Here is a 70,531-nt window from a genome sequence, read left to right as displayed (position 1 = left end):
TAACAGGTAAAAATATGATAAAACCGGTATCAAAATGATAAAACCGGTAAAATGATACCGGATATATTGAAAGTGTCGATACTTTCGTAAGTACGTGTAATAAATTATCGACACTTTCAAAGAAATAGGTAATTATCCTTTCGAAAGTATTGACACCTGACATAAAAGTATCGACACTTTTGTATTTGTATCGATTAAATATAAATAACATATTTGATGAAAATATAAGCTAAATATCCTCTGAAAATAGATAGAACGGACGAGTTTTTGAAATCGAAGCGTAATTGTTGCTGCATTTCAGAAGGTGTTTCTAAAGCGAAGTTTGTTTGGTTGTTGCTGCAGTCGAATCGAAGAGTATGTTGTCGAAACTCTAATTTTTTATTATTACAGTAACCGCGATAGGGTTTTTATGTGTTGTTTGGGGTTTTGGAGTAAAGAAGCATTTGGGACCGATTGCAGGTAGAAAGTGATATTCAAGGAAAAAATATAAATGTCGATACTTTTATTAAATATTATAGGTAGAAAATGATATTATAGGTTGTATAAATGTGCCGACACATTTTGGTGTGGCCATTCAAATTCTTTTGAAGAAAACCGTTTTACCACAAGAGTAGTTATCTATATTTGTATATTGAATAAAGTGTATGTAACAAAATAATTTGATTTGCGTAAACTGATATATGAAGGAAAATGGAGTCAATGGGTTGGAAAATTGTTGGTGGAGCAGATGACTTTGAAATTAAGGCCGAGACTCGAAAGCAACCAAAAAGGGTGGATATATGTACTTCTAGTAAGTATCAATGTCTTTTTGTTATTATTGTTGAAATGATAATTGGATTAAAGTATCGATAAACTTTAAATTGATTACAAATTTTAAATGTTGACAGTATGGTCGAATGCAAAAGGATGAAGGAAGATGGCACACAGAGCGGTTCGGTATGTAAAATGAAATTGACATTGAGTAGTATTTAGTGTTAATGTATTGATTAAGAAACGTTTATGTTTAATATTAGGTGACAAAAGATGTGAGGTCCAAATGGAATTCAATGAGTGATGCTGAAAAGGAACCTTACATCACACAGTCAAGGAATGATAGTAAAGAATACAAAGAACGGAGGAAAGCACATGAAAATAAGGTATTCATTAAACTTGTAAATACGTTGATACAAAATATATAAGAACTATAACATTATATATATTGTTAAAAAATGTAGGAAGTGTCGACAAGATGCAGCATTAAAAGGGTGAATTTATTAATTAAACACCTTAAGGAGAAGGGTCAGTTGAATGTGCTGGGAGAAATAGGTTTTGGATCGTTGGTAGGAGTAAGGGATCGACCTATTCGGAGGGAATTGTGTCGATCCTTGATGGCGCAATTTGATGTCAGACAATGTATTGCTAAGTATGGTGATTTTTCATTTCCTCTCAGGATCACATGTGCTGCAGCCGTATTGGGGGTAGAAAATGAAGGCAAAAGTGTTGTAGAAGTATGTAAGAGTAAGGACTGGAAAGCACTTGCCTCCAAATATGGTTTGAAGCATAAGGTGACATATGCTGAAATTGAAGAGGAAATAAAAAGTAGATCTTACGTTGGGGATGAGCTGAAGGCCAGAGTTCTATTATACCTTGTCGGTATCTTTCTTTGTCCAACGAGTAATACGTCAACGAACAAGGAACATATGAAGCTCATTTGTGATGAAGGCTTGAAGGGTGAATTCAATTGGGCTGAATATATCCATTCGAGATTGATTGAATCAATAATCACCTTTAAAAAGGGCAGCCAGAGATACCTCAAAGGGTGCATAGCAATCTTAGAGGTAAATGAGTTGAAGAACTTTTTTGTGTTTTTATATAAAAATATAAATTTTATTATAAATGCAGGTTGCACTGTTCGATTTTTGGTCGGGCTGTGAGGCAGTGCCGGCTTATGAAAGAACCGGAGTGGCACGCATTCGTGCATGGGGGAAGGAAGAGGTGGTTAGAGTGATGGTGAAGTTGAAGTTGGATAGAGCGAAGAAGCAAGAAAGGGTAATAAATGTAATTAAATAATATTAAGAATATAATCAATGTCTTAATATTGTAATTTAATTTTGAAGGTTATTGGCAAGGATGTAGAGGAGGCAGTGGAGGCAGAGGAGAAGAAAGGAGGGATGGTTGTATTGGGGGATGACGGTGAGTGGGACGACGGTGAGGGAAAACATAGTAACTTCAAAATTTTGATGTCTGAATTGGCTGATATCAAAAAAATCCAATTTGATATCATGCAAAGACAATCAAGAGTCGAAGAGAAACTTGATAGAGTCGAAGAGAAACTTGAGAGAGTTGAAGATACACTTGAGAGGCATAAGGGGGTAGTGGAAGGAAAAATAGATGGAGTGGTGAAAGAAGTAGAGATGTTGAGGGGTGAAGTGGTGAAAGAAGTTGGGGTGTTAAGGGGTGATATTAAGATGGTGACGGGTGAAAAATTTGAGGGAGTGGTGAAGGAGGTTGTGGAATTGAGGAGTGAACTTACGGGGATGAAGGGGGTGGTTGATAAATACTTGGATGAAGGAGATCAATTGAAGGGTGAAATAAAAGAGATGAAGAGCTATGTAGAAAAAAAATACGATGAACTGAAAAAATATGAAGAAGAAAAGAGGGATGAGGAAGAAGAAGAGATGAAAGAAATGAGGAGGAAGGAAGTCGATGTCATTTATACACCGGAGAGTGTTATAGCAGCAGATTTGGATTCGAAATGTCCTGCACCCCAGAAGAAGAAGCAGAAGGTAAGTTGAATAAAAGAAAACTTAATTTGATTTTTATTATGTTGTTGTGACAAAAATTTGTATGCAAAATTGTAGGTTGAAAAAACGGATATTCCAAGCGGAATTGATGACATCGAAGCTGCAATTTGTGATTATTTATGGAATAGTGAGTTAGAATCGGAGTAAGTGAAATATATTGCTTTGTGAGTTATATTTAAATATTTCATGACAACATATTAATCCTAATGATTCATACAGATATTCTGTAATCTCAATGGGAAATCAATTCGCTAGTGTATACGACGTTGTAACGTTGAAACCTACGGAATGGGTTGGCGGTGTGGTAAGTAGAAAGTAGAAAATGTTAAAACTTATTGAATATGTTCTGATTGTGTAATTAATTTTGTTAGGTTATTGATTTGCTCGCCTGGACAGTATGCTACGATTCTCAGAAGTCACTCCGGAGGATTGGCTACCTTCCATACCACTTAGCGGTGAGTTAAATTAATAAATGGAGATAAGTAGTGTTATAGACGGTAAATTAATAATGTTTGTTGCGTAATTGCAGCAGCAGGCGTTGGATGCCAACAGCAAAGAAAGTGTTGAGAGTATTGCTACCTTCTGGGGTCCCATACTGAATAACTATGTGAAATTCACCGACTGTGAGAAGGTAAGACACCATACCAATTGCAAATGATGTTTTCGGATATAGAATGTTGAATTTTTTCAAATTGGGTGTGAAATTTGTTGCAGATCATGATCACAATAAACTACCATAATTCACATTGGTATCTGTTGGTGTTGGATATGGTAGATCGTGTTGCAACAATATATGATAGTATGTTTACAACTGAAGCAGCTAAACAGAGAGTGAAGGATGCTAAGAGATTGATATGTATGTATGTATGAAAGGACATTATGTAAATTATAATGCATAATTTTTTTGGATCATAACTTCTTCTATTTTAATACAGATTAAAATATTAGATTCTTATAATAAGAAACGCATTTGGGTTGAATCCTGTGGATCTCTAGGAAAGTATCCCTTGAAAAATTTCAAATTTGTGGAGCATAAGAAGAATAAGCAATTGAATGGTATGAGATGTTATCACAAATAGAAAGCTTAATTTATGCAGTATTCATCATAATTGACATGTGTGGTTTTCAAATTTTGTAACAGACATGATTGCGGCATGTATGTGATGATGTGGATGGAATCGATCGGTTCTACAGGGGCAACTGGTGATTTTGTAAGTGGAAAGAAAAATTCGTTTGTGGTAAAATTGTTAAAAGTCGTAGATTGAATGATGTAGTTGACAATACTTAACGTTCTGACAATTTGAATATAGGTTGTTGGAGAGTGGGATCGATCGCGAATATTAAACAATCTCGTAAGCCACAATCAAAATGAACGAAGACAGGAGATAACAAAAGCTGCCATGATGCATAAGAATAACAAACAGATGCAATGATGTAAATGTATGGTTAATTTTGTATAAGATTTATAATTTTGTATACGATTTATAATTTTGTATGTGAATATAATTATGAATGAGATGAGAAAAGTTAGCAGTATGTTGTTGTACATGTTTCTTATACACATTAAGGGTCATGTTGATACTTTAAAGTAAAAGGCAAATTTGCAATATGGCCAACATGGTGCAACCATAAAGTGTACCATATATAAAAAGTGTCGATCCCAAAAACATCGAAAACCAAAAGTATAATGTAATATGTAATTTTTCAATCTAACCGGTACAAGTATACCGGTTTTATGAGAGAATATATCTAAATAATGTGTTGACACTTTTTTAGTTTGTGTCGATATGTTTGGTCCAGAATGAATGGAAAACAGGTGCAACCATAAAGTGTCGATCCATATATAAAAAGTGTCGATCCCAAAAACATCAAAAACCAAAAGTATAATGTAATATGTAATTTTTCAATTTAACCGGTACAAGTACACCGGTTTTATGAGAGAATATGTCTAAATAATGTGTCGACACTTTTTTAGTTTGTGTCGATATTTTTGGTCCATAATGAATGGAAAACAGGGTGCAACCATAAAGTGTCGATCCATATATAAAAAGTGTCGATCCCAAAAACATCGAAAACCAAAAGTATAATGTAATATGTAATTTTTCAATCTAACCAGTACAAGTATACCGGTTTTATGAGAGAATATGTCTAAATAATGTGTCGACAATTTTTTAGTTTGTGTCGATATTTTTGGTCCAGAATGAATGGAAAATAGGTGCAACCATAAAGTGTCGATCCATATATAAAAAGTGTCGATCCCAAAAACATCGAAAACCAAAAGTATAATGTAATATGTAATTTTTCAATCTAACCGGTACAAGTATACCGGTTTTATGAGAGAATATGTCTAAATAATGTGTCGACACTTTTTTAGTTTGTGTCGATATTTTTGGTCCAGAATGAATGGAAAACATGTGCAACCATAAAGTGTCGATCCATATATAAAAAATGTCGATCCCAAAAACATCGAAAACCAAAAGTATAATGTAATATGTAATTTTCAATCTAACCGGTACAAGTATACCGGTTTTATGAGAGAATATATCTAAATAATGTGTCGACACTTTTTTAGTTTGTGTCGATATTTTTGGTCCAGAATGAATGGAAAACAGGTGCAACCATAAAGTGTCGATCCATATATAAAAAGTGTCGATCCCAAAAACATCGAAAACCAAAAGTATAATGTAATATATAATTTTTCAATCTAACCGGTACAAGTATACCGGTTTTATGAGAGAATATGTCTAAATAATGTGTCGACATTTTTTTAGTTTGTGTCGATATTTTTGGTCCAGAATGAATGGAAAACAGGGTGCAACCATAAAGTGTCGATCCATATATAAAAAGTGTCGATCCCAAAAACATCGAAAACCAAAAGTATAATGTAATATGTAATTTTTCAATCTAACCGGTACAAGTATACCGGTTTTGTGCAAATGAAATTATTAAATTAATATTGTAGGTGGAAAACATGAAACACTATTAAAAAAATTGAAACATAAATTACATAACTTTAAAAGAAGTATCGATCCTTTTTATAAAAAGTATGGACACTTTCAATATAATAGGTAAAAATATGATGTAATAGGTAGCGCTTATATAATGTAATAGGTATCGTTTATATAATGTAATAGGTAGTGCTTATATTGTAAAGTATCTATCTTTTTTATGAATGTGTCAATACTTTTTTCACTGTGGAAAACATTAATTTAAGGTTATCTTTTGAGTGAGTTTTAATATATTAATTTAGTAATTATAGGCGTCTAATGATTTATTTTTTACGTTACGATATATATTATTATTAAATTAAAAACAATAAACATATATATTACATATTTATTATTATCTTTGGTTAATATTGTTAAATTTAAATTCTAATTATTATTTTATAAAATATCAAAACAATCAAATAATTTTTTGTGCAAATGAAATTATTAAATTAATATTGTAGGTGGAAAACATGAAATACTATTAAAAAAATTTGAAACATAAATTACATAATTTTAAAAAAAGTATCGATCTTTTTATAAAAAGTATGGACACTTTCAACATATTATAATGTAATAGGTAAATTTGTAATGCTATCGGTATAAATATACCGGTTTACTTATAAAATAGGTAAATATAAGCGTTACCTATTACATTATATAAGCGCTACCTAATATGTTATTGTACTTTATAATATTTTCGGTTAAATAATATAACATAACCGGTTTAAATTTTAACTGATTACTTATTTAATCGATCACGCCGTATATTAACCATTTTTTAGGCGTCACACCGCAGAACTACCCCACAAAACATGCATTACTCCTCCCCTTGGTTAAACAATAGGGGCATAGGATAGGGTTGGAATGTGAAGTGAAACAATAGGGGCATAGGATAGGGTTGGAATGTGAAGTGGGACCAGTGGATGGTCCTTTTCCAATTAAGAAAAGGCAAAGCTTCCTGCATCAGCAGACCATAATAATTCTGATTCAATTGGAAAATGAAGATGCAATCACACTTGGCAGACGCTACCCAGGCCCCTTTTTGCATATCTAACACGTCTCCCTTTGCAAAACACATTTAAATTTATAAAATTAAATTCCAAATCTGGGCGAATGAAATTTGTTAGGACAGCATATTTCCATATGTGGATGCAATTAAGCATGTAATTGGGTCAACATCTGACCCAAAGTATAAGTAAACGCACGAAATGAAAATCCAGTTCCCCCACTGTTTCGCATTTACGCTTCCTTTTTTCATCATATAACCCACCCTTGGCCCTTGCCTTCCATCATTTCCCCAAACTACCTCCACCTCCCTTGTTTCCTCTTCAAGCCATCCCCTTTAATTCATTTCCCTTTTTCTAAAACTCCTCTTTTAATTATTCAACGTCAGTCACGGTGCTCCATAAAAACACAATATACCTTCATTGTTTGTTTTCAGAGTTGTTGTGGTTTTCAAGTTTTATTGTGAAGAGAAAAAAAAAGATCGTATGGGGAACTGTCAAGCAGCTGAGGCAGCCACCGTAGTGATTCAACACCCGGGGAACAAGATCGAGAGGATTTACTGGTCTGTTAGTGCTAATGAAATCATGGGTTTGAATCCGGGTCATTATGTTGCACTCGTGGTGACCTCCCCGACTTTGAAGAACGAAAATGGTACGCCGGTGAAGCAGCTCAAGCTGTTGAAACCTGATGACACTTTGTTGATCGGCCATGTTTATCGACTCGTCAGCTTTGAAGGTGGTTCCGTTGCTTACTGCTTAATCTCTTGCATGCATAGCTTTGAAAAAGGATCGTTTCTTTTTAGTTTTCTTACGTGCTTGATATTGAGCAGATGTTTTGAAAGAATTTGCTGCAAAGAAGTGCGTAAAACTTGGGAAACTGTTGAAAGGAAATGGAGGGCTTGGGCTTGGCATGGAGTTGAAGAGAAAGGATTTGCCAAGAACTGCTTCCAATATGAAACCGAAAATTAACTCGAAACCTGAGAACAGCAGTGATGTTAAGGTAATTAAACTAAGCTCAAAGCCTTAGAACACTGTACGCTTGAACTACCCTTTCAAGTTTCCTGAAAATTAACAAAAACTTTTCAGGAAAGATGAGCTAAGCTTCTGAAACAAGTATAGTATTAACTTGGGTCTCGAGTTTCAAGAAATTTAATTCATAACCCCAATTATGTGGCCATTTGCTTCAAGTCTTTTTTTTTTCCTGCAGAGTTTGTCATTTCGAGGCAGAAAAAAAAGTAAACTTTTTATGGTCTGAAAAGTAGATAAAAAAAGTGAAAGGCAAGATCTTCATCTGCAAAGGGTGTAATATTTGCCACCCCACTTTTATCTTTATGAGTTGATAAGTTTAAAAATGTAGTCTGAAAACTTAGAAGAATCTGAACCTTTTTTAAATGACAGATCTCGAGGCAAATTTCTCTTTGATAATAGTTTAATTAACATTTAACACACCTTTATGTTGAAAATCTTCTTTAACCAATTGTTTTGGTGGAATTTGACACTTTCCCCTTTATTGTTGAGTGTTAGATGTGTCACTAATCATACATTATAAATTTTTGGACTAACTATCAATTCTTTTTTTCATTTAAATATTTTTTAAATCGTATTTAATATTAAGTTTTAATTTTATTTTGATTATTAATCGTTAAAAAATTAATGATAATACTGACATATTATCATTAAATAATGTCACATTAACATTAAAAAAATTAAATGTTACATTGTCATTTTTTTAATTTTTTTAATGACGAGAGATCAAAATAAAATAAAAAATATATAATGTTAGGTATGATTTTATAAAAAATAATAGTTGAATGATCAAAATAAAATAAAATTGATAGTTGGGACACTAAACATGTAGTTACTCTAAAGTATTTTTAATTGTTGTTAGCATGAAAAAGTACTTTATAAGAGATGATTATTCAGCTCAATTGGTAGAACACAAGGCTTTTAACCTTGAGGTTGTGGGATTGAGTCCCACAGAGGGCATTTCATAATTCGGAGGTCTTCTACGAAAGCTGCTCTCAACCTGATGTTGTATGCAATTAATGGTGAAGGTGTGCACGTGTGTGCCTATTAAAAAGCCTAATTAAACAACTAGGTTTAGGTGGGTGATAAATTGGTCCATGAGAATTTAGTCCAATATCTTGTCTTCTCCGTATGGCGTGGTCTAATGCAAATGAATGGATAAGGTCAATGAATAGGATAAATTTGAATAGGGGAGCCCACAAAGTTTTCATGCAAATCAGGTAATGGAAACCCTCCAAACAAAAGTTCCATGGAATTCTCATTGTCTAATGGCTGCCATCGTCTATTTGTTTTTGTCCTTTAATATTTTTCAGGTGGAGCAGGAAGTTAATAGAGCCGGAAGCAGCGGTGGCGGTAGGTACACGGGCAGACATCAGGGCGGAGGTGGGCAATGGAGGCCAGCGTTGCAGAGCATTGCAGAGATTGGAATTTGAATTGCAATGCACAGTTGCATATTGCATGCTTCTTCTGTCACTCTCTACACCATTTCCCAGTCTCCACCAATAAAAAGCAAGCAACTATATATATATATATATATATATATATATAAGCCTTTCCTTTCACTCTTTCCAACACCTTCATGGTATTGTTATCTTTTTCTCGTAGATTTTAGAGAGGTAGAGTTCGTGTTAGATGTAAAAACCATTTGGACTTTTAGAAGATTACAAATGTAATGATCCTTTTGTCATTTTCACAGTAAGTATTTATCCACTATGAATCATACTTGCATCCGTCACTTTGCACATCACAACATCGTAGGTTTTATGTTAGATGATGAATCTTTAAAATTTTAAGAGACGATAAATTTATAAAATTTGAAGAGGACAAAAAATATATTTTCAATAAAAAATACATAATTTTTTTAAAAAAATATACTATAATTTAAAATTTTCAACATCAATACGAGGGAATTTTATTCAAATACCACCTCCATCCAAATAAAAAAAAAACGACATATAGGTTCCAACAAATGGTAGTGGTCTCTCCACTTAAAATGGCCTTTTTGGCAAATGTTTTTTTTTTAGAAAACTGGTAATAATGATTTGTTTAAATTTCTGAGTTTGAAAGTGAAAATAATTGATCAATCATAAACTTGGCTTTTCCCTCCTTTGGGTTTCAATGGATCTTTCGTGGACATCAAATTTTTCTTGGGGGCTGCATTTTTTTGTATGATTTGCTTTCAGCTGTCATCTAAATAACCATACTGTGGATTTGATCCGGTGCGTTGCAAGGTTCTCACGATTGTTAGTTAATCAAAGTTGGATTACATTTATTATTGATATTTCTTATTGAATTTATATGATTTAAATATGTAAATGCAATATCAATTTCCATGCTATTTAAAAAGATAAAAGAACATTTGTAACTCAATTTTACTTGAACTTTTGTTTTTGTCATTCAACTTTAATTGTTTTTAATTTCATCATTAAATTTTGAATTATTTCCGTTTTAGTCACTCGATTGTTAAGTGTAAACCATCATTTAAATTTCTTTGGTAAATATATGAGAAAAAATCCCTTGAAAGACTCCCATTGATTTACTAACGTCAGCATATTTTCTTTTAAGTTTGAATAAAGGAAGGTTAAGAAGGAGATAAATTAAAAGAAATATATCTTGACTCATCGTTCATCAAACCATGGAGGTTGTAGATTGGAGCAATATAAGTTAAAGCATTAATGTGAGTTTATCAACTTTAAAAGGATTTCGAGAAAAAATAAATTAAGAAAAAGAAAGAGATAGAGAAGATAATATTTTGATATTAATTACATCATAAATGATGCTTGACGACATTCAAACAACGATAAAGAAAGATTTCGATCATATGGAAGAAAAAGATTTAAATGGACCTTTTTATATAATATAGGAACTTGTAATGTCCTTTATCCATTATACAAGACATAAATCTTGATTTTAATTTAATTTATAACAATGTTGCCACTAAAATTATAATTTTATTGGTTAAAATCATTTTTTTGAAATTTATTATTAACATATATTGTTACTAATATATATATATATTTATTTATTTTTAAAATTTTAAATATGCATGTTTTTTTATTCTTCCCTAACAACCTACTAAATAACAGTCCTACAAAGGTAGTAATGTAAAGTTAAAGCTTGAGAAGGCGTTTTAATAATGAGCCATCACGAACACATCATGACAGATATTTGGTAACTGAATATCTTCAGGTTCAATCTTTTAGGACAAACGTTAATTGTTTAATGCTTTGCAGGGGAAGTGGTACAGTTCAAACCTCTAATTGTTTCGACCAAATTAAAACCGACTGCAATCATATTATAATAATGGGTAAAATGTACTTTAGTAACTAAACTATTACTCTTGTTCCGTTTTGGTACTTAAACGTTTTTTAAAGCATACCTAACTTTTAATTTAGATTTCATTTTGGTACCCTAACGTTAAAAACTTAACAGTGATGTTGACATGTCACTATAAGATAATGCCACATCATCATTGAAAAAATTAAAAAAAAATTACGTTAGCAGTTCTGTTAATTTTTTAACGGTGAATACCAAATTGAGACCTAAAGTAAACATTTGCTATGATTTAAAAAAAAAAGTTTGGATATTAAAACAAAATGAAAGTATTAATTTATGTACTAAAGTGTAGTTTACCCTAAAATAAACTAAGGTACATGGACGCACATGGAGAGATATGATAATATGCAAGTATATGTCACAAAGCTTTGAGTTAATCTTTGGCAGGGATAGAGGTGAGCATTCTATCAAATAAAGTTGAGTTGAGTTTTTAGAATTTTTTAATTTAATTTAGTTGATGAGTTTTATTTATAATTTAATTTTTTATTTAAATTTTTTTGAATCGAGTTGTTTGAATTTCTATTTAAATTTAATTGAAAATATTTATAATGTTATTCGAATCATATTTTGCAACTTAAACTTTATTTGAATTTTTTAAAAGTTGAGTTTATAAAATTACAAGTCAAGTCAAATTGAGTTTTTTTAGCATTGAAATCGAGTCGAAAAATTTGATTGTTTCGAGTCGAGTTCTGCTTACGCCTAGGTAAGGATGTATTTGTTTCGTTTCATTTCTTTTTATTTTTTTATTTTTTTTAAATTTTGGTTCTATTAATTTTGATTTTCAATTTTTATATTTATTTTTTATTTTTTATTTTTTCTATTTTTATTTTAATAAATTAACTTTATTTTATTTTAATAAAAAACTATATTTTATTACTTTTAAATATTATTTGATAAAGTTTAAAGGGATTTTCATAAATATTTCTTAAAAATTAATTTTCAAGAAAATAAAGAATCTAGTAGTTCTTATATTATATTTTTAAGTTATTTTTTTAAAATATAAAACCTCTATATTTATATTATAAAATAAATAAAATATAATTCCATCTAGGTAATTATAATTTATAAACTTATAAATTATTTAAGTATTAAAATTTGGATTGATTTTAAATTAATCAAATTTTATTACTCAACCCTAATGTTAGGAGGCAAGATGCCAAACATATGTATGGAGAGGCATTTTGACTTGGTCCTTGGCTACATTCTAACCTAGTCAAATGAGGATTAAGAAAGCATGCAAAGTTTATTTGTGTTAGTTTGTACTTAAAGCTCAAGTAAAAAGATTTTTTTAATAGTATGAGGTGATTATACGATACACACATCTTACATACGTAGCTGCTTGAACTCATGACCTCTGAGAATAACATTTTCTTTTGCTATTGAGATCACTTAGTAGATTCAAGTAAAATTATTTTTAGGTTAAGTCTCCAATCTATAAATACATGCAAGGCTGGAACATTAATTATTTACTTTATAATCTAAGTTCATTCATGAAGTAAAGATTCAATATTTGATAGATTTTTTAAAGTTGGTCATCAATTCAAATTTAAAGTTTTTGGTCACACTCCTATTTGCTAGGGTTTTAAATCTTAAAAATTTAATTACAGATCGTTTTTATCAATTCAAATTACAACAAGAAGGGGCATAGTAACATTCAACGATTCTCTTCGACAGATATTTGTAGTCATGAATTCAAGTTTGTGATCACACATTTAACCAGCTTCTTTTAAAATAAGTAGATTCAACCTCGTAACTTTAATAATGGATTTCTTTTTTACAATTTTAGAGGATTTGAACAAATTTCGAAATCACGCGTGCAAAATTAACCGGATTTGATGAAACACATTTTTTAACTCACTCTTTTAACAAAATTCTTTCTAGATATTATTCTAATTTGTTTATTCTTGCTTTCTTAGGTATTTCAGTGGTTTAGAAATCAATTCAATTCCGTTTTCAAGAACCGTTCGATCGCGTAAGTCTCCTTATTCAGTATTTGGTCCAAGATTTCATAACAATCCATTACATCCACAACAAATGTCCGGAGAAAAACAAATAACATACTAGTTCACAAAAAAAAAAGATAAGCAAATATGTTTTTGAAGTCAAGACAATAATGCTGACAATTACCAGGTTATATTCTTACATTAGCAAAAGCAACAGTTTGTGAAACCTTAACTAATGAGATGAACCAGACTCAGCTGATGGACCTGGCGCTGCAGGGGCAGAACCGGATGATGATGTAGATGCTTGTGGTGCGCTTGTTGAAGGGGCAATCGCAGGTGGTGGAGGCCTTGGTGGCCCAGAATGTTGATACTGTTGCAATGGGCCACGAGGCGGAGGCATTGCTGAATGATATGGAGGATACTGCTGATAAGGTGGCATTGGTTGCATGTACCCATATGGTGGATAATGCTGATGAGGATATTGTCCAGGTGGTGGCAGCTGCATAGCTTGATAGGGATAATGTTGTCCTTGTTTTTCTGGTCCAGGTTTGTTCTCCGCATCATGGGACGGAACCAGGGCACCCATCCTTTGAGGATCCATTGATGGATAGTAGGCTCTGTCCAGCTGAGGTGGTGGTGGGATGTTAAAATACTGCATAGGTGGGGGTTGGTCCTGCATGCCAGGCCCAGATGGCTGGAATTGATTCTGCTGCTGAGATATTACAGCTCGGGGCAACATTCCACTATGAGCCACAGCTGCTTGCTGCCTGGCTCCATCCGAGGTCTCTGAATCGGGTCTTGGTGCCTGGGGCTTACCCCACATTAGCTTTAGCCTAAGACCCTTTATGACTAGCTTGCTAGAAAGCTCTTCTGCAGCCTTCTCAGCACCTTCTCTGGTTGTGTACGTAACGAAAGCACATGCCTTGTCAAGGACCATCTTTATCAATTCAATTTCACCATGGGCATAAAAGTTATCCCTTAAATCTTGTTCAGTAATCCTTTTATCCAGCCCACCCACGTAAAGTGTCTTGATGCTTTCATCCTCGGGAGCTTCCAAAGAAGGCATTTCACCAGCCTTGTCAAGTAGCTTTAGTGCCACAGGATCATTCACCCTGGGCATCAATAGAGACAGTCATTCACAATATTATAAAGCATCATATGCATGAAAAGCATCATTTCCTTGTGTAAGCATATTACGTTGGGTTGATAAATTGCAGCATTATCATTAATATCTAAATTCACACAAAAAACTAAAAAACACAAAGGCAGAATAGTTCATGCCTTCATGACCTGTAACACCGCTTTTCCCGGCCAAACACATTTGATAATTAACACAACAAATTCACACAAAAGGGCAGAACCAGTGAGGAAAAGAACATGCTGTTAAAAAGGCTAAATAAAATTATGTTCATGACAAGACCATCCCAACACTGTGACCAAATAAGAAGGGGTGTTCTTTAAGGGTTAATGCCTAAACTATCTTCCAGACAGTGCTCATAAGATGAGAGCAAAGTTCATTAATCTTTTTATTGTTCAAAAAAGAAAAAAGAAAGAGCTTACCCATAGTAGCGGTCTTTTATATTTTGCTGAGACAACTCCCCAGCTTCCGGCATCTCATGCCTATAAGGGCACTCGGCACCTCTAGTACATTCACCCCGCACATAGAAACTACAAATATGTGCTCGGTTTCTTTTGTAGTATGGTGTTGTTCTCTGAAGCTTCATAATAGTGTCATTTGGCCGTACCTTCCCATAAGACGATTCATAATCTAAACCAGCTCTTGCCTGCAATCCACAAATTTACTTAACTAAGCAAAAGAGAAGAACACAAAGGAAATAGGCCATCAGAGTCATCTAAAACAAATAAATAAGGCACACTTAAAACTATCAACTCCATCTCATTTGCACATCAATATAGTTTGAAGCATCCAAGCATATAGAGAAGAAAAGTGGAGAAATGACAGATTTACCAATTATGGAGCAGTACTTGGTACTTACAAAAACAATTCCAGAGAACATTACCATATCTTACAATTTGTTTCAAAATTATATGCCTCTAAAAATCAACAAAATCTGAAGGTAAAGCTGCAACATCAAATTTTAAACATCATAAGAAATTTATTCTTCATCCAGTGATAGTAAGCAGTATGAGACAATTCAAAAATCTAAAAACCAAATGCGATGCAGTGAATACGCAAAATTAAACTCTTAGCATTAATCAAATTCTAGGCACTATGTGGATAAGGAGGAGATATAGTATACTATATCAACTGAAAAAATGTATGATGCACTTATGTATTTGGCCTGCACATGAGATAGCAAAAGGGTTTCCGCTTTCACAGTGTGCAAATCTCTACTAATGTGTGATAGAAATGTAAAGTATTTTTACAGCAAGTATGGAATTTGACATGCTTCAGCTACTGCAATGACAACCAAAAGGATAGCATTCAGTTTACCGGGAACTTGCTCAAAGATTTTCATATAATATGACACTTTTAGCAACTTCACTCTCTTCATAAAATTATACTAAAAGATAGCTGTTAAGCATGGAAATACATACCCTGCGATCATGCTCTTCAGCAAAATACTCTCTGTTCACATCACTCTTAGGAATGGCATCATTGGAGTTTATACTAAGAGCAGTATCCCGAACTTGAACTGGCAATCCGTATTCAAGATCCAAAAGGCAGACTTGACAAACATTTTTCAGCTTACTGCAAGTTTGACAAACCTCAGTTTTCTTATACCTTGCATCACGACCAGGCCTCCACCTAAAGACTGTAAATGGCCGCGTACAAATCTTGCACTCCTTATCATAATCTGCTTTAGTCTGTAGTCAGCGTGTAAAGAAACCCATAAGAGTATAAACACAGAAATTTATATTATTAAAGAAACAAAAAGAAATTATATCCAAACTTCACGCCCACAGTGAATCTATAGGTTCAGAACCATAGTCTAACCTACTTAATCTGTCATAATCCTTTCTAGCTGCTTATAAAGATGCCGATTTGAGTTATCTCAACCAATTTAACAATAAAAATACACATGCCATGGAATTTTCAAATATGCCCGATTAGAATTACTATCAAAACCTAAATGCCAGCGTAATTCATCTTGTTGTTTATACACAGAAAATTCATTTTGAAGAATCTTATTTCATTTTAACTAAGTTTATAGAAGTCATAGATCTGGAAGCAAAAAAAAGAATGTAGAAACAAACAGCATAACAAGTTTACTTGTTCTCATTGGTAAAAAATTGCAAGAGTCAAGAGGAAAGCAAAGTCAAACAATCTGCCCCTTTCGATCCAAATTTGATAATCTCATAAAAAATGATTTGCTATTCTACATTTTCATTTCAATAGAATAGGCTCGAGCAAATTATTGAAAGCTTTTCTGTATTTACAACTCTGCTCACATACACAAACATGATTGTTAACATTGTATAGATATATGACTAAAAGAAAAAACAAAAGGTTAAATCTAAACAAAAACCATATTTAGTTAATTAAATATTAGTTTACTGTTCCCACAAAAAAATGCAATTTCAAATCCCTAAACAGGGGATGAAGAGTGTGAGAGTGTGAGAGAGAGGGGGAAGGGTTAATACCATTCGAACATATGGATTATCACCAAGGCATGACTCACAAATGATAGGGAAGTCAGAGCGTTCCCAGCCATCAGCCTCATGATCTCTTAGCAATCGGTGTGCCATTTTATATTTTGCAGAAGGTCGTGTAGCTATTCAGAGCCTATAATTTGTACCCTATATCCTTAATTCAAACTGCAAGTTACTTTAAGAGAAACAAGAATGCTGTATCAAAACCTTATTAACAATATTCCAGCATGAATATGCAGGCACAACGGAGATCCTTAAAAAAACCAAATATAGATAAAGGAAATTTTAGCAGATCTTTCTTTTTTAGTATACAACTATTTATCATAAGAAAATTAAAAACAAAAACATTCAATTATTATTAAGTATAAACCCTAGATAAATTCACGTATGTGAACTATTTGAAGAAAAAAAGTTCCAAAACTGTAAATTCATTTTCCCCGTATTTCCAGTCAACTCATTCGACTACAACCATTTAAATGATATAAACCAGCAACAATAAGAAAATCACAAAAGAAACACAGAAAAGTTCCAGTATAAGGATATCAAAGGTTGTAATATAGAGTATAGAAAGTACCTGAATCGGTACCGATAAGGTGCGCCGGCGATTGAAACTCAGCTGTGAAAACGATAGGTAGGCAGAAGCGAGAGAGATCTCGCAGGGCCGCCGCAAGAGAGGGATAGGGATGAGATTGCCTTTGCTCTCTTTAATTTCTCCCGTCTTTTTTTTTCCCTTTACTTTTTTTTTATTAGTATTAACTCTTTAACCAGTTTTGGATATTGCGTGTTTGGGCACACAATGGGCCATAAGTAAAGCCTTAAAAGTATTTATAATAAGGGTAAATTTATATTTAGTCAATCAATTATTCTTACGGTTTCGTTTTGCTCGCTCATCTGTTTTTTTTTTCTAAAATAATACCTAACGTTATGTTTTGGTATCGTTTCGGTCACTCATTGTTAAAAAATAAACAAAACTGATGATGTGGTTAGTTTTATTTTATTATTTAATTATGACATGACACTATCTTATGGTAACATGTCAATATCACAATTAATTTTAAACGGAGGATGATCAAAACAGAACCAAAACATAACATTAAGTATGATTTTGAAGAAAAAAATAGTTAGTTGACCAAAATATAATTGTTATGTGACTAAATACATAGATTGAGAGAGATTATCCCATAAGAAGAGTAAGAAATTAATTATCCATTGGTTTAATAAGATGATGTATTATATTTCTCAAATATGATCATATGTTTGAAGTCTAGTGTTATGAATGGAACAACTTATATTGAGAGAGATTATCTCATAATGGTTTCTACAATATTCAATCTAAATTAGTTAATCAATAAATTAAGTATTAGTGATACACTTAAAAAATAATCACAAGAAGAATAACGTAGGATAAATTGTATAAGTTATTATAATATACATATATTTTATTTTATTTAACTTGTTTATAAAAATATTTAAAAATTTAAACTTATAATATGATTTTCATTTCATAGATAAATTTCAATGAGATAAGAAGCAATTAGATTACATTTAGTATTCTTTATCATGTGTAAATGTTTTTTTTTCTTTATTTGAAGGATGCTTCCCTCAATTAGCAAATGAGATTGCATAATTACATTGGCTTAAAAAAAATACATTGCAATCCACATGTCATTTTATTATGGAATTGAAAGAACATATGCTCCCCCATCCATTCCATTAACTTGTATGGGAGCAAAGGAAAATTAAACTTGAACTAGCTGTAGAATGCACCGATCCATGTGGATAAAGATGTTCCACAAAGACCAAGGCTTAGAGTTTCTTTCAATCATCTATGATGGAGCAGTATATTTGAAAATGTCATACAATAATATCTCAAGTAACATTTCTTCCCAAAAAGTGCATCAATTAATGAATACAAGTGAATTCATTGGAAATCCAAAGCTATAGAGGAACCTCTTAACTCATTTTCAAAGGCAATCAACGGGAAAAAAATAATATAGTCAGGATTTTTGGAATTTGCAGCGACATTATAAAGCCTCCTCTTTTCTACTTTACTATTTTATAGTCAACATTTGCTTAATAAAACATCAAGTCGTTGTAGTATAGTGGTTAGTATTCCCGCCTGTCACGCGGGTGACCCGGGTTCGATCCCCGGCAACGGCGTTTTGGTTTTTGTTGTAAGTAAGCTATATTTTAAATTTTAGTGGTTTAATTATGGATTTAGTCCCTATACTTTACTGAATTTTGGAACTTAATCTAGCATAATTTGATTCCCCTCTTTCTTGTAAAGAAAGAACTTTCCTTTATACCAAAAGCTAATGTAGCTTAAAGCCGTAAAACCTCAAGGATTAGATATTCCGCTCTCAGTTCTCGTCATGTTGCAGTTGAATATATACTTAGTCTTACAATAAGTCACGTATTACAAACATTTTTCTTAATGAAAAAAAAATATTATACCAATATTTTATTCTTGGAATACAAAAGAAAAATCTTCTTTCAAATCAACTTTATAAAATTCCCAGAATCATGAAGATATAAAATTGGTGTATATTATTTTTTTATCAAGTAATAAAACTCTGAAAAATTAAGCCGATGAACCGAAAAACGAATAGAAGAGCAGCCATGGGGGCCACCATTATCATTATTATCTAAATAGTCCGAACAAGTGTGCCTAGATTCCCTGGTCAGTTAGCTCCTTCTTGGTTTAGTTTTTGTCCCTTTTCATTTTAATTTGGTTGAAGCCGTCTGTTTCGCTCTCCAGTACACACCTCTTCACTCCACCGTTTAGCCGCGTTTTCTGCGTTTTTATGTTTTTTCCCCTGAAGAAAACCTTAAGGCTCCAGAACTGGTACAGAGATGGCGACTGCTGTTAAAGCCAATCCTCGTCAAGCATGGAACTCCCTACAAAATCAAGCGGTAATTTGCAGTTCATGCAGCTATAAATGGAGTTTGGGCAGTTTCATGAGCTTTAAAAGGGGCGTGTTTAACCAAGATTTGCAAGGGAAAGGGGCGAGGAAGAAAATTGGGCCAATATCAGTCACTAACGGTGAAGTGAAAATCATCAATGGCTGCTTGGGGAAGTTTCGCGATGCGGCGGAGGAAGACATGAGGTTCGTGGAAGCGTTGAGGGAGGCTCAGTCATACGTTTATTTGCATCGAGGAAACACGTTTGTTTTGCTCTTGTCGGCCGAAATTGTCGCCAGTCCTTACTTGGATTCCATTCTCAAGGTATTTCAATCTCTCTAATTAAGATTCAATTCCATCGATCTTCAAGTTTACGAATTCATTTACATAATTAAAATATAGGGATGAAGTTTCATTTCGTTCATAAATTTGGTAATTTTTTTCGCATCAGTACATATATTTTTATACTTTGAAATGAATTGAGTATGAGGATGTATCACGTGAGTTAAAAATATTTTTTAAAAATACAGAGAAATAAACCCTATTTTCAAACTAAAATTACTAATAAATAATATCATGTAATTCACTGTTTTTTTTTTGTACAATTTAAACGTGAGTCTTTGTTTCCTTGTATATGCTGTTGGATATACTATTATACTATCTAAGTTAATAGCAATAATGACATGGTAGGACATCAAATGGTCTCAGGTGGACCGACGCCAATTTGTCGGCTTAGGGTGTCGGCCCTATGCGGGGGATTAGCCATTTGATTCATGAGGAGGCACTCCCAAATATCTCTCCAACTGAAGAAAAATAATATTTTAAGAAGAAAATTAATGTTTGGTCTCTTAAACCTGTCTTTTACTATTTATATTTAATTCATTCTTGCGAATAAAAAAGTTCATAACGTGAGATTTTTGGAAAAGAGAATGTTTTCAAAAGCGTTTTTTATTTAGGAACATAGTAACATGTACGTAATATCTTTTTCATTTTATATTGGGTATTTAATTTGAATTCATTTATAATTCTTTCAATTTTTTGAACAAAATAATTGTTTTTAGCATATTCTAGTCCATTAATTTATTTCCAAAAGATACAATTAAATTTATAAGGGTTTTCGTATTTCATAAATTAAATACTCCAAAAAATTCAGCGTAGGCCCCATATTTTCAACGTGTCATAATCAGCGCTATTTCCTGCTTTCCATTTTCACAAAGAGAGGTTTTAACGACCAAACTATTGAAAGCCGTCACAATGGCCGCCTCATGTTCAACAGCTCGCGGTTCTCTCTTCCTACCCGCTCCTACCAAACTCTTTTCTTTCTGCCACGCCTTCCGAACCGGCGTCGTGACAATGAAACCTTACTCGAGGTGCTGGTCTCAGTATCTTAAACTCGAATCCAGGTCCCTGCGAGGCGATTCTGTTAAGCGCAATGTGATTAACGAAAATGATAGCGTGGACGAACCCTACAACTCAGTCGACGATAAGCAGTTCGTGCGGTGGTTCCGTGAGGCTTGGCCTTACCTCTGGGCTCACCGTGGCGGCACTTTCGTTGTTATTATTTCCGGCGAAATCGTTGCTTCCCCCTTTTTGGACCCCGTTTTAAAGGCAAAATAAATAAATTAGTAAAATCTTTTAGATGTTTTATGGTCAGGTTTTTAAGTTTTCTTTTTTTCTTTTCAATTTACAGGATATTGCGTTTCTGCATCATCTAGGGATCAGATTTGTTATTGTTCCGGGAACTCACGTGCAAATCGACAAGCTACTGGCTGAGAGAGGTGAGCCAACAAAACAACGACATCGTTTCGTCTTACTCTTATTTCACTTGATGTTATAGAAATGATCATTGTAGTATGTTTATTACTTGAGTTTACTTGTTCTATTATCTGTCTTTATTGTTATAATCCTAGCAAAGTTTTGAACCTTTGGTAATTCAGTGTTTATATCATTTTAGCTATGAATAAAAATATTTGTTTACGAATAAGTAGATTAGTAATACTTAAAATGAGCCACGGAAATTTGCAGGGCATGAACCGAAGTATTATGGAAGATATAGAATAACGGACCCTGAATCTCTAGCTGCTGCAACGGAAGCTGCAGGAGGGATTCGTCTAATGATAGAGGCTAAGCTTTCTCCTGGGCCTTCTATTTGTAATGTTCGTCGACATGGTGATAGCAGCCGTTGGCATGAAGTTGGTGTCAGTGTTGCTAGCGGGAACTTCCTTGCAGCCAAGGTTAGAATGTTTCTGTTTTGAAAATAAAATTTGATTTGGGTTGTGTGCTACTTCGTACCCTCAAACGGAGTTAGTTGCCAGAAGCTTTCCTCAAACTCTGTTATGAGCCCTTATCGCTTTCACTTGAAGTTCCTCCCGCCCCTCGGACTATCGGTCAAGCCACTTCGTACCTCACGCTTATTGAAACGTAGCTCTTCTACCTTACCAGTCTCCAAACTTTGTAACCTCGTACGAGTGACAATGTATCGTTTGACTTCCTTGCCCGAATGCTTTCCTTTCCTCACCAGGCGTTATCTCAAATCCGATTTCTTGTGTTTTCACGTGGTGTGTATGTAGTTAGCCGTGATGAATCTTCTGATTGAATGTTGGCTCAAGCTCAGATGTAGTATGTGCATTATTAATCTTATGTTTGAGATGGAGGCTAAACCCCCGTGAACTGATGAGTAAGGATATGTTTCTTATTCTTTAAATGAGCATATATGTGTGTGTATCTATCTAGAACATTGGATAGCATGCAAAAGCATGTTTTTGTTAGTGGCTCTGCTACTAAACATGTTATAATTTTGCCTCTTGCTAAACATTTTTTCAGAGAAGGGGAGTTGTAGAAGGTGTTGATTATGGAGCAACTGGTGAAGTAAAGAAAGTAGATGTCGCTCGCTTGCGTGAGAGGCTTGATGGTGGTTGTATAGTAATATTAAGCAACCTGGGGTATTCTAGCTCTGGTGAAGTTTTGAATTGCAAGTATGTTGTGTAACCTTTAATGATATTTTGCTGCAGTTTACTGTTATCTATTTTCCACTGAAGTAAATCCTTGATCTATAACTGTAAAGTGGCTTCTTCTTCTTCTTTTTTTGTTTGGCGGGGGGGGGGGTAATAGCATATTGATCATGTCTTTTAGTAATTATTGGGCAGGTCATTGGGATCTAGAATAGCCATCTTTCACATTTTATTGTTTTTATCTTTATGTAATTCCCAAGTAGTTTGCATTTTCCTCATATACAGATGGATCATTAGTTAGTATCTCAGTCTGTGTTTTTATAGGATTAACAAGATGTAAAACATCAATGGGAAAAAACCCAACTCAGGAAGTTACAATCTCTTTAGGTGTTGAATATATTGGCTCTGCATGTGTAGTCCCTTAATTTTTCACATGTGTGGTGTTGATTGTGAAAGCTAGTTTTAGTTGACTAAAACATGTTGATGTGTGGCTCTGCGGAGAGCTCTGCCCAGAGAAGTTTGTTAAGTGTTATCTGCGGAGTGCATCTGTGTAAATACATCGAGTTGAGACATCAACATCAAGTATTGTCCTTGGTCAGGGTTTTGTCTCCCTGACTTTGTCCAGAGCTCTGGAGGGCTCATAGAGTTGGGGGTGTCTCAAAGTGCCTGACAAGGCAGAACTGTGGAAATTGAGGAGTTTCTGCAACCGGGGGGGGGGAGGTTGAACCTATGACCCATAGCATATAGGTCATTCATGGGCAACCATGGTACGGCTTAAGACTTTATGGTTCATCTTGAACTGGTGCAGAAGTTTTATTTTACTTCCCAATGAGTTAAAACCTGACTGCTCATGCTTTATGTTTTTCTGAATTTCAGCACGTATGAAGTTGCCACAGCTTGTGCATTAGCTCTTGGAGCAGATAAGCTTATTTGTATTATCGATGGCCCAATTTTGGATGAGAATGGACGCCTTGTTAATTTCTTGCCGCTCCAAGAAGCAGATATGTTAATCCGTCAACGGGCCAAGCAAAGTGAGATAGCTGCTAAATATGTCAAAGCTGTTGATGAAGAAGATCTCACTAGTGGTGGACATGATGATACTTCAGTTGTTCACTCTTCACAAAATGGGAAGGCTCTTAATAGTACTCATAATCCTACCTTTCAGAACGGCGTTGGTTTTTATAATGGCAATGGACTATGGTCTGGAGAACAGGGCTTTGCCATTGGAGGTCAGGAGCGGCTAAGTCGAGATAATGGCTACCTTTCAGAGTTGGCTGCTGCAGCCTTTGTCTGCAGAGTAAGTTCATAGCTTGTTTGAGCTTTAGTATATTTAGATTCTTTCCTACGTGAAAACGATATGCCAATTGTATTTTCTGCTTTATTGTCAGGGTGGTGTCCAAAGAGTTCATTTGTTAGATGGCACTATCGGTGGGGTCTTATTGTTGGAACTGTTCAAAAGAGACGGGATGGGAACAATGGTGGCTAGGTATACAGTGAACTTGTCAGTTAGCCTTATGGGAAAATAGATATTTGCTGATAGGCATGTATTACAAAACATGGTTAATTCCTTAGGTATCTTGTGTTTGCTTTGAGAGTAATCAATCTTTACATAACTGGTGGCTTATTCCGATGTTTCATTGGGCTCTGCCAGTGAGGTGGAGTGTTAAACCTAAAATATATGTTATATGCTACTAATTGATTACAAGTACATTTTATTTGAATTTAGTGATACTTCAGAGGACCTTCTATCACTATAACAATTTCCTTTTCCAACTTTCATGGTTTTGAGAGACTGTTTTTCTTATTTAATTGTTGGGTCATGCATCATGCATTGATCAATTTCATAACATTTGACAACGGACAAACCAGAGGATTTGTTGTTCCAATATCCTTTTTGCTAGGATGAGGGACCTCAGAGTAACTTCATGTGGCTGATATTTCTTAGTTTATATGAGCTGCCATTGCTAGACTTAATAAGTGATTAAGCTATCTTGTATTCGGTATGCTGACCTCGACATTGCTTGTTTTTCAGTGATCTATATGAAGGGGCCAGGATGGCTATGGTGACAGATCTTGCTGGAATCAAGCAAATCATACAACCTTTAGAAGAGTCTGGCACATTGGTTCGCAGGAGTGATGAAGAGGTCTATATTAGCTCTTTTTTACTTTAATTTGACCAAATTATCTCATTTATGCATATACTTTTCAGCGATGTGCTTGTTGGAATAATGAGAGTAAAAGTTTGGTCCTACTTTGCATGCTTTATTTCTACCAGTTCTTGGGTGTTTTAGTTGCAAAGATCAGATTTGGTAATATTAGTTTTTGTTTCAAATGCCATTAAACAAACAAAATGGAAGGGGGGGGGGGAATGCCTTTATTCTTTTGAATTTGAGCGAACATATTAAATTCTTGTGTCTTTTCTTTTTGCACAGCTACTAAAAGCCCTAGATTCATTTGTTGTTACGGAAAGGGAAGGTCAAATCATTGCTTGTGCTGCTCTATTTCCTTTCTTCAAGGACAAATGTGGAGAAGTTGCTTGTATCGCAGTTTCTCCTGAATGTCGAGGACAAGGACAAGGAGATAAATTGCTTGGTATGTTGCCAAACATCTCTAACTTCATTGTCTATGCCATATTAGACCCGATCATGCTCTGCTACTTATTATGTTTTAGCTGAAACAGATGCCGTGCAAGAACTTGTCATTTCAAATCTATTGGAAGCATATTTACACATCCTAAAAGAATAATTTTAGGAAGGCACACTCCAACAGGGCATGCATTTTGGCTGCTAGATTGTTTATAAAACATTCATCGATAAGTTCAGTTCCCACTGTCTAACCATAGAATGATGCTCAACCTGATCTGACTGCCTTTTGTTTCTATGACCATTTTGATGCGATATTTGGTTGTGGCCTACCAATCTTGTCATTCCTAATAATGTATTTTTTATATCAATTAAATATGTGCAGATTATATCGAGAAGAAGGCATCCTCTCTTGGATTGGATATGCTTTTCCTGCTAACCACTCGTACTGCTGACTGGTTTGTATTTTCTTATGAAACAAACTTCATTTCAAGCATTCGATCATTTTCAGGCACCATTTAATGATAAATGTCCTTTTGATATTTCATTCATTATTTATGCTCAAGTTACTGCATATAGAACGATACCAATACTTACCGGTAGACATTGAACCCCCACTTCTATTTTACAGGTTTGTAAGGCGTGGCTTTGGAGAATGCACAATTGACATGATACCGGAAGAAAGGAGGAAAAAGATTAATCTATCCCGTAACTCTAAGTATTACATGAAGAAATTGTTGCCAGGTCGGAGTGGAATTACAGCTGATAGAGCATTTACATGAGCTTGCAACTGATAAGTACCTCATCTAGTCAGAGCTAACCAGGACCACGGAGAAGATGATGCGACCTCATCAATCTGATTTGGTAGGAGGACCGTTAACTGCAATTTACATGTTGTGCAGAGGTTGATTTGATTTTCTATGCATCAGGTTTCTGTCATGAACCGTGATTTATGATTGCCTGAAAACATCTTTGTTGTAGTGATCGGCATAATCTTCGCAGGCGAATTGTAATTGATTTAGTGCCTAGAAATGTGGTGAATAAGTTTTACTATAAGTTCTGTGTGTTGATGTTCAACTTGACATAAAATATGATTGGAGTAGGATTTTTTTTACTTTTATAAATCTTTAAATATCATTATTTATAATTTGGACACACAGAGGTGGTGTAAACCACATATTTTGGGTTTGGCTCCCTTTACTATCCAATATAATATAATTTCAAGATGAGTAATATTTTATAAATCAAATTTTATTTGTTTTATTTTTAGTCCAGTGGAATTTATGAAATTCGAGTTTGTTTAAATTTAATTGTAAATATTTTTAATGTTATGATACTATTTGATTCTAATGTAAATGATTTTTTATAACCATATATATATATAATGTAAAGTTGAGAGATTCGATTCGAACTTGAAATTCAATTAATTACTAAAATTTTTAAGTTAATTGAGTTTTATTTTATAACTTTATTCGAATTTGAAATTTTTTTTGAGTCAAATTAATAAAATTACGAGTCAAGTCAAATCTTTTAACATTAAAAGAAAGTTTTATTTTTTTAATCGAATTTTATTTATCTCTACCGTTAAATAAAAATATACTTTTCAATTCTCCAAAGTTGGTAAAACTTGAAATAATTATACTCGAAACTAGTAGCATTGGTTTTCAAATTTTTATTCGTTTTTTAGTTATTGTGATGCTTAAACCATCAATAGTTTTCATTCGAGCATTTCAATTAAAAAGATCCGTAGCGAGATCAATGCACACCAAGTATCCTGCGAACGTGCCCCAGAAGGTCGTGCCCCAGAAGGTCAATAATAATTTTTTGTTCACAACTGGTCTTGGAACAGCCCATACCAACATAACCAAACCTGCCAAGGTCCTAATGGAACTAAGTTTGGTGCTTCAGTTAATAATGTATCGTTTGCAATGCGGACTAAAACACTACTCTAGGCTCATTTCTTCGATCAATCTAACGGAGTTTACATCCCGGAGTTTCCTAGCAATCCTATAATTCCGTTTAACTATACAGGCCCACCACCTAACAATACTGTGGTAAGCAACGTAACAAAGGACACAAGCATTCTTGTAGCGAAAAGTAAAAGTCACCCTCTTCATCTAACATTGATCCAAGTTTTTTTTTTTTTTTTGGATAAATAAAAGAATATTATTACCCAATGGCAGCAGTATAATGCTATCCAAGTTCTTTGTTGTAGGCCAGGGTTTTGGAAACTTTGAAATAAGGAACCTGCAAAGTTCAATCTGATTGACCCTGTTGAAAGGAACACTGTGGTGTGCCATCAGGGGTTGGGTTGCAATTCGCTTTCTAGAAGATAATCTAGGTAAGTTACATGTTGAACATCGTTAATATTCATTAAATATTTGCGTTGAGTTGATGATGTTTACAAATGACAACAAAAAGAATATTTTTAGGGATAAAATATATGTATTATATCCAAAGCAGCAGTAAACTGCTAACAACAACCAAGAAGCAAGAGCGTTGTCTTGAGCAACGTAATCATCATACGTGTCATTTAAAACTAACTCTTCATTCTCATCAAGAACTGTCTTCGATGACTGTGTCATCGAACCAGTCAACAAACGTTTAAGACGATGACTTCTAACAAGTAAGACTTGTTGTTTCCACAAGAGGAAGTTTGCTTCATCAAGAACAACATTGACCTTCTTGTTGGTAAACACCTTGTACTTCTGAAAGATGGATCCATAAAAGATGGAATCACCGTGCACCATCACAGATATAGCACAAAACAACAGAATCTAAGCAAAACTGCCCAGAATTCTGACGAATGATACCATGTTGAATTTAGAGAAAAGAGACGAAAGAATGATGATAAAAATTGCCCCATAATTCTAGCGAATGATACCATGTTGAATTTATAGCATGCATTCATGTAAGTAGTTACTGCAACAGATTAACAATCAAACTAGCTACTCATCTAACAAAAAAACCACCTTAGTGCAAGATGTCAACGTCAATTGACTTCTACTTCTAATATAATCATATAATAAAACTAACACAAGTATGCTGACAACTTGAAACAAATCAAGGCTTAACCGATATACTTAAGAAAAGATAATATTTTTATTAATACAAAATACAATTACAATATTACACACTTACCTCTTTTTCCTCTCTTTTTCCTCTAACTTTTCTTTTCTTTTCTTCTAACTACTTTTCTTTTCTTTTCCTCTAACTACTTTTCTTTTCTTTTCCTCTAACTACTTTTCTTTTCTTTTCCTCTAAGCTCTTTTTCTCTAACTCACTTTTGACACTCTTTTCTCTCTTTTTCACTCTTATTACAATAGTAAAACTCACTCCTATTTATATATTTTAGTGGTCATTAGATTGTGAGCATATGTTAATATCTTAACTATTTAACCTTACAGATATTAGATTCTTATATAGATTGTGAGCATATGTTAATATCTTAGCTATTTAACCTTACAGATATTAGATTCTTCTACAGATATTACATTATTTTATAAATATTTCTAGACATTTAATATTTCCATATTATTCTAAAATATTCTTAATATATATATATCTTAAATGATAATTATATATTTTCATAGAATTTGCATAGATTTTTAACAAATAATATCAAGTTCAAGCTGAAATTCTCAAACACAAATTTGATCCCTTTCGAAACTAGAATAATATAACACAGATTCATCACAAAAAGATTAAACACAGAAAACCCATTTTTTCAGCTCTTGGATTTTGAATGCTTTAGAAGCCAATCAATAACTGAGTCAATATTGGTTGAGTTCTTGCAAGATATCATGAAGCAGCAAACTTCTCTATCAGTAATTGACTTGAGCCCCCTGCATCAGAAGTAATATTCCATTTTATGAGAAAGTTTTTACTTCTTAAGCAAAGCAGAAACACTGTAACTCTGCTATGTCTAGCTAATCGAGAAAATCGAATGAATGTCTCTCTTACATTTCTTCAGTTAAAGCCTGTTTAGACAGAGCACCTGGCTTGTCGATTTTGTTACCTAGCACCAGAAGAGGGATGCCACTAAGTGAGGATTTGCTCAACAAATCATGAAGTTCACTTTTTGAGATGCTCAGGTTATCAGGATCAGCAGCATCCACCACATAACTGCAAGAAAACCATGTTTATTCTAATAGATATACAAAGCAGTATATGCAATTCATATAATGGCAAGAAAAAACAGATCCCATGAATTATTAAAGCAAATAACGAGTATGAAAATGAAGAAGTAGCTTCTTACACAATTGCAGAAACTGCACGACAGTATCGTTCCCACATGCTACGAAATCTAGGTTGGCCTCCAAGATCCCATAACTTTATCGTAACATTTCCTTTTGTCACTTTCCTCATGTTGAACCCAACCTGAAAAGAAGCCATTACGATTGCGGAACGAAAGGGACTAAAAAAGCATTGGATTGTAAAATCATGGCAGTGAGCTTACAAATTAATACAAATCCACTTAGATAATATGACTCACCGTAGGTATCATATCTTCACTATATCCACCAGTCTGGGGAAAAAAGGACAAACAACCAACTTAAAGTTAACTCACAGAATAAGATAAAAGCATGAACTAGATCACTAGTAATGGACCCTTTGGAAGCCGGCGACGGCATTTACAAGTGAGATTTTGATTTACTTACTGCAACAACATTTACTAATGAGGTTTTTCCAGCATTCTGTAGTCCTATCAAAGATAGCTCCATTTCCTGCTTGAAAAACAGGCTGCAAAACAACATATATGAAAAGTTGAACATAGATACTGTGAAGATCGAACTTCGTACCATTCGGTGAAGATTGCTCCAGATATACTTCAATAAAAAGTTCATATAACACCATCTGAAAAGTACATGGACTCCAATTTCCATAAAAGAAAAGCTTCCCATCAGACAAAAAACACCCGATAATCAACAACCATTCCTTAAGCCTTGTAAAATCGAAACAACATTTTCAACTGAAACTAGAATCCCAAAGATAAATGGACATAAAATCAACTTTGATGAATCATATAACTAACTATAGCTTGCTGAAGCCAGTGAAAGAGAGAATACTGTAAAGTTAGTGCATTCACTTCACTACTATAAGGAATACTACTTCCCCTAAGGCTATGATCATATAAATCATCTAATTTTTAACAAAGGTCTCCATATCTGCAAGGTGATATTATCATAATCTACACCACCTTAACGCAGAAACAAAACAACATAAGACCATTCACTCACTAAAATTGCAATGACCAAGATATTGAAACATTTTGTTCTTGAATTCAAAATCAACATGTATCATTTTTAACCCTTGAAGAAGAAATCTGACAGCAGTGTCGAGCAAAAGCTGGAAAATTCACTTATTTTAGTCTAGCCCAATATCAAACACAAAGTCAAAAGGATAAAAAAGATTGAAGTATTAGCTTAAATACATAAAACCCAACTCCATCTAACTCATAATTCTGAATCCAGTAGAAATAAAAAAGAGTGACATTGCAAGAAACCAAAAAGAAAATACCAAACCTTCGAAGCCAATTCAGAAAAGCTTCCCACAAACCCATATGGAAATTCAAAGAGAAACAGAAGCAAAGATCCCAAGCTAAAAAACAAAGAGCTTTTTGGTAAATTATCAAAGAGAGATGAAAGGATGCCACAGATCTCTCTCAGACTCAGCCCCTGCCTTTTCCTTCCCCTCCTCATAAATAATATACACAAAATTAAATAAAATATGATACCATCGCTTACTTTTAGATTCTTGACTCGTTTAAAATATTGGTAATCATAATTTCTTTTCCAACTTTTTTAACAATTAGTTTGATTATAAAGTATAATATGTTCAAAAATTCTTTTAATTATTAACAACCTACACACATTCGAACCATATATTTTTAAGATAAGAACTCTCTATATCTTTTTATCCTTTTATCATTCTACAATTTCTTTTCACATATAAAATATTAGTAGTATTAATGTTCAGAGAGAAATCTGAGCCGTTGACAGAAGGTGATGATGAAAACTATGGACAGTTTCGATTTTATTGGATGCCTTACTTGCAGTTTCTGTTCGAATGCGGACTAATTGGGAGAGACATATTCCGTGATGAAAGTGAGAGAATTTGGGGAGAAATAGATTGTTGACTATTTAACAATCTCGGTATTAGCGAGTGGAATTCACGGGAGGATATGATTGGTCAGAGGAAGGGTACGTTTAGGAGTGTTTGGAAGTGAGATTCAGTTGCGCTTAGTGGAATATTGTTGGATACGTAATAAAATAGATGTTTTTACAGCAGAATTGAGGTGGCAATAGTTATGCCTTACTCGAGCGTAACTGACAATTAACCGTATGCTGGAGATGAATAGTCCTGACTCATACACCTCGAATATTTAAAATATAATATAGAATATAACATATACTAAAAATAAAATGATTTAACCTTATTTGAAACCCTTAAATTGAAATAATAATTTGACTTTTAACCGATAGAATTAAACATTAATCGTTACGATGTTGATATGATAATTCATGATGTTGACCTGACGATCTAAGACATTGACATATCGACCTATAATGGATGATGACCCAACAGAGTGATCAAATTAGTTTTTTCAATTGAGTTCAAGGGTCAAATTGTTTTTTAGAAAGTTCCATAACTTATTTTTTTTACAAAAAATAAATTTTAAAAATACTATTAATCTTTTAAAGAAAAATATAAGTATATGAAAGTCCTTACACACCATATACTAAGTTAGTATATAAAGCGGTGCTTAAAAACTATTTGAAATATAATTAGATATATGTATTTATAGGAATAATTCTCAATATTTCTTAATTATGTTTAGATATAAAATTTATAAATCTCGACTGACACAATAAAATTATTTTATATAAGTATTGATTATAAGCATCGAAGGGTATCCATTTTGAAAACCACGTCAGTAGTATTAAAACTTTAAGTGGTGTAATTGTTTTAATTTGATTATTTTGATGCTTAAAATGCCCAAAATAATTTTTTTATTAGAGAAAAATCGTTTTAAATTACGTGTTTGGAGGGATTTTAACCCTAGCCTTTTAGAAAAAAAGACTAAACGAACTTTAGTTATATTTTAACAAAAACAATATAGGTATCAAACTACACTTGAGATTAATTATAATTTTTATTCAAAAATTAAAATATTAATTATAAAAATATATTATAATACAATTATATTATAAATATTATTTATATAAAAATATTATATATATTAATATATAATATGAATATTATATCAATGTATCCAAAGAGTTAGAGTTTGAATCCCCAAACACTTAATTTAAGACAATTTTCCTCCAACAAAAATACGTCATTTTGGACATCAAAACAACCGGACTAAAACAATGTTGTTTCAGTGTGACATACACATTGACAACCGTCAATCATGTTATCATGCCGTTAACGATTTAACGACTTAATGATAAGTCTAATGCTATAATTGATAAAAATTAAAAATTTAGTGGTATAAGCGTTACAACGCCTAAAGTTCTGTCATATTAAACAAGAAGGTAAAGCACAACAAAGAGCATAAAATCCAACATAAAAACCCTAATGATGTGAAGAAAAATAAAACCAAAAACTTGTCCTTGGATATATATGCTTCATCTTCCTCAAAAACCTAGTAACTATAAATAATCTCATTGTCTCTAGTCGAATTTAGATATAATATTGATGTAGGCATGGAGATTAAGAGAATCAATATGATAGATTTATCTGGGAACAGTTCTGAATGTATCAATAAACTACAACAAAAGATTATCTAACTATGAAATATTATCAATTTTTCTTGATCAGAAGATACATCGTGATGAACATAACATGAAACACTAAACTATCATAACGATAAAAAAAAATTGTATCACAAAAATAGATGAACAAACGTTCAATAAAAACAGACAAAAAGCTAACAAAAAAGTAAAATAAAAACAAAGAGATATCAGTATTTAAGTCGTCGCCTCAAACCACACTTAAAAAAAACTAAATACTCTCTGAGGAGAAAATTAAGATTTTTCTAAAACCTTATACCCTATATTTTATTTTTAAAGATGTATGGTCCCCACCAACATTATAAAAGAGTTTTGTATTATAGATGCCGAATCAGCTAATATAGGCTGTGAACTTGTCAAACATTCCTATTCGCTTTAGACCCACCCAACTTCCATTCCCCTTTTATTTATTTAAATATAACTGTCTAATTACATAGGTTCTTTCTTTATTATATTTAAGAGTTACCAGCCACCAGGGGATACATAATTAATTGGTTTCTTTTTCCCTTTTACTATAATTTTCAAAGAAAAGGCGATTTGGGAAAATGGGACAGCTTTTAGGTCTTAGCCTTGGATGCATAGAAAACTTAACAATAGCAAAGGTCTCACTTTTATTCATTACTTGAAAATTACATATAATCAATCCCGCCCATAAAATAAAATCATCATCTGCAAGAACAATATGTTCACAAGTTGTCTAAAAAGTATCATTGAGTATCTGATCTGAATCGAGGAATATCGTGGAAAGTAGAAAGCAAGTCACAGGAAAGAGTAAAATACACATAACCAATTGAAGTTCCAAAACTCGGCACAAAGAGATGGGAACAATGAAACAAAAGTAGATAATTGATAGATTGAACGAGAGAAAGGAAGAAAAAAGAAAAAGATATTTGTTCAGAAGTCATAATCATCTTCATAAAAACCTTCATTAGATCTTATCTTCGATTATCATACTTCTCCTCACTTTGTCTTCTTCTTGACAAAGTTTACTCCTTTACTCTTTTCCATTGTATTTATTAAGTGTTGGAAACTGTGTGAAATCGGGGTTTTTTTTAGCTGACTACGATTTGCTGGTTTTACATTTTGGAACTTTGAAGAAAGGGCAAAGTAGGGATGCCGATATCGGGGACTGGGAATCTTCCTAGAGTTTTGTCAGGTGTGTTTTCTTCTTTGTCTGGGTATTAATAGTTCTCTGCTAAGTTCATATATATGGCATTTTCTGTGGGGTTTGGCTTTTACATTTACAGTTGATTATTAATTTCGGAGGTGATAACGAAGTAATAGATTTGGGTGCACTGATATTTGATACTGAACTTAAATTTGTTGTTTTTGTATTTCTTTTTTCAAACTGTATCTGATGGTGTTTTAAGATTAGTGTATGGTGCATGCTGAAAAGATGGGAAACTTAATGCAGTTATACATATTTTGCTATTTCAAGGTGATCCCTTCTCATTTTCGATTGGAGTTGATAATTGTCTATATAATCCTAAAAGGTTGCATTTTGACAATGTTCCGCACTTGGCTACTATTGATTCTCAAATCTATCCTAATCAATCGATCGTAAGGTTGTGATTCATGTTTGATCTGATTTTTGGATTTCCATATGTAGCATTTTCTTAATTTGCAGCATTATCTGGGTGATAAAAGAAATAGGGGGAATATGAGGGGTGAGGAACAATTCAAATACAGGAAACCAACTGCTTTCCTTTGCAATGCAGGGTACAGATGCTCAAAGTCTTCTTTGGTATGGAGCTTGGCGGGGTTCCTTCTTATGCTCCAACTGTACTCTCTTGCTACTCACAGAAGTGCAGTGAGAAGGGATATCGAATTGCATGTGAGTCGTCATCCACTAGTCCGGGAACTTGAACAGGTGGAGGAGGAGAATATTCAAGTCCCCCCTCCTAGGAAGAAACGATCTCCACACTCTGCTAAACGTAGACACAAGCGACCAATCAATCTGATTGATGAATTTCTTGATGAGAATTCCCAACTTCGGCCCGTATTCTTTCCGGATGTGCAAACTGCTATAGATCCGTTGAAGGAAGCAGCAAATGAAAGCCACTACTACCATCCAGGGGAAATTTGGTTGGATACTGAAGGAAATCCTATTCAAGCTCATGGAGGTGGTGTTCTATATGATGAAAGATCAGGTACATACTATTGGTATGGAGAATACAAAGATGGACCGACCTACCATGCACATAAGAAGGGTGCAGAACGAGTAAGTTTACTATTTTGAATACATAATCCAAGTTTATTGCATTCCAGACCTGAAATGTAGCAGCATATCTAAATCTTTAGTTTTAAGAAGTTCCCATTGAATTGTTGTAATCAGGTTGACATTATAGGAGTCGGTTGCTATTCTTCCAAGGATTTGTGGACGTGGAAAAACCAAGGAATTGTTTTGGCTGCGGAACAGACGAATGAAACTCATGATCTCCACAAATCCAATGTGTTGGAGCGGCCAAAAGTTGTTTACAATGAGAGGACAGGAAAGTATGTAATGTGGATGCATATCGACGATGCCAACTACACTAAAGCTGCTGTAGGCATTGCTATAAGCGATTACCCAACAGGTCCCTTTGAGTATCTCCGTAGCCAAAGGCCCCATGGATTTGACAGCAGGGACATGACCATCTTCAAGGACGATGATGGTGCAGCATATCTAATTTATTCATCTCAGGACAATAGTGAACTTCACGTTGGACTACTAACCGATAATTATCTAGATGTGCAACCTGATATGCAAAGGATTCTGGTTGGACATCGCCGGGAAGCCCCAGCTCTTTTTAAGTACCAAGGGACTTATTACATGATCACATCGGGTTGCTCTGGATGGGCACCGAATGAAGCACTGGCACATGCTGCTGAGTCGATCATGGGGCCATGGGAGACAATGGGAAACCCTTGCATTGGAGGGAACAAAATGTTTCGACTTGCAACTTTTTTTGCACAGAGTACATTTGTGATTCCTTTGCCAGGCATTCCAGGTTCATATATTTTTATGGCAGATCGGTGGAATCCAGCTGGGTTAAGGGACTCAAGGTATGTGTGGCTACCTTTAATAGTTGGCGGCCTTCCTGATCGGCCCCTTGAGTTCAATTTCGGGTTTCCATCATGGTCAAGGGTATCCATATATTGGCATAGGAAGTGGAGACTTCCCTTGAGTTGGAGGGTACCAAAATGAGTGATTAATTTTTCTTCGATCATAATACATGGTTCTACTGTATTGTACAGTAAAGTTCTTCACCTATTCTTTCACTGGAGTTCCTTTTTGTGCGTGTGGCTAACAGTTCACTTTCAAAAGGTCTATGTTTTTTCTTCCCCACAAGGAGGGTTTTGCTTAATGCTTCGAGTTTTACCAACTCGTGCTTTGGGTGACTTGGGAATTGCTTGTGAAACAAATTTCTTAGTACAAAAGGGAAATTGTTGTTGAACCAACAACCCAAAATGGAAAGGTGGGATAATTTGATATTGATTTAGGACCATATTTTACAATGACAAAATGATTATATTGTCTAATGTTACGGATAAAGATAAAAGAAAAGGTTTTATTAATTATTCTCTTATCATTTTCAGATAAGATATATATTTTTATTAAACAAATTCGAGATTTAAATTTCATCAATACATTTTTAAAGTTACACGGTAAAGAGGATCTGTGTCAAATATTTTAGAATGCTGCAAGGGTAGGACGTAATTCAATTGATAACAATGATCACACTAGCATTTACTGCAACAAAAACAACTTTATGCATCACCATCTAATTATTGTTTAAACAACAATAAAAGTTATGCTACTAATAACTTTTAGATTACTGTATACGCAGAGGTTGTGCAAACTTAAAAGTATATATATATAGAGAGAGACTCACGCGATAAAATTCTTTATTTTTATACAGATTTAAAATAGTTGAATGAGTATAAATAGATGATTGAGATTGACTCTTTGTTTTTTCCCCTAATGAATATCATCTCATTTTATACTGTTAATCTTAGTCATCTATTTTCACTCATCCAACGGTCCTAAATCTGTATAAAACTAAAAGAATTTTACATTGTGTAACAGGATCCTATCCCTACATATATATATATATATTTGATATTTTAAACAGCCATTTATTTCAAGGTAAACTACATTACATACCACTAAACTTTTAATTTTATTAGTTATAACACTAAACTTTTATTTTCATTTCAATTATATCACTTTACCGTTAAATCATTAATGACATGGTGACATGACAGACAACTACTTATACAAAAATCAATATCCTCCTATAAAAAACCAAAACACCATTATACAAAAATTCAATTATATCAGTTTGCTATTTTATACAAAAATTCATAAACATTGATGTCTTGATTTTTGATGCACTATTATTCCCGTTAAAGAATAAAGAATTATTTCTTCTTTATAAAAGTCTTTATAAAAATATTTTAGTTTTTAAATATTAATTCAGGTTGAAAAAGTTTTAATTTGGTACACTTAATCTTAAATCTTTTAAAATTATTACAGTTGTGAAAAAATAAATAATATTTTTTATTTTTTAACTCATGTATTTGTCCAAGTCAACAATTATTTTCCTGTCCTTTATCCATTTGAATTCCATTTCTTAAGAAAAATGCTAACTAATCTAAACAAGGACTTGTACAAAAATTCAAGAAAAGGGGTCTATTCGAGTACAGAAATACTATAAGTGCTCACTTAAATAAACTCTTATAATTTAAGGGCTCTTTTAATATATAAGCATATTATTTCCATATCAGTGTGGTTAACCAAAGATAATTATTAATTATTTAGTTGATAATATGTAGGAAATCCCGTTTAAATTAAATTTTCGTCATTGTTAAATAATCATTGCATGATTCCTTAGAAACGGTTTTCTTGGTAAATTCTAATCTCAGTCTTTTAGTAATATTCTCTAGTCTAGTCTATAAATTACTTTTCAACTATCATAGATAATTAACTGAAATTAAAGAAATGAGTTAGAAGATAATAATAAGTGTGTGAGAGATAATTTGGGTTTATAGAATGAAGTTATTTTCTTTGTCAACAATGGCAGAAGGTAGGATTATAATGTTTACACAGGTTTGTAGTTAATATTAGAAACCAACCGCTTTGATTTGCAATGCAGGGTACAGATGCTCAAGGTCTGGTATGGTGTTGAGCTTGGTGGGGTTTCTTCTTATGCTCCAACTCTACTTTGTTGCTAGAAGCACAGATGCAGTGAGTGGAGATGGCCAATTGCGTGTATGTCGTCGTTCACTCGCCCAGGTGGAGGAGGAGAATACGCAGGTTCCCTTTCATAGGACGAAACGATTCCTCCAAGCTGCTAAACGGAGACAGAAGCAACCAGCCACTCTGGTTGATGAATTTCTCGACGAGAATTTCCCGCTTCGTCGTGTATTCTTTCCAGATATGACAACTGCTATAAAGACGGTGAACGGTGACAACTACTACCGTCCGGGGAATATATGGTTGGATACTGAGGTAAATCCTATTCAAGCTCATGGAGGTGGTGTGTTATACGATGAAATATCCAGTACATACTATTGGTACGGAGAGTACAAAGATGTTCCCGAGGGTTCAACGACGGGACGTGTAAGTTTATTGTTTTGAATGCATGGATAATATCCATGTTTTATTATTCTAACAAGTTTCCACTGAATTGTTGTGATCAGATTGACGTCATTGGAGTCCGTTGCTATTCTTCCAAGGATTTGTAGACATGGATAAACGAGGGTATTGTGTTGACTGCGGACCTGGAAACTAAAACCCATGATCTCCACATATCCAATGTGTTGGAGCGGCCAAGAGTTATCTACAATGAGATAACAGGAAAGTATGTAATGTAGATGCATATCGACACTGGCAACTACTCGAAAGCTTGCGTCGGCGTTGCTATCAGCGATTCCCCAACGGGTCCTTTCGATTATCTCCGTAGTCTAAGGCCCCATGGACGTGACAGCCGGGATATGACCGTGTTCAAGCATGACGATGGTGTAGCATATCTGATTTATTCATCTAAGAGCAATAGTGAACTTCACATAGGACCACTAACCAATGATTATCTAGATGTGCAGCCTGATATGCAGAGGATTCTGGTTGGACTACGCCGGAAGCCCCGGCTGTTTTTAAGTACTGTAGACACCCGTTTTTGTCCAGGTTCTCATTTATTATTAATTTATTATTATTATTATAAGTATTATTATTATTATTATTATTATTATTTTATTAATACTTATTTACATATTTTTGTAGGCCCAAATCAAATTACGAAGCCCAAAATACAAAAACACCCACCCTAGACTCGGTTACACCAAATCAACCCGATTCAGGCCCAAGAATAGAGCCCACTAGAAGCTGACCCGATTACAAGCATCCAGGCCAACCCGAAACTCAATTACAGGACCCAAAAAAGGGGATCCGACCCGACTATAATAACCTAGGGTTTTATAAACCCTAACCCATATGAGAAGCTATCAGCAGCCATCAAGGGATCTGGACCGTTCAATGGCACGCGTGTGATGCACGCGCCAACCTTTTGATTTCCCACTCGCGTGAACTGCCACCGGAGCTCTTCGCCGCCATTGTCACACTACTGTTTTCAACTTACAGTGATGGGAAATCAACATCAACAGTGGGAAAACAGATAAATCTCAGGAAAAACCCCATTTAAAAAACCAAATCAAATCCCAAATCAGGGATTTTCTCACTTACCCAAGTTTAGAGAAATCATGCCCCTACCTATAGATCATCTTATCTACCTGAAAAGCAACCATAAATCAGGAGGCAAAAACATTTTTTAAAAAAAAAATTAGAGGAGAATACAGAGAGAAAGGGGGTTCGAGGAGTAGAGAAAAAAATAGGAAGAGTGGTTCGAAAAAAAGAGAGAATAGAAAGAAAAAGTTTTCGATAAGGTCGAATAGAAAAGAAAAAATATAGAAAGAGATTCAAAAAATCAGAAAAGAAAGAAAGAAATAGTGAGAGAGGGTGAATAATAAGTTTACCCTTGTTGGATCTCCGTTGAGGAAAAAGTGGTCATCGGAGGTGGATTTCTTCGAAAGCTTCACCTTTAGATCTACTCCAACCCATTCCCTTTTAAGGAAAACAACTCTTGGATTCATACTGAGGACTTCGAGAGGAGTTGTTTTGTGTCACCATCTCTCTTTTCCATTGCCGAAAAGCTACGGTCGGCATCGATCAGTGGCGGTCGGCGCGGTGGAGGCTCACCGGATTCTAGAGAACTTTTGCTCCAATTGAAGTTTTAATTTCTTTATTTTTCATACTAACGATTTAATTTATGTTTTCAACTTTGTCAATGTTTTTATTAAGTTTTTTTTTGTTTTCCTTTTGAGTCAAAGGTTCGTACGTTTCTCATCACGCACATTACGAGCATTTACATGACATGAGGTCTAGACTCGAGCTTCGTTCCAAGTAAGTAGGGGTGAACGCTTTATTCTCGTAAGAATTTATTCTTCGTATGAGTTTTAGCAAATAACCACTGGGATACATATGCATTATACCTTCGTAGGGATTTATTCCTCGTTTGGGTATAAGGAAGTGAATCCCCTCGAATTGAACTCGATCCATTTATGCCTGTAATGGGTCAGGATTGAGGGTTTGGTAGCCCAAGGGGGTACCGACATCAAGGACAATTTGAGTACTCTTTCCTTATAGTGTCGAAACCATGCATATAGTGAACCATAAAACGGTCACCCTAGGTATAGCCATACCGAACCTCTGTCCGTCAGTAGGTGCTAAAATAGGTGTACATGAAGGATGAACGACTATAAACCTTTACCTTTTGCTTTAAGTTCATATAATATATTTATTCTTTTCGAATAAAAGCATGTGAACTAGATATCATTATATTAGGATCAATTCCTTGAAATAAATCATTTGGGTAGAAAACATGCCCGGTTGGATTACTATTTAATGAAAGCATGCTTGGGTAGATACCATAATCGGGTAGTTATATTTATCTTTAAATAACATCTTTTAGCTCTATTGATTGTCTTACCGGTATTAACTCGTTTCTTTTCTTTTTATGTCATTTTCACATTTTTTGCATTGCATTTCATCAACATGACATAATGCGAAAGTGTTGATCCGTAAAGGAATATTCAAGTGGAAAATTTTCACAAGGTGAGATAAAAGTTTTCAATCAAGCAGTCACATAGACAGACATGCACCGAAGGCTAAAAGAAATTCAGAGAGTACAAGAAGAAAACTTGCTTGAAGATCATGCAACATTCGAGGCTGAAAAGATGATCCATTGATCCAAGAAGTAATCCAGTAGTGGAGTCTTATCTATGATCGTTCCATCACTAATTACCAAGGAGTGACACGTGACTTCAGCACCACTGGGGCATTAATGGAGTTAGGTTATAGAGCGCTTGAGGGGCATCATTTTCAAGGATAAAGATCCGAGACGAAGCACCGACCCATTTCAGACTCAGAGTTCAAGCGGAAGCATGCCTGTAAAATGGATTATCTTGTAATATGAAGGCTTTTATCTCTGATGAAAATTTTTCTACGATATTCATCGTTGGGATAAATCTTGTTGCATATGCATTAGCCTATTTGCATTTTGCATCTGCATTTCATTTTTAAGCATTTTTACATGCATCATTCATGAAAACATGGAATCAATTCGAGGAGGATTCGATGAAGTGGTCCTAATCATGTGACACCATATTAAGAATAGAAGAAAGATTTGAATAAGTAAAAGAAGAAGTTGAAATCAGTACGTTGGGAGCCTACTCAGCCAGTCGTAGGGATGAACCTTATAGGATGATTCGAGAAAAGAGTCAATTTGATCCAATTCCAATGACCTATGAGGAATTACTTTTAACGCGGATTGAGAAGAATCTTGTGACTTCAGTTCAGTCAAAGCCAAAAGAGTCCCCAAATCCTGATGGCTACGATGTTGATCATGTATGCAGTTATCACATAGAAGCTCCGAGTATTCCATTGAGAACTGTGGGACATTGAAGCAAGGTCCAGAACCTGATTGATTCAGGGACATAGACAGTCGAAGAATGATGAGGCATTCTAATGATAATCAAGAAGAGATCTTTGCATCTACCAGTAAACATTTTGCAATTGCATTAAGAGCATTGTTTTGTTTGAACTCGTTTTTGTTCTGTCTTTAATATTTGCTTAAAAAAAAATTTAATGATTAAATTTATACTACCTTCTAAGGTTGAATAATTGAACGATTTTTAATCTTGTAGTTCTTCGAATATCGAATGAATTAGAGATTCTTTTAATTCTTCAAGAATTGTAGATTTTTAACATATGACAAGATTATACCATCTAAAACCAAAAATAAAATCCCTCGATTCTTTACCCGGAATAATTCATTGTCACTACCAAAAGACCAAATTTTGACATTACCACTCTTTGAGACTTTGAAATATTACCTTTATCTTTTTTTCGAGACAAAAAGTCATACCCTTACCTTTCGTTGAGCTAATAAAGTCACACCATCTTCTTCTTAAACGCAAAACTGATATTTTTCTACCAATAAAACCTGAAGGCATTGAGTACAAGATGTTCACTTGAACGTGAACCTTCCTACAAGAAAACATAAGATGAAGCATCTCGAATCAACTTCCTGAAGATGAGCCTGAACAATTGAGACATGCTAGAAGCAAGAAGCAGAAAAAAGAGAAATTAATTCAAAAATAATTCTATCATGCATAAATTACATGGTTTTTATATGAATAAAAGTTAATCCTGAAAATCTATCCCCCTTGAGATACCTCTTCTGCAAATACTTCTTTGTATGAAATGATGAACAACTTTTTTTCATTATCTCTTCACAAAAGGAGAAAATATATATCCCTTGTGTCCCAATTTGAGCCTTAATTATATTTTCTTCTGATTCAACCCTAACCAAAGATCACCCTTCACATTGGGGGGCAAGGTGAAGGAGATCTACTCGCATGTGTGAGGACCATTAATCCATATAAGATATTGAAAGGTGAACCAAATGCAAAGTGCGAAGATCAACTCAAAGCAAAGAGAAAAAACAAAGAAAGAAAAATGCAAAGAAAAATAAGCAAAGAGAAAAAAAACAAAGAAAAGAACAAAAAAAAAGACAATAAACACATGCAAAGAGTTCCTAGAGTCAAATGATGCATCGAGCTTTAAACCATAAGATTGATCAAGTACAATCATTCCAGAATCAGTTCACCAGAATATCATAGAACATCAAGAGAAAATAAAGGATGCATACAAGCATATTCAAATTGAGTAATACAAGATTGAAGATATCAAAATGAATTGACCTTGGTTCATTACCCATAAACACTTGTTTGGGCTTATTTATCCATTTCTTTTATAACCGTAAATCATAGCCTATATTGCGTGCCTAAAAAGTCCCTTATAATCATACATAGATTTCTAAATAGAAGAGATTATCTTCATATTTCATCCCGTCCATCAGGATTAATATTTTATTTACAAAAGATTTTCTAAAATATTTAATGCATGATAGAGAAAAAATGACAAAAGAGGGGTTCAAGACGTAAAATTTTGAATAACGTCTTGAAACCAACAGAGGATTCGAGTTGAAAACCTGAAAAAATGGCTCGAATATGAAGATTATACAACTGTTGTACATGAGGCGATCTCACAAATCCCTTGATAAGGCATCGCACAACTTGAATATTCTCATGAAAGCTAAGAACCGAAAAACACTTCTAGTAGATGATCATATAAGCTATTCCATCAAATCAATTAACATCAAAGAAATGAGATTGCCAGACTTTGACCAAAGTCAACAACCCGAGACACCTTGTTCTTTCCTTGCTTAACCTACCTTAAAGATAGCATTAATCTTGACACTTGTCAAATAACTATAATTTGTTGAAGGATTAAAAGTGTAATTAATTCTTTGATATCCAATGAACTCTTGTTTTATGATTTGTTTCAATTGTGAAACTTAGAAAGAGGCAATATATTTTTCATTTTTCAAAATTCTTTTTGATATTTTTCAAAATTTTGAAAATAAAAAAAGAAGAAAAATATTTTCAAACAAGATAATCTCTCTAAAGTGGTCTTGAGAATTAAAACATGTATCCCAAACACAGAAGCTCATGTTTAGAATCAGTGCTAGAGCAAGAAATTATGAATGTTGGGGCATTTTGGAAGACCCATATCTTCCAGGAAGATGAGATCATTGAATTGAGTAGACATTTACTTTCAATAAGACAGTGGAGCTTACTATATATGATTGTTTTGTCCATTGTCACAACATACAATTAGATTATTTTGGTAATTTCCATTGCATTAATGTTGGCAAGCCAAAGTGTCTCACTTATTTTCCCACTGAGCTTTGTTCTTTGGTGTCCTTACAACGCTATACAAAACCCTTAACACCATGCAAAGAGCTTTGCTGGTTGGAAAATCTAGACAAAAGCCATAGGAAATAATGAATAAGTTGTCGAATGTTTGAGAACATCCAAACTTCATAGAGCTCTACAGTTCCTCCTTTATGTTTTAACTGATAAGAAAATTTTGATCTCTATGAATCTTGTCGAGTTTGGCATTATCACACATGTGTATGGCTCCAACTAGGGCCAATGATAAACACCTTACGAATTTGCTTCTAAAAATCAATACAAAGCTTGGAGGACTGAATTCGATGCTAGCAATTGAGAAAACACATTCAATTCTAATTATTTCTAAGGTTCCAACTATCATCCTTGGCATAGATGTGTCTCATGGTTCTCTGGGCAGTCTGATATTCCATCAATTGTTGTGGTGACTAGCTCCAGGCAATGGTCTTTGATTTCCTGCTACAGGGAAGTGGTGCGTTCACCATCTCCAAAGCTTTAAATGATATATTCAAACCATCTGACGAGGATGATGATGACATCAGAAGGGAATCTTTATTGGATTTCTACACAAGTTCAGGCAGAGAAAGCCAGTTTTTATCAGGGGCAAAATTTGTTGGGGAAAGAAGTAATTAACATGAATCAAGATTTGCCAGAATGCACGTTAGTGCAAACAAAGAGTGAAGACAACCAAATAAGGGATATAAGGAAGAGTACTCGTGCGCCCATTCCTGACCATTGAATCAAGAAAATATACATCAACATATACATACAAGTTACATGAAATTTGCATCTTTGCATCATACATTCATCATCATATTACAATAAAAAAAAGGTTTTTTCCCTTATCTTAAGGATTCCTTTATAATTTCTTTTGAGAAACTAATTTCATATTTCTCAAGATCGTCTATCTAAAAACATCAATCTAGTTTTTCTTAAGACTATTTTTCCTAAAATCCTCATTTCATTTTCTCTCAAAGGTCATTTTTCTCCTCTTATGAGGACATCATCTAATTTTCCCTTTCTCAATATCATTTTTCCTCTCACGAGGACAAATTCAAAAGGTCATTTTTATCAAAATAAAAATCAATTCAAATACATGAAATCAACTTCATCATAACAGCCAAGATATTCATTTATAAATGCATCATTTTTATATTGATCTTTCAGGAAATAAAAGTTTGGTGATTACGAGATGTCTTCAACATGTAGGAACAATGTTATCCACATATTTGAAATCCTAAAGTGAACGATCAGATCTTCTAAAGGCATTTCCTCAAAATGCAGGAACAAGCAGACATTCTATAAGCCTTTAAGATTGTTTTTCTCAAAAAAAAATCGTCTCACTTGTGACAGGTTTTCGCAAATTTTGAAATTTTTTGAAACAAAATTGATCTCAGACATTCTATAAGCCTTTAAGATTGTTTTTCTCAAAAAAAAATCGTCTCACTTGTGACAGGTTTTCGCAAATTTTGAAATTTTTTGAAACAAAATTGATCTCACTTGAGATTCTTTTTCTCTTGAAATAAATTTTGTCTCGCTTGAGATAGTTTTTCTTAAAAACAAATTTTTTCTCACTTGAGACAATCTTCCTTAAGACACAAACATTTGATATTGTTTTTCTTAAAAACAAATTTCATCTCACTTGAGACAATTTCCCATAGAAATACAAATTTTGAAATTGTTTCACTTGAAACAAAATTTATCTCACTTGAGATTGTTCTCAAAACATATTTCATCTCGCTTGAGACAGTTTTTCCTCAAAACACAAAATTTAGAAATTGTTTCACTTGAAACAAAATTGATAAACCTTTAAGATCGTTTCCCTTGAAACAAAGTTTTGTCTCTCTTAAGACATTTTCTCTTGAAACATAAACCTTTGAGATTGTTTCTCTCGAAATAAATTTTGTCTCGCTTGAGACAGTTTCTCTTGAAACAAATTATCCCTAAAAATGGCTAGACGTTCACATCACATAGGAACAATGTCATCCACTGACCAGATCTCCTCATCATGTAGGAGCAACCTCATCCTTAGATAACCAGACTTCCTCATCACGTAGGAACCGTGTTATTTCCCAAATTATCCCTAAAGATTACTAGACATCCTCATCACGTAGGAACAATGCCATCCACCGACCAGATCTCCTCATCACGTAGAAGCAGCGTCATCCTTAGAGAACCAGAATTCCTCATCACGTAAGAATCATATTGTCTCCCAAACTATCTCTAAAGATGGCTAGACGTCCTCATCACGTAGGAACAATGTCATCCACCGACCAGATCTCCTCATTACGTATGAACAACGTCAACCTTAGATAACCAGATTTCCTCATCACGTAGGAACCATGTTGTCTTCAAATTTACCTAAAAACGACCAGAACTCTACATTGCGGATGAGAATTGTCGTCTTCAGCAACAAAATCATCACCAGATTATCCTGATTTCCTCAACGGGAAGGAACATCATCGTCTTTAACGAACAATTTACCTAAAAATGACCAGATCTATTCAACATGGATGAGCAGCGTCGTTTTTAATATCAAGTTTCAAAGAGAAAGGGAGAACCGAACAAAAACTTGTTATCTTGTTGTTTTTGCCTTATTCTTGTTAGCACAAGAATGTGCAAAGAGGGGCAGTTGTAGACACCCGTTTTTGTCCAGGTTCTCATTTATTATTAATTTATTATTATTATAAGTATTATTATTATTTTATTAATACTTATTTACATATTTTTGTAGGCCCAAATCAAATTACAAAGCTCAAAATACAAAAACACCCACCCCAGACCCAGTTATACCAAATTAACTCAGTTCATGCCCAAGAATATAGCCCACCAAAAGCTGACCCGATTACAAACATCCAGGCCAACCCGAAGCCCAATTACATAACCCAAAAAGGGGATCCGACCCGACTCGATTATAATACCCTAGGGTTTCTAAAACCCTAACCCAAAAGAGAAGCTAGACACTTCCATCAAGGGATCTGGATCGTTCGATGACGTACGTGTGATATATGCGCCAACCCTTTGATTTCCCAACCGCGTGAACCACCACCGGAGCTCTTCGTCGCCATTGTCACAGTGCTGTTTTCAACCTACAATGATGGGAAATCAACATCAACAGTGGGAAAATAGATAAAAATCAGGAAAAACCCCATTTTAAAAAACCAAATCAAATCCCGAATCAGGGATTTTCTCACTTACCCAAGCTTAGGGAAATCATTCCCCTACCCATAGATCATCTTATCTACCCGAAAAACAACCATAAATCAGGAGGCAAAAACATTTTTCAAAAAATAAAATCAAAGGAAAAGGTAGAGAGAAAGAGGATTCGATGAGTAAAGAAAAAATAGGGATAATGGTTCGAAAAAAATAGAGAATAAAAAAAGAGTTTTCGGTGAGGTCAAACAGAAAAGAAAAAGATAGAAAGAGATTCAAAAAATCAGAAAAAAGAAAGAAAGAGTGAAAGGGAGTGAATAATAAGTTTACCATTGTTGGATCTCCGCCGAGGAAAAAGTGGTTATCAGAGGTGGATTTCTTCGAAAGATTCATGTTTAGATGTACTCCAACCCACTCCCTTTTAAGGAAAATGAGTCTTGGATTCGTATTAAGGACTTCGAGAAGAGTTGTTTGGTGTCACCATCTCTCTTTTCTGTCGCCGACAAGTGGCGGTCGCACCGATCAGTGGCGGCCGACGTAGTGAAGGCTCGTCGGATTCTGGAGAACTTTTGCTTCGATTGAAGCTTTTGAGAGATTTATCTCTGGCTCTCTCTTTCTCTTTCGAACGAGGAAATGAAGTAAATGGTGGGGTGAGCCGGTTTAGGCGTTGGTTTTCCCCTTATATATGCTATGCAAAACGACGCCGTTTAGGGAAGACTTAGAGGGCAATTTTTTACGCTTGGGCTATTTACAAGAAAGGTCCTCCGTGGCTTGTAACCTTCTATTCTGGTTATTAATGCAATTTTAGCTTTATTTTACTTTGAGCTCCTATTTTATTTTATGTTATAATCTCGCCCATATTTATTTTTAAATGTTTTATGGTCTTATTTATGCATGAGTTATCGTACTTTAGTTTATTTATACTTAAGTTGTACATTTTTCTGTTAGATCATTTTAGTACTTATTTGGGTGACTATAGCATTTATATTGGTGTTTGATTTTGGCTATGGTATTTGCAATGGTTATGTTTTAGTCACTGATCTCGTGTGTTATATAATTTTCGTTGATGTTTCAATTTGGCCCTAAGGTTTACGAATATGTTGTTTTAGTCACTCTTTGGTATGGATGAATTTTGGTATAATCATAGTTTGTCCTTTCATATTTCTTGTTTAGTTTATTTTAGTCCTTAATATTAATTATGTGTTATTTTCGTTTTCAGCCTTTATTGTTTGATATTTTCGATTTGTGGCTCGGGTTTGTTTGTAATCATTGTTCGGTCTTTCAAGTTTCTGTTAGTCTTATTCTAGTCCTTCATGTATGAATATATTTTACGTATCATATATATGTATTATATTAAACAAATATTATCCTTGCTTGTTGTATATATATGTTGTTATTTTTTATTAACATTTATTTCCCTCATGTTTCTTTATCTATTGTATATTACTCGAATATTTTCAAGAACTTTATTTGTAGAACGGGCGTGGAAAGTACCACTTGATCGAAGTGGTGTAATTCGATATGTCGTTCAAACAGAATATGAACTTGAAAGCACGAGTCTCTTTTATGAATTTATTAAAATCATAGTTTTATTATTCTTTATAATGTTTTATGTTATTTTAAATTTTTTTTACTTTCATGTGATTATATTTAATGTTGGTATTAATGATGAATGTTTTTCGAAAATGAGTCATATTTTATTTTGTGTAAATTATTGATTTTAATATAAATTTATATGTATATAATTCAAAGATAAAATATTCTTTACAACTAAGAAATAGGAGAGAAAGTTTTCTCCATGGAGGATTGTGAATCTCAAGATTTATTGTCAAGTTAAAGAATTTTCTTTAATTAATCATTTTGGAGCAAATTAATTAAACTTCAATACATGGATCATACTTTAAATATCGATTCGAATTCATTTTCCACCATTACGACAACGTGTAAGCGATTAAGTACCAATTTTTTTGCGTTGTGGGGGTGCTAATCATTCTCCACGCGTAATCGACTCCTGGACCCATTAAATTGAATATTTGATAATGTAGACCGATTTTTGTCTAAAAATTGATTTTTTTTAAATTGTTTTAAAAGATGTTTATAGGTATTTGTCCTATCTAACCTAAAGGTCGATGACGACTCCTATTCAATTTAATTCAAACTAATTCAAAATCACCAATTTTTTTTAATAAAGTCATTATTTGTTTTTTTAAACTTAATTGTTTTTCAAAAAAATAGTTATGACAAGTACCAAGAGATTTATTACATGATCACTTCGGTTTGCACCGGATGGGTACCAAATGAAGCATTGACACATGCAGCTAGGGGTGTTCATTTTTCGGTTTTAATCGAATTAACCGACCGAACCTAATTAATTCGGTCGGCCACCGAATTATTTAGGTCGGGGAACAATTAATATTTTTTTTTAGAATCTGGTTAACGGTTAATTCGGTTCGAAATCGGTTAATTAAACGTATTAACCGAAATTAAAAGAATAAACACAATTAATTATTAGAAAAAGAATAAACACAATTAAAGAAATGAATATGGTAAAACGTAAAAATTCTTTGTGAAGGTATTATCAAGCGAGTCAAAACCAGATCAAAGCGTATTTCATGGGCTGATTTTTTCTTTATCTCTTGGAGTCCAACAACAATCAACAATTTTCAGCTTCTTTTCCAACACAAATGTCAGAATTAACTAATCTTATTTTTCATTTTTTCTTTTAATTCAATAAGATCGTGTGGAACGAATTTTTCACTCTTTTCAATTCTAATAAAAACACATTTTATGACCTGCATTTTACTACTAAAATATTCTTTTTATTAATCTGGTGCAAGTATAAGGTAGTATCTGTTTAAAGATAACTCTTAATCATTTGACATTGAACACTCACTCATCTAACATTCCTGGTGCTTGAACCAAGACCTCAAAGAATAATAACAATTTTTTATCAATAAGGTCGCTTGATTCGTGCTAAATTTAAAATTTGGTGTTTGGTTAAATATACTTTTATCCTACGTAATGATCTTAATAAACGTTAAAAATTTATTTTCATAAAATATTTAACAAAGATTAATCTCATAAATAATCCTTTTAAATCATATTTTTTTTGATAGAAAATCATAGAATGCATTATTATTATTATTATTATCATCATCATCATCATCATCATCATCATCATCATCATCATCATCATCATTATTATATTATTATTATTATTATTATTATTATTATTATTATTATTATTATTATTATCATTATCATTATCGACTTTAAAAGTAAAGTATGGAAAGATATATTCAGAAAAGTGGTAAGAAAAATTCAAAAGGGAAATTTAAGATAAGATGAATTGAAAAAAAAAACAAAAATAGGAGGAAAGATGAAATATGAACCACGTAAAAAGAAGTCCCCCACTATACAAATTTATTTATTTTTATTTGCCTCTTTTTTGTGGGCCAAAAAGCCAACTTGTTGACCACCATGAATGCATGTTTATAGGTTATGGTGGGGGCCAAATTATATGTGAAAAACCAAACAAAGCTTTCCCTTTCTGAGAATTAAAAGCGAAAAGGAGAAACATAATTGATTTAATTAGCTTTTATAATTATAATAATTTAAAAATAATCTGAATTTAGTTCCATTAATCCTACACCACCTTTTTTTTTTAATAAAATGTCCATAATTGGAATTCAAGTCCCCTACCCAATGGCCGTCCTAAGACTCTAACGTCCCCCCCCCCCCAAAAAATAACGAGATAATGACCTTTTTTATGATGGATAATTTAAAATGTTAAACTAGTTAATTTCCCTAAGCTGATATCACTCTTTTACACCAAGTACCAACCCCGTTTCAAATTTGGACCTATTTGCTAACTATGATTTATATATATATAAAAAGATTATTTAGCAATTCTAATTATTTATTGTGTACAACACCAACCATATGTTTTTTTAATAATTTTTTGTTTAGTCTTAAGAGCAGTTTCAGCAAGCCAAATCCGGTGAAATAAAGTTAGAGATGCTAATTAAGCTTTAAATATTTTTATATAATATTTATATTAAATAAATCCATCATCCTCATCTATAAAAAAATATTGCATGTTTAACTATAGTTGATATTAATTAATTTAAATCCAATTCATTATATGCACAAATCAAGTGATTTCAGTGGTAAAAAGATTTATTTTCTCTTGAAGTCTCAAGTTCGAACACTGCGTATGTATGTAGAGATACGAGCGTTTATTATCAAAATTTTGAGTATTTACCCTAAATTTATAAATATATATATATATATATATATAACCGTTATCTAATTTTGATTGTTAGGCAGGAAAATAGATAAGAAAATTCATTATCAACTTACATATGCATGCAATATTATTTATCTATTTGAGCAATTAAATGAAGAAAATTAAACATATCAATTTGATGATTTCCAAAACCCACTACCCCTAAGTTTACATATAATAAAAATAATCACAAAATGGGAAAAACCATGAGTAATTATAATTAGTGAAAATCAATCTAATTGCTCCCAACCCTATTGAAAAACAAAAGCAAATTCTTAGGAACTCCCCCACCCTTCTATCCCCTTTCTTTTTCTCATCCAAAAAACACAAATTAAATATATAGCCAATACACGATATAGAAATACGCCAATACACATTACACGTACAAGTAAAACATAACACACGTGTGAACCACTCCCCCCCCCCATCCCATGCACGAAAAAGGAAACGTCTATGGCCGTCGTCAAGGCCGCCACGCACTGGCCCAAACCACCACTTGATCCTTCCACGACAAGAATATTCCGGGGTCGGGGCATTGTGCCATTGACCAACCTTCCTTGTACCTTCTCAACAAGGCGCGTACATCGTCGCACACTTCATCACTCAACGCCACAGGGCTGAACCCAGTTGCGTGGAACCGTCTCGACCAGCGCGTTGCCGGTTCACGTCTCTCGATGCACTCGGACGGCGGACAAGCCACCAAGTCAACGATGGCTCGACCTGCCGCTCGTTCGAGCATCAACTTTTCATTGCTTGTTCTATTGAAACTCTCATCCAAGCCTTCAAAGTAAACTCTAAACCACCTCAAACACTCTTGGAAGCCCTTAACGAAATCAAGCCCATCAACCCCAACATCAAGATCAGCTTCTTCTTCAACAATTGTGATTATCCGCGGCTGCAATCGCCTGAAATTTGATATCACGATATCTCTACGATTATCGACGGCTGTGATCGAATGTAGTGTGCCAACACAGTTGATGGCTAAGGCTTCATCTTCTTTGATGTTAAGCTCTGATAAATCTAAGTCACATAAATCACCAGCGTGGTGTATGACATTGAATTTAAAAGGAACTCCCATAAGCCTAGCGAACTTTTCCATTCTTTTCCCTATTTCTTTCATTACCTTTTGGACAGCAGCTAGGCCCTGTGATGAGCCTGAAACGTCACCGTTTTTTCTAGTGACGATCGTGGTTAGCCTTAGATTGGGGGTTTCGTCAGTACGGGTTGCTAGGGCTTCAAGCAAAGTAGGCCATTGTGTGCAATAAGTGTTGCTAATATCAATTATGTGCAATTTGCTTTCACCTTCGAAGGCTTCCATGATTGCACCATTACAAGCAACGTGACCAAAAGTAGTCCAAGGGCTTACCTCTTGGAACTTCAATACCATCTTCCTCGTCGACTCGAAAGAACATGTTTTCTCAGACACCGAGGCTAACGTCCGATAGCAACGCTCGCCGGAGTCAGTCATGCGGCTAAACAATGCTTGAAGAAAATAAGAAGCCAGTTTTTGATCGGTGTCACCGTAAGGTGATCCAAGCTCGTTGAGCATCCACATAAGCTGTTGAACCCGTCCGCTGTTCCGATCGGCGATAGCGGTCGCCGTTTCCAGGAGGATATCCCCAGCCCACTTTCCGGAGAAATCGAAGTTGTTCAGGTCACGAGCGGGGGAAAAAGTAGTGGTGGAGTAATCAGACGACTCAAAAGCATGGTGAGTGGTGGTGGTGGGGGTGGAGTTGTTTGTAGGAGTAGCGGTGGTGGAAAGGTGGGGTTGGTGTTGTTGAGGGTAATGATAATAAGGGTAATAGTTTTTTGAAGAAGACGAAGAGAAGTCTTCATCATCCATGAAAACGTTGAAGCATTCTTCGTCTTCTTGTTGGTAGTGATTGTTTTGTCTGGACGATCTAGAGCTGCTGGATGTTCTGCTAGAGTTGAAAGATTGATCCGATGATTGAAGACTCACAAGTCTAAACAAGGTATCCATCTAAATCCAACACCAAACAGACCCACATCAATGAACTTTGGATTCAGGTTGTCGGGAAAGAGAAAAGTGTTTGAAGAGATGGAATGAATGACCAGTGAGCTGCTTATGTTTTTTCTAGCAGTATATACTACAACATGCCATGGGATATAGTCTATGAAGGAAGAAGGATATTAAAACAATGATTTATGTAATTGGGTTTTGGCAAACACAATCAGATACTTATTAAGAAAGAAAAGTAAAGGGCTGGGAATCTATGTTGTGACAGTAAAAAATATGCTTTTCTTTTGTGTAATAGATGAGAAAAATGGAGGTGGCCGAGGCTTCGTTTCTAGTATAGCTTATTCTTTTAGGGTATGTTTTATAATTTCATTTTCTTTTTATTTCTTGACTAATATGGGGCTTTTCTATTAACAATCATTGTGGTTCAATCCAGCTCAATTGGTAGAGCACAAGGTTCTTAACCTTGAGGTCGTAGGATCGAGTCCCATGGAGGGCATTTCATAATATGGAAGTCTCCTACGGAAACTATTCTCAACCTAGTGTTGGGACAACCTACTATCTTACCTCCCCTTACCCTATTACATATGAGAACAATTGACAACCATTCTATTAACAATCAGCTAAGCTGGTGTTTTAGGAATATAATTTATCTGAAAAAAGAGAGGCCCATGTCATAAAATGGTTTAGTTGAATAGCTCTATAATCATACACATATATACAAGGTACTATATAGCTATCATTTGTGTATATTTTATTGAGGAAGAAAGAGAATGAAAAATGGAATAGATTTTAGTGAGAGTAGGCGTGCGAAAGGGAGAGAGAGTATGTGGAGAGAAAAAGAAGTAAAAGCTGCCGGCGTGCATGGGCAGCATCAAACCCACCATCACCAACCCAATACATTCACATTCTTTGCCTCCTAATCCCTCACAAAACCCTGCCAAATTTCCTACTTTCCCCCCTTTTATATACTAATTACACTATATTCCATACTACCAATTTGTCATTATAATAATATATTACTCTGTTCCATTACCATAATCTACCCTTCCCTAGGGCAATGGCATGCACCTTTGCTTTCCTTCCTTATTCCCTTTCCCCCTCACACTCCATCTATCATCCATTAGTTTTATTTGACCTTCAAAAAATACCAACACTCTAGCTAATCAATTTCATTAGATCTCTAAAATCCAAAAACTATAAATACATACATTTACCTTTCTTCCAATGTCACTATCCCCCAATTCCCTTCAACTTGAATTCCCTGCCTATATTGTCTTTAACTTCAAGTCTTAAACCTTAACATTCACATACATATTGAGTTTTTTTATATATATAGGAAGGTTCCCGGTTTTGTCCTTATCTTTGGGGTTTTTAGGGGACAGAAAAATACAAAGCTATGGTAGCTGGTTAGGTTAGGTTATTGTGGTTTCATTTGTTTCTCCAATGTGAAGGGTGGCTCTGCCACTGCATTTATTTTGCTGTAGAGATATTCCCATGTATTGTTTGTTCTGTCTTCCTCGATTTCTTTCAACAATCATTAGAGGAATTGCTGGCTTTGGACTATTTGTCCCACATTGCTTCAGGACAACAAAAACATTCATCATATACCCAACAGTTATGGATTTTTTTTATTTTTGTAGACTGGGAAAATAAAAAAATATAATATAAAACTAATTTTTGGGAAAACCAATAATTTCATATACATGCATGGTCTAAAACATAATATAAAGACTTTAAAAAGCTTAAACTAGGGGATGTTGGATGGATTTGTGGGACCACAATTTGTTCACATGATTTTGCTTTTGGGATTATAGAAACAGGATTGAGGGAGAAATGTCACACTACCTCAACCATAAAAGAAATTTTGCTTTATAACACCTTTCTTTTCTATTTTATTATTTTATTATTTTATTATTTTTAATAGTATAAGATGATTACAATATAATATTTAATTGAAATTTTTTTTACTATTTGATAATATACTTAAACATTCCTTGAGACAATATACTCAAACTCAAGACGTCTAGGGATACAAATCATCCTTTTGATCGCCGAGGTTGTTCAATTTGTACCATTATTTTATTGCCTTATACCTTATAAATTTGCTTAATTGAAAAGCAACCCCATAAAAGCATGTCCCATAGAATCAAATCCCTAATCCGTGTAGTATTGGTCCATGAATGTGAGTTGATTCAGTTAAACCCAAAATTTAGAATTTCTGTTTTGAAATGAAAGGGGTCTACTTTAAACTTTACACCTTTGTTTTTCTTTGAATAGTCTGCCGTATTTTGTAACCACATAAATCTGATGAAAAAGATAAAGAGTTTTGAATCCAGCAACCTTTATTTCCCCATAACTTGATAGAATGATGGATGAAAATTATAAGGTCAAAAGCAAAAATTCAGTGTCTTATGTTAATAAAAGAAAGAAAAAGAAGTAACTGCGGCCACAGAAATGACATGGTTTCTGAGTTAGTCAATCAGTTTTTTGCCTGAAACATGCTTTCCTCGTGACCTTTATACAAACATTAACCCCACCATAATCTGACCTAATATCAAAAGAAATTTATACACATATATACACTGATTTATGATAGTTAGATACGTGGAAATAGACATTTGAGACTAACAATAGAAAATAAGAAAGAAGATAATCTCCACCGTCTATTCACATCCATCCAATGATCCTAAATCAATGTATAACTAAAAATATTTTATATTGTATAAATGAATCCTAACCATGTATATATATATATATATATATACCGAAACCCTGGCCAAAGAAAACTTTAGTGAACCTGAAAGAAGAAGAAGATGGGGTTGGATTTGGCCTAACATGGCTCAACAACATTAGGCCATTAGTCACCAAAGCTGTAGTTGGAATTGGACCCCACCCCCCACCCCCCTCATCTTCTCCTTTTCCCAGACTTTTCTTTTGCAACTAGTCTCTTTGATTGCTAAATACTTTTACTTTATTTGAATTTTCTGATTGATGATTTTTATTATGAGGCCCCTACCTGTGGGATTAACAACTAAGAGTTCCTTCACCCACTAGTTAACTAAAAACATCAATGTTTATTGCAAAATCCTATGAGAAACAAGTTGATTAATGGTGGAGAAAAATGTAGCAGGTGTTAAACTTGAAGGAGAATGGAAAAGAAAAGCAGAGGTTGCATAATTTCTTGCTCTTTTAAAGTTGGTAGAAATCAGCTTTAAAGCAAAAAAGCAGGCAGCCTTGTTCCTGTGAGGAGTTGAGTGGATGGATACAATCAAAGACAGCTTGAAAGATGAATTCTGAATTGACATTATCAGAAACGCTATAAAATATGTCAGGAAAAGAATAATACACAATCCATTATAATATGGAAAAACTACCCATCACTTTGACATGGATTTACACGTGTAAGTTATACAATAATACTTCTTATTTCATTATCGATAAAAGCATCTTATATCTTTTAAAGGGATTAAAAAGTATGTCATGCATCATACTATTTTTTTCAATTCATTATTATGATATATCTTTCATGTATGAAGATGGATAACCAAGCAGGGAAACGAAATTTGAGTTAGAAATCGACAAAATAATAACAAAGGAAGTATTATTAAAGAGTTCTAGGGGTTGGAGAATCTGTTTAAAACCCTACTTACACCATTGATTGATTCAAGCTTTCACCGAAAGTTGACAATCATTTCCCATAAAGAAGGGTTTTTTTCACTGTAAAAAATACTGAATATAGCATTGTCCCAAAAAGCACTGAAATCAGCTCATGACGTTGTAGTGGGACAACGTCAAGAATGACATTTTGAGTTGTAAATCAGTATTTGGTTGCAATGTCAATTAGTAGAAGTGGTCCATAATGGCCATTTCTAGTTGCTCTACGGGTTAGAAAAAGCCATTCATTCTCAAAAGTATTTTTGCTTTGTAATGCATAAAACTAATACGGGGAAGATAACGTCAATTGGAAACATCCAAAAACTTCTACTGAATGATATACAAAAAATCTGACCTGTTTTTGTTGAGAATTCTGCAGCTGGTGGACCAACAACTGCGTGTTGTCTTCTATGTAGCTGCCATGTGATAATATTGACTTCTCTTGTTCTTGATGCAGAGCAATTTGCAAAGATTTTAGTGGCAAACGGGCCTTTTTTTTTCTCTTTTGAATGCACAAACCTCAGCACTGATAGGTTTTAGAATGATCTGATTTCCACCATCTTTTGTTCAGGGTTTTGTAGTACAATAGCAGCACCAATGTGCACCTTTCTTAATGCTAAATCAGCACCATAATCTCTGCTGATGCCAGTTTAACCTGAGAAAACAGGTAATGGCTTTGATGTGAAGGATGGGGCTAATCATTACTAACTTAAGGATTGATGATCGTTATCATTAAAAATAAGCTTAACATGCAACTGATTGAAAGGCCAAAGACTTTCAAATAATGCATGTAGCAAGCACAGCATGACCCCTACCAGATAAAAACACAGAAAGGAATTTCCATCCTGACCTGCAATGTGGAGTTCAACAAAGGTTTGAACTCATTCCACATGTTCAGATAACTCTGTAGTACAGAATATATGGTTTTAATCATATTCTCAAGGAAAATTCCTATATATGCAAATGCTGACATACAACCTAACCTATGCATGAAATAATGCTAAAGACAGTCACGCTTACATGACATCTGAACCTGCTGAGAACCAATAAAAACCTGTCACCAGCATGTAGCAAGCATGTCGGGTGTCAAAAGTTGCCCACTTCTCTAGCAATGAGAGAATGAGCATTTATGGCGCTCCACATTGATTGCTACTCGAATGCCCAAGGCCATTGTATGAATAAAAGTGAAACTATGTTATTTACAGAAGGCGAACATGGGATGTCCCAGCAAATGCTGTTTACAGAGCTTTGATTGTTTTGAAGCTTGGATTTTGAAACAGCAACAAGTCGAAGGGATACTCATGCCGCATTCGGATATAGTGAAAGGACCTCGGCCAAGGGAAGGTCTATCATTTTTTGTTTTATAGAGTTTTTAATATGCTCTAAGCCTCTAACTAGACTATACCTCCGATTGACTGAACTTGAGCTTAGAACAATTCCATGTGTTAAGTTGACTGAAAAAATATTCAGGCTAAGCAAGTCTTACTATCGGGTTTCTGTATCGAGCAAGACATAGCGAACTCTATCCAGCATGTAAAGCTATTGAATCAATGTTATCACCACCACAATAGGCTCCTACTTTGTTGGAAGACCTAGCAAGATTGTTTTTTTATGCAAATTCTAGTTATATATATATATATATATATCCAACATTACAATGAACATATAATTAGGACATATCCCTATAACCATTAACACAAGAAACTAGCTATCTAAGATCATATAAGGACCATACAAATAAAAGGTTAAAAACTTATCAAAAAACTAGAATAAAATATAGATATGGATAGAATTGATCTTGAGAAAACTATCTCCACACAGAAACCACATATCCAAATCTAATCCGAGAGTCCAAAGCAAGGAAGATCAACAAGATAACATATAAGCGCATCTTGATCAATGGATACGTCTTCAAATTCAACCTTAAGAAAATTAAAAAAAAAGATGGTCAAACGACCGAAAATGTGTCCAAAGATGAGAGAAAATGTGTCATAAAGGCATATGAAAGCGTGTTACAGAGGCAGAGTTAATGAAAATAAGATGTAATATAAGAAAATAAAGAAAAAAAACAAAGAATACATACGGTTGTCGACGACCAGCACTAAGACTGGTGTCGTCGCCTACCAAACAAAAAAAGAAAAGAACGAATAAGAAGCAAATGGCTTGACAGAAAATTTTATAGCAAGATTGTTGAAATATGCATCATCTCAGTCAAAGAATGTTCACATGTAGAATAATTAACATATGGCTTGAACAGTGGAGATGCATAATTCTTGTTGTGGAAGAAGTTAAGAACATGTCTTGTGCTTTTTCTAAATTTCAAAAGTTACTCTGCATCGAACCAATATTGGTAACACTGATGGACTAATGGATGCAAGATGCAAGTGCACTAACTCACTGCTTATACATATTGTCGATCGTTAATTCAGGTCATACAGGAAAAAAATACCCAAATTTACTTGATTTCAGGATCGTTAACTAAACAACAATCGAGTTGAACTTGATATTTATTTAATTTTAACTAAATTCAAATAGTTTGTGAAAACAGATATCTGGTTTACATTCTCTTGAACCAGTGACACTAGTTTTAAAGTTACACAGAATGCAAACTTATCTTTTGGTTGTCTACTTCGATCCTGATTGGAATTTAGTATACTTGATAAAGTTGATAAGCCCATTAGTTTGGATTTCATTCACAAGACTCGATAAGAAATCAACCCATCAATCGTCTCTACAACCAGATGATTCATGCGCACCAGTAGCAGCAAGTAAGCACGCCCTTTAGGCCCTGTATGCACCAACCAGAACTTGTCAACTCAGTTTTAGATATAAACCATTACATGCTATATGTGTGAACTGACCCTCCCAAGACCCTCTAAATATATGAACATCTTCAGAATAATAATAAAAAATGAACATAGACCCTCCAAGACCCTCTAAATATATGAACATCTTCAGAATAATAATAAAAAATGAACATATCATGTCGAACAAAAACCCATGTGGACTTTACACATGAATCTGAGTAATGTATATATATAATAAGATATAATCGAACTAGAGACAAATTGTAGTATGCAGTGGGTTACCTAAGTCCAAGGCTTCAATTTCATCTTGGTGGAAGTAGTTATAACCTTTTGTTTTCTCTTTCTTGCTCAAACTTGAGTTGATCTTCTCCACGGCTGCAAGCAGATCCTGAAAGTCCGCAAAATCAGAAATAACCATCCTAATACCTTAGCTAAACCAGGTCAGGTTCATCCATACAACAAAGAAACAATATAAGCATCACACCAGGACAGTGGCTTCAACATACAATTCTTACTGTTCGAATCAGTTTTCTATTTTTTGCTCGGCCCGATACTTCACCCTAGGATACATTTTCTTATCATGCCCTCTTTAAATGTGCAAAGAGTTTTTTATAAAACTTTCCTGATGTAGCTCAATCATAAGGATAAAAGTCTAACATAGTACATTAAATTTAAAACATTAGTTAGAGATCCTCAACAACCAACATGAACTATATACCTCCCAAGATGCTAGATTTGTCATATACGAAGGAAGACTTTCATAACCATCCTTAGAAACTTGTAACACTGGTCCCTTAGCTTGAGCTTGAACGTGATTTTGGTCCTTTTCCTCTTCTACGACGTAACATGGTGTAAAATAAATGACATAGCATTGATTATAACCAGCTATTAGTCAGTCATAAACCCAATAAATGGATGGTCAAGGGAAACTTAAAAGTGTAGTAAAACTCAGTAATTTCTACCTCTATTTACTTCAATGGTGTCTGTAATGGGCTTATCTGTGCCCTTGATGTTGTTTGTTTTGTCTCCATTGTACCTGCAATTTAGGCTCAGAGATGGTTTGTAAAGGAAAGAAAAAGAGGACCCGCAAAAGAGGAAGTGATCCTTGTACAATCAATATAAAGAACTTTCAAGAGTCGAAAAACTTACTTCATGTTTTCTCCAAAAGATAAATCAGTGTCATCAACCTTTTGATTAGCTGCAGAGACAAAGATGGCAATAGTAGAAGCTCATTCATATTCTGAAAGGGTAAAAATCCAATCCATCTTCTATAGATTGAAAGTGGGTATTATTTAACTTGAAACCCCTCAAAAAAGGGTGACAATTCATTTCATTTCAAATGATATAAATAGTGCAAGGAAAGGGGGAAAGTAGGAAAGAAAGAAGCAAGCAAAAGTGCGAACCTTGAGATGCTAAAGTGGCAAGACAAACATCAGAGAGCCCGAAATTCTTTAGACTCAGTGATTCATCAAGGCTACAATAAATATCATCAGGAGAAAACACCAATTCCTTTTCATCAGAGCTTAATAAAAGAAGATTTCAATAATTTAATGTACTATTTTATGATAAAAGTTCCGCATTCAACATGATAATTTTACAATTTTTCTTTCGTGATTTCTAATGCATTAGTCAAATTCTTGAGGGGTAATTTTTTTGCAAATTAAGCTTTAAAAAAGTTCAAGGATACAACAAAGTATCTTCTTCGAAGCTATTCAAAGCTGAACTGGTTACGGCAGAAGATATTTCTTTTGAATCCAAAATTTCCTCTTCCTCATCCTCATCTTCAATATCAGCTTCTAATTATAAAAAATAAAAAAATAATAATAAGCGAGGAAAAAAGTTGCAATATATTCTGTAAAGGAAACTAAAAATGTTGATACCTACGGGGTATATAACCCAGAGGCTTGAGGCGATCTTGGAGATGGAGGAGATGGATTTGGTTATTTTCAAAGACCTGATAACAGTGACCTAAGAGTTCCTCGAAGGAAACAGTGCCGAAGGACATGGAATCGAGGAGGTTGAGGTCGGCGGTGGCGGTTGAAACGCGGCGGTTTAGGCATTGAACGAAGGTCGATGAAGCCGAATCTGAGTTGTCAATCATCAAAAGAAGAACAGTTCGGTTAATAATAATAATAAAGGAGAAACAATAAGTTGGGAAAGTTAGAAAAGGAAAAAGGGGATAACCAAGAGGGATGGGGCGGCGGTCGATGGATTGCTTCAGAGCGTCGCAGCTGCTTTGAAGGTGGTTGCAGAAAGAGCCCAGACTTTTGCTCAAATCTGTTATCAATTCTTCCATTTTCTTTGAGATCGGCTTCTGCTATTGCTGTTTGCTTTCACTTTTATCTTACGATTTCTAATTTCATTTAAGCGCCAAACTCCTCCTTTTCCTCTTTGGATTAATGCATAATTTAGTCTCTAAACTATACTCTTTCTCCCTTTCTGTCCTTTTACTCTCTTTTTTCTGTCCAAATCAAGATCTATTACTACTATATTTTAAGTGACGAATGATAAAATATTGAACATAAACTAACAACAATTAATTGGTCTAGTGAGATGATGTACTAATTTTTTAAACAATGTTAAATATTCGAATTTTGATATGTATGAATGAAACAAATTAAATAGAGAGAATCGCCCCTATAATTTACCTTTACCAAGGGTATCATAAATATTTAAAATTTTAAGTTAAGGCTTATGGTAACGCATATATGAAAATCTGAGGACATTATATGCATGGTGGTATAAATAACATGACAATATTAGTCACTAAATGATACATTACGATGAACATATTAATAGAGTTGAGTGAGTTTAGACAAGTTTGTGACATTAGAATATAAAAGATTGATTATTATGTACATTTGTTATGAGGAAATGACTCAGACGTGATAATTATGCATAAGGGAACTCTCAGGAGAAATTAAAGGTCGAACTATGATGGATAACTATTTTTTTTAAAGAAATCACTGGGAAATTCTCACGTGCGACAACCTTAATATACGACTAAAGAAAGATGTTATCACATTGTTATTATTTTTTTAATATTTTCAATAAAAAATTACCTAAAACATTATTATTTCTACCGGTTTTGTTATTATTGGGCTCTTTACCGGTTTTGTTATTATTGGGCTCTTTACCAGTTTTGATAACATATCTGATAAAATACTACCTAAAACATTTTTTATACCGATTTTGTTATTATTGGACACTTTACCGGAAATGTTAAAAAATATTAATGTTTTAGGTATAAATAATAATATTTTAGGTAATTTTTTACCAAAAATGTTAAAATAATAATAATAAAACCGATAGTGTATTTCCTTAGCCGTATATTAAGGATGTCGCACAGTATAATTTCCCGAAATCACTAGTTTTATTCAAAATAGGAAAAAATCCTTAATTACAATAAACATTTACAATCATAATCATAAATTAAACACATAATTAGTACAATTTCCTATAATCATTAAAACAAAACTAGAACCATACAAGGAAAGATTCAAATATAATCAAAAAAACTCAAACAAAGATTACAAACGGATCTGACAACATCGACAACCGAAACACAAAAGAGGATCAAACTACTGAAAGACTACCGACAAACTGCAAATCAGAATCGAGCGACGTGAAAAACTATCTACGAACGCATAATGAGTATCCAAATCCAATCAAAGGGTCCAAAACAGGGAAGATATCATATAAGTGCCATATCGATCAGACGTGACAATGTCTAATCAACCCTTAGAAAAAAGATAAATGAAAGCAATGACCAAACGACTGAAAAACGTGCCATACAGACAGACTTATTGAAAATAAAAAACAAGAGAAAATAAAAGAACAATAAAGAATATCAGCGGTCAGCAACCAACATTAAAGTTCGTGTTGTTACCGATCAACAAAGATAAAAAGAAAAAGAGATGAACAACTTACCAATAAGAGAAAACTAGGAGAGAAAAGGGTATATTATAACCCGATTTCTATGGTGGATATCTGTTAAGGATGCTCTAATATGAACAAATTCATTGTTATATTTGTATGGAAGAATGAACTAAGTATGTGTTAATCCTTTCTAGCCTATGTATGCGACTCTTGTATACTGCACTTTGAATAAGAGCATGAGGCATGATATGAACTTGTCATGATATGATATGCTATGCTATGCATAATTCAAACAAATGTGAACTTTTCAAGATAATTTATAATAATATACATTTGTCCCTTCATGTCACTTTGGTCACCCCTTCCCGTACAGCTGATTAAAAAACAACCGAAAAGATTCAACACTAGTGTTCCATTCTTAATTAAATTCGATTTAAATGTATTTAATTTGATTTGAATTTAAAGTCTGTTTTTATTTAATTTACTATTGGATTTTATACTTTTCATAATAAAGAATAAATATTTTACATTAGAATGAATGAAAATAATTTTAAAAATATTATATTTAGTTATTTAAAATTTCAAAAGGGTGGGTTATCATTTCTTGCTTTTCCCCAACTCAAAATGTTCAATGGTATTGGACAAGTTTAATAGCTAAGAAATAAAGCCAATAACTAGAATGAAAAGTGTCTACAATCATAATCTACTCCAGGCAAAAGCTCCATGCATGGCAATGGCTACGGACATGGATTGAAGAAGGAACTACCTGACAACACTCGTATATGTACAAGTTTATGCCTCCCTTTCCCTTAAATTTCATATTTTGCTGTTGCGGGCTCAGTTTTCAGACAACTTCTCCTCTGAGTGCAGCTGCGGCTCTTTGGATAGCTCTAGCAACTCTCCAGATTTCATGCTGAATCGTTGCATCCCTATCCCTTCGGCTCATTCTTTTTGATTCCGCTATTGCATCTGATATTCCAGGGAAGAAATCCATTTCGCTCCTGTGGTTGCTGTGAGGTCCGTAAATCTTAAACAGACAAAAAGAGAAGAGTTATACGAATGCTATTCATGTGCACTGATCAATTTATTCACCATCAAAACCTTAATCTACCAATTAACAAACTCAAAAACCCACGCCTCCCTCTCATGACAATGATATAATGCTAGAAGTGCATGCTCCAAGGTGATAAATACGATTTAGAAACTTCGAGCTATATGAGTAAGCAGTACTACACTAACTTGCATAGGTCAATCATATTACTATATCAGTACGTTAAATCTGTCCTAATAAGCAATATACAGAAAGAAGATCCTTACTAGATGCTTGAACCACTCCTTTCCTTTAATTCCATCTGTATCTAGGAAGCCTCTTTCGGCAAGCATCAGCCTATCATTCAGTGCTCGGATCTTCAAAGCTAAAAGATCATCAGTAAATTCTAGCGCTTTTAGATTCTGCAATCCACGACAGAAGATACCAGACTTAGTCGACAAGAAATGACAACTTGAAATACCTTTCCTAAATATTTGTAGAATTCCAATAAACTTTCTTGCCCTTTTACCTTAGTCTCATCTTTAGCTTGTTTAGCTGCAGACGTAAGTTCTTGAATTGACGCAGCTAGGGGAGTAAGGGATATATGCTAGCATCCAAAACTCTGCTCAAGGTATCTTTATACTCCTATGCAAGATGGTCAGAAAATAGTTTCATACTTGGAAATATGAACAAACATATTGAGAGAACAACCCAATACCTGCAACTGTTTAGCATAGGAAAGGTAATCGAGAGGTAGAATTGGATCATCAGCAAGGTGAAGGCCTAAAAGACCCCAAACTCCAGCCACTAACGTGTTCAACAAAAGTGCAGAGTCATCTTGAGAAGTTGATTATGAAGTTTTTACAGTTTGATTATCAAGTGAATGTTAGAAATTCATCAGGGGATATGTTGGAGGAAAAGAAGCTAACCAGCTACATGACGCCAAAAGCATGGATCTGCGTAGTTTATCATCCAGTTGAAGGAATCAAAGACATTATGATATACAGGAAAATCTGGATAAAAGAGAGAAGATTCTTAAGAGTATAAATTGTAGCACTATAGAATTAGGAACTGCTATAGATGCATCATGTTCAAACTTTCACCAGAACTGTTGTGACAACGATGTACCTCTTCCATAATATATGTCAACAGAAGGAACCCCTGCATGTTGCAAGAATGGTGCAAAATCAGAATCCACACCAGTGAGTCTTTCAATCTGCAAAACAACCAAGACACTTGATTAATCTATATGTCAACTTTAATTTTAATCAGAGAACACACAAATGTACAAGTGCAAGTGGTCAGTCCTTGGGGGGAATAGATAGCAGCATTTTCCTTTTTAGTAGGTCGCCTATGTTTCGTTCTAAATTTATATAAGGCAAACTTAAAGGACTATCGTCAAAAAGAAAATGCTAACCAGCTGAAGTGGGCATCTGGTTTTTGCTAATTATTAATCATTTCTCAAGTATTCACACAGATCACATCAGAATAATTGATACCAGCTTGCTTTTTCCAGTGATGCACAAATGTCTACCAAGCCTAACACTTGTACCACACACCCTTGGAATGAACTAAACAAAAGCCATGAAAAAATAGAAGCTTGTAACAAAATAAGGTCCAAGGAGCTATATCAGAATATACATACACTTCCCGGGAGAGTGCATAATTAAACAATTAAACTTGTGTGCATGGGGAAGGAAGATCTATATGTACAGATTCGATGTATATTATGTTGTAGTTATAAGCTAAATAAATGAACACAACATTTAGAAAGATAGATTGTGTGGCCTTACATTGCCTTTTCCATTCATGGTTTTCCATTTGTCATATATGGTAGCAACCTCCAAATCTGGATCCTTAACCTGAAATTAGTTTAAATGTTAATTGGAAAGTATAACAAATCAAGTCTTGACAAGTAAATCACTTTTTCCACCTCTCGTCTACCTTCTTTGTGACCTCAAAAATGAGATTATCTAGCTGAGGAGTTGCCCCAGCAAAGAATCCAGGCCCTTGCACCGCACAATCGACATTAAGATACGCCACAGCTTTAGAACAAAGATTCACAAGGTTCTGCTCAACCCACTCAGTAGAACCGATCTAAAAACAAAAGAGCAACAGATAATTAACTTTGGAGCATCAATGGGCCAAATAAACATAAGCTTTATCAAGCTGATGATTATTGAATTATGTTCACGTTGTTGCAAATCGGATACTTCTCAAAGCCTGAATGCTATATGCATCATATATACACTTGACCAAATAATTTACCCTTATGTTACCCGATGTCATCAGAAAACAGATAATATAGAAGATGGATTATCATCTTATACAAGGGCATTGAAATTTCTTAAGCTATGGTTGCTATACGTCCTTTTAAAATTATTTATCGATTAATTTTCATAAAAATGCCCTAGTAGTACATAAGCTAACCCTCTAACCCAGCTTTTGGAGTTTAAATGGTTAAGTCTAGTGAATAGAATGATTTTCCTTTGGTCTAGATTTTGGTGGTCAATGCCCAAATTTTGTTCCACGTACATAGCATTTTTCAAACCCGTATTAAACAAATATGGAACATTACCTACCATTCCAAACTCTTCAGCATCCCAACTGCAAAAGATAATTGTCCTACGAGGGTTCCAACCCTTTCTCACCAAAAGGGCATATCTTCGAGCAATATCAAGAAGTGCTGCAGTCCCACTATTGGGGTCAACGGCACCATATGTCCATGCATCTCTATGATTCCCCATAAGCACATAACGATCAGGCTCTTCCAACCCTCTTATGACAGCAAATACATTAGAAATTGGAGCCAACATTTTCTCTCCCTAGAATAATAAACCAAAGTGTAAGAACCCAGATATATAGAGATAGATGTAAAAGATCTTTTCAGAGAATAGAATTTATAAGGTAATGATCTTTCCACAAAGAAGAATATTAATAAAAAATGAATGATTAAAAATAGCTATATATGTATAACTAGAATCATCTTCACTTATATCCAGAAATGAAATAGGTAAAAACATCTCTCATCATGCAATATTTATTCTGCCTGGTTATGCATCAATGATGCTGTCTAATAAAAACAGACCGGATAGAAAAGTAAACCTTAACCATAATGAATTCAAATGTCTAGTTTAAGGAAAATCATATAACAAAGATACATTGTGAACATCATACAATTTACTACAGAACTGCCACGTAAAAATAGGAAGGTTCATTTAATTAATGTTTTTTTAGCTCTATGGGGCTCCATGCAAACATAGTAAAAATATGCCAGCTACAGTTGAGAAGTGTGCTGTTTTAGGCCAAAGAATGAACTAGTTCCAGTAGTAAAGCACATTGATATGCCCCGAGTATTTTCCCTTCGGGAAACAAATCAAAATCCGTAGTGCTCAAGAGCATAATGAAGTAGATCACAGGTTTAAATTTCAGCTTAGTGATGATAACTTGATCTGAATTCATTGCGTATAACATATAAAATTTTCCAGTGAATCATTACTATCTTCCATGAAAAAAGAAGAAAGAAAAAGATAAGCAACCCGGAGACAGAAAAACATTCAAATGGTAGTGGGAACTCATACAGCATGTAAAGACAAATCAAACTCTAGCCCAACCAATGCAAATTTCCTTCAATGACCAAATGTGTATAAACAACTAGATAATAAAAGTCATGAATTACAACGGGTGTTCACTTGGCATTGATTTGAAACTTGCTAAAATTAGATCATCACAAACTTCAAAAAGCATCAATGACCACTCTAATTTATCACTAACCATCCAGCAAAAGAAACTCTGTTTTCAGTCAAATTTTAACATAAGTCGAAACAAATTCAATTTACAGTCTTTGCAAATCCAAGTTGACCAACTTTTAACCCTTAACTAACATCAAGCACAAAAGTCAACCACTTTCCCTTAGTAGATAGACCAAAGCTTGCAGTAACAACAAATGAAAGCAAATAAAATTCACATAAACAATCTACCAGCCAACCAAACCAACCTGGTAAGTAAAATTCACCAAAACCAGACCCGGTCCAACTCGGGATAAATTAGACCGGCCTGAATCCCTCCATTCCTGTGGCGCCAATGGACCCCTTAGAGACTCTAAAATAAGCTGAGCACTCTCAAAAGGCAAGGGCAGAGATGGAATTCCAGGGAACCTCTCCGCAACCTTATTGTCCTCCAACTCCAGCCTCTCCCCATCTTCAACCCCAGCCCATCCAGGAGTTAAAGAGTCCCCAACTCCCCTCATAACTATCCCTCTTTCAACCCCAAACCCAAAGCTACCCCTCGAAACATCTCCTTCAACATACATCAGCACCCCCAAAGCGCCCATTTTTTCAACTATTTCCACGACGGCCCCTCTACCCAGACTGCCACCTTTTTAACCATCACTATGCAGCCACTAACGTTAACCCCCATCCGTCCAAGCGCACCATAGTCATCTTTCGTCCCGTGGTTCGCAAAAACAACCTTACCCTGCACCGTTCTCGAAGGTGAAAATGCATGGTAGGGTTGTATCAAGCCCAAAGACATATCATAATTAGTGATACCCATTTCGTTTAAAGGCAGGTTAAACACGGTGCCGTTACTGAAATGCAATGAAACGGAAGCATGGAGAGGGTAAGACAAAAGGGTCCGAAACGGCACCGTGCGGGTTTCGAAGCCAAGGTTTTGGAAGTGGGTTTTAACGTAGTGGGTAGTTTCGAGGGAACGCTTGGTGCCGGCGAGATGAGGGTGGGAGGTGAGGGAATGGAGGTAGGAGGAGACGGTGGTGTTGGTGGCAAAAGAGAGGAATAACTGCTGGAAAATGAGGGCATTTTTGGGATTTATGGGTGGGTGATGAACAGTGTAGAAACCTATGACGACGAGGATTGCGAATAATATTGAAGTACAAAGCGTGAAGCTGCTTGGTTTTGTAGGATTTTGGGACATTTTCTTTGGGTTAGATGAATAAGGAAGTGTTTTTAAGGAGTTTTTGTTTAGTAAAGGTGACTGTCTGGCTAAACAAGCTTTTTGTTTTTCAAAGAGAAAAAGATTATTCTCCAGGCTTAATATAAAAGCTTTGAAGTCTACTAGACATTGAACTATATATATGTATATATATATATATATATATATATATATTAGTTTAAAGAAGGGGCCAAAACTTTAAACAGAGTTTTATATAATATAAATCAGTCAATTCAACACCCAAACCAATTACAGCATGTTCGGCTAGGGAATGGCTATTGAATTCCCCTGTACAATAAAACGGTAGTTTGGTTCACCGAATCATCCATTCAACCCTTATTCGTCATTTTCCTGTAATAACAATTCAGACCAGCCACACTTTCTTTCTTCCCCTTGAATGGAAAACCAAAAAAATAATAATAAGAGAAATAGATGTCATAGAGGGGTCTGGTGTTTCGTATTCAGGAATGAAGAAGTGGGAATCAAGGGGAAGGACATGTAAGA

General features: G+C 34.2%; 7 protein-coding genes, 1 non-coding gene and 2 pseudogenes across 18 annotated transcripts; 5 read left to right on the top strand and 5 right to left on the bottom strand.

Moving 5' to 3' along the window:
- Positions 1–7,061: 7,061 nt before the first annotated feature.
- On the top strand, positions 7,062–9,489 carry LOC120141767. Of its 2 annotated transcripts, none has more exons than XM_039156568.1 (3): positions 7,062–7,513; positions 7,608–7,777; positions 9,126–9,489. In XM_039156568.1, exons 1-3 carry the CDS (start codon positions 7,264–7,266, stop codon positions 9,234–9,236), a joined length of 531 nt encoding a protein of 176 aa, XP_039012499.1. In that variant the 5' UTR covers positions 7,062–7,263; the 3' UTR covers positions 9,237–9,489. The 2 variants fall into 2 exon arrangements, with proteins under 2 accessions (XP_039012499.1, XP_039012498.1); XM_039156567.1 differs by having other exon boundaries at positions 7,065–7,513; positions 9,117–9,489.
- A 3,721-nt stretch (positions 9,490–13,210) lies between these two features.
- On the bottom strand, positions 13,211–17,424 carry LOC120141765 (zinc finger CCCH domain-containing protein 40-like). Of its 3 annotated transcripts, none has more exons than XM_039156562.1 (5): positions 17,272–17,424; positions 16,689–16,862; positions 15,642–15,911; positions 14,643–14,866; positions 13,211–14,194 (listed from the first exon to the last, which is right to left on the bottom strand). In XM_039156562.1, exons 2-5 carry the CDS (start codon positions 16,791–16,793, stop codon positions 13,315–13,317), a joined length of 1,479 nt encoding a protein of 492 aa, XP_039012493.1. In that variant the 5' UTR covers positions 16,794–16,862; positions 17,272–17,424; the 3' UTR covers positions 13,211–13,314. The 3 variants fall into 3 exon arrangements, with proteins under 3 accessions (XP_039012493.1, XP_039012494.1, XP_039012495.1); XM_039156563.1 differs by having other exon boundaries at positions 16,689–16,872; positions 17,272–17,412; XM_039156564.1 differs by having other exon boundaries at positions 16,689–16,851; positions 17,272–17,412.
- Positions 17,425–18,785: 1,361 nt separating this feature from the next.
- On the top strand, positions 18,786–18,857 carry TRNAD-GUC. Its single transcript has one exon. It is a non-coding gene; the product is annotated as a tRNA-Asp (tRNA).
- Positions 18,858–19,462: 605 nt separating this feature from the next.
- Positions 19,463–26,111, top strand: LOC120141763 (probable amino-acid acetyltransferase NAGS2, chloroplastic). 6 transcript variants are annotated; one of them, XR_005517800.1, is made up of 11 exons: positions 19,463–19,922; positions 21,289–21,376; positions 21,624–21,832; positions 22,422–22,573; positions 23,426–23,846; positions 23,938–24,035; positions 24,582–24,672; positions 24,759–24,858; positions 24,982–25,141; positions 25,517–25,589; positions 25,763–25,832. XR_005517800.1 is itself a non-coding variant. In XM_039156559.1 (11 exons), the coding sequence occupies exons 1-10, from the start codon at positions 19,551–19,553 to the stop codon at positions 25,911–25,913; spliced, it is 1,836 nt and encodes a 611-aa protein (XP_039012490.1). In that variant the 5' UTR covers positions 19,482–19,550; the 3' UTR covers positions 25,914–25,958; positions 26,029–26,111. The 6 variants fall into 6 exon arrangements, 4 of the variants coding, with proteins under 4 accessions (XP_039012492.1, XP_039012490.1, XP_039012489.1 ...); XR_005517801.1 differs by having other exon boundaries at positions 19,470–19,922; positions 24,582–24,693; positions 24,825–24,858; XM_039156559.1 differs by lacking the exon at positions 24,759–24,858 and adding an exon at positions 26,029–26,111 and having other exon boundaries at positions 19,482–19,922; positions 24,582–24,693; positions 25,763–25,958.
- Positions 26,112–28,835: 2,724 nt separating this feature from the next.
- Positions 28,836–30,835, bottom strand: LOC120141766 (ADP-ribosylation factor-like protein 8a). The gene is made up of 6 exons (XM_039156565.1): positions 30,657–30,835; positions 29,793–29,874; positions 29,627–29,659; positions 29,390–29,511; positions 29,095–29,256; positions 28,836–28,976 (listed from the first exon to the last, which is right to left on the bottom strand). The coding sequence occupies exons 1-6, from the start codon at positions 30,692–30,694 to the stop codon at positions 28,859–28,861; spliced, it is 555 nt and encodes a 184-aa protein (XP_039012496.1). The 5' UTR covers positions 30,695–30,835; the 3' UTR covers positions 28,836–28,858.
- A 2,976-nt stretch (positions 30,836–33,811) lies between these two features.
- On the top strand, positions 33,812–36,149 carry LOC120141699. Its single transcript, XM_039156494.1, has 3 exons — positions 33,812–34,086; positions 34,649–35,151; positions 35,266–36,149. The coding sequence occupies exons 1-3, from the start codon at positions 34,044–34,046 to the stop codon at positions 36,115–36,117; spliced, it is 1,398 nt and encodes a 465-aa protein (XP_039012425.1). The 5' UTR covers positions 33,812–34,043; the 3' UTR covers positions 36,118–36,149.
- Positions 36,150–37,959: 1,810 nt separating this feature from the next.
- On the top strand, positions 37,960–41,954 carry LOC120141810 (annotated as a pseudogene).
- Positions 41,955–52,042: 10,088 nt separating this feature from the next.
- LOC120141685 (protein SHORT-ROOT-like) lies at positions 52,043–53,880 on the bottom strand. The gene has a single exon (XM_039156481.1). The coding sequence runs from the start codon at positions 53,705–53,707 to the stop codon at positions 52,190–52,192; it is 1,518 nt and encodes a 505-aa protein (XP_039012412.1). The 5' UTR covers positions 53,708–53,880; the 3' UTR covers positions 52,043–52,189.
- Positions 53,881–59,863: 5,983 nt separating this feature from the next.
- Positions 59,864–62,526, bottom strand: LOC120141730. 3 transcript variants are annotated; one of them, XR_005517795.1, is made up of 9 exons: positions 62,353–62,526; positions 62,053–62,253; positions 61,856–61,964; positions 61,572–61,642; positions 61,318–61,366; positions 61,131–61,204; positions 60,887–61,002; positions 60,451–60,543; positions 59,864–60,149 (listed from the first exon to the last, which is right to left on the bottom strand). XR_005517795.1 is itself a non-coding variant. In XM_039156527.1 (9 exons), the coding sequence occupies exons 1-9, from the start codon at positions 62,462–62,464 to the stop codon at positions 60,055–60,057; spliced, it is 930 nt and encodes a 309-aa protein (XP_039012458.1). In that variant the 5' UTR covers positions 62,465–62,525; the 3' UTR covers positions 59,865–60,054. The 3 variants fall into 3 exon arrangements, 2 of the variants coding, with proteins under 2 accessions (XP_039012458.1, XP_039012457.1); XM_039156527.1 differs by having other exon boundaries at positions 59,865–60,149; positions 60,451–60,556; positions 61,856–61,961; positions 62,353–62,525; XM_039156526.1 differs by having other exon boundaries at positions 59,865–60,149; positions 60,451–60,556; positions 62,353–62,524.
- Positions 62,527–64,850: 2,324 nt separating this feature from the next.
- On the bottom strand, positions 64,851–70,024 carry LOC120141681 (annotated as a pseudogene).
- Between the last annotated feature and the right edge of the window lie 507 nt (positions 70,025–70,531).

The sequence above is a fragment of the Hibiscus syriacus genome, unplaced genomic scaffold (genome assembly GCF_006381635.1).
Source record: "Hibiscus syriacus cultivar Baekdansim isolate YM2019G1 unplaced genomic scaffold, ASM638163v2 tig00110813_pilon, whole genome shotgun sequence".
In the NCBI taxonomy this organism is placed as follows: domain Eukaryota; kingdom Viridiplantae; phylum Streptophyta; class Magnoliopsida; order Malvales; family Malvaceae; genus Hibiscus; species Hibiscus syriacus.
Note: the sequence above shows the minus strand (reverse complement) of the source record. Positions and strands in the feature narration are given on the sequence as shown.

Coding starts and splice junctions, on each gene's coding strand:
- LOC120141730 (XM_039156526.1), bottom strand. CDS start 62,464: ATGGAAGAATTGATAACAGATTTGAGCAAAAGTCTGGGCTCTTTCTGC. Junction 61,367..61,571: donor TGCCACTTTAGCATCTCAAG/GTTCGCACTTTT, acceptor TTGTCTCTGCAG/CTAATCAAAAGGTTGATGAC. Junction 60,150..60,450: donor AATTGAAGCCTTGGACTTAG/GTAACCCACTGC, acceptor TGGTGCATACAG/GGCCTAAAGGGCGTGCTTAC.
- LOC120141765 (XM_039156562.1), bottom strand. CDS start 16,793: ATGGCACACCGATTGCTAAGAGATCATGAGGCTGATGGCTGGGAACGC. Junction 15,912..16,688: donor ATAATCCATATGTTCGAATG/GTATTAACCCTT, acceptor CGCTGACTACAG/ACTAAAGCAGATTATGATAA. Junction 14,867..15,641: donor CTGAAGAGCATGATCGCAGG/GTATGTATTTCC, acceptor TGTGGATTGCAG/GCAAGAGCTGGTTTAGATTA.
- LOC120141699 (XM_039156494.1), top strand. CDS start 34,044: ATGCCGATATCGGGGACTGGGAATCTTCCTAGAGTTTTGTCAG. Junction 34,087..34,648: donor TCTTCCTAGAGTTTTGTCAG/GTGTGTTTTCTT, acceptor TTTGCAATGCAG/GGTACAGATGCTCAAAGTCT. Junction 35,152..35,265: donor ATAAGAAGGGTGCAGAACGA/GTAAGTTTACTA, acceptor TGTTGTAATCAG/GTTGACATTATAGGAGTCGG.
- LOC120141763 (XM_039156559.1), top strand. CDS start 19,551: ATGGCGACTGCTGTTAAAGCCAATCCTCGTCAAGCATGGAACTCCCTA. Junction 22,574..23,425: donor GGTGAAGTTTTGAATTGCAA/GTATGTTGTGTA, acceptor TCTGAATTTCAG/CACGTATGAAGTTGCCACAG. Junction 25,590..25,762: donor ACCACTCGTACTGCTGACTG/GTTTGTATTTTC, acceptor TCTATTTTACAG/GTTTGTAAGGCGTGGCTTTG.
- LOC120141767 (XM_039156567.1), top strand. CDS start 7,264: ATGGGGAACTGTCAAGCAGCTGAGGCAGCCACCGTAGTGATTCAACAC. Junction 7,514..7,607: donor TCGACTCGTCAGCTTTGAAG/GTGGTTCCGTTG, acceptor GATATTGAGCAG/ATGTTTTGAAAGAATTTGCT. Junction 7,778..9,116: donor AGAACAGCAGTGATGTTAAG/GTAATTAAACTA, acceptor AATATTTTTCAG/GTGGAGCAGGAAGTTAATAG.
- LOC120141766 (XM_039156565.1), bottom strand. CDS start 30,694: ATGGGTTTGTGGGAAGCTTTTCTGAATTGGCTTCGAAG. Junction 29,875..30,656: donor TTTCTGAATTGGCTTCGAAG/GTTTGGTATTTT, acceptor GTTGTTTTGCAG/CCTGTTTTTCAAGCAGGAAA. Junction 28,977..29,094: donor CAGGCTTTAACTGAAGAAAT/GTAAGAGAGACA, acceptor CTTCTGATGCAG/GGGGCTCAAGTCAATTACTG.
- LOC120141685 (XM_039156481.1), bottom strand. CDS start 53,707: ATGGATACCTTGTTTAGACTTGTGAGTCTTCAATCATCGGATCAATCT.